This window comes from Lathamus discolor, chromosome Z (genome assembly GCF_037157495.1).
Source record: "Lathamus discolor isolate bLatDis1 chromosome Z, bLatDis1.hap1, whole genome shotgun sequence".
Lineage (NCBI taxonomy): Eukaryota > Metazoa > Chordata > Aves > Psittaciformes > Psittacidae > Lathamus > Lathamus discolor.
The window spans coordinates 60,832,410-60,904,498 of record NC_088909.1 but is presented as its reverse complement, the minus strand read 5'-3'; the positions used below and the strand labels follow the sequence as shown (position 1 = coordinate 60,904,498).

The following is a 72,089-nucleotide window of genomic DNA, read 5'->3' as shown; positions in this document are numbered from 1 at the left end:
ATCAGTCTCTGTGCTAAAAAGGCAAAGGACTTACCCCAAAATGCACAGGAAATCTTTGGTGAAGGTAAGAATTGATATATCCCCAGAACTGAACCAATATCCTACCTCCTAACCTGAACAGCTCCTTGAATGCTGTGTGCTCACTAGCACACTCATACTAACTTCAAATTCAAGTGCTGCTGTACAGGAGTGTTGCTCATTACCTGGTACAGGCTGCAGACAAGTGCTGTGAGTCCTTGAGTCCTGTGCTTAGAGATGTTTCATTTCACATACGGCCACAGGTCTGAGAAGGCAAGGACGGACAGACCTGACTCGCTAAGGAGGTTCATGCAAGGGGTAATCTTAACTCCCAGCTCCAGGGAGCAGGCTTGTGCTCTGCTCCTGCACTCAGCACCCAACTTCAGCAGCTGAAGTATTCTTGAATCCTGCCCTTCTCTGCACACAAGCCACAGGAGAGAACAATGAAGACTATATTCACATGCATGCTTTGTTCCCTTGTGTTCCTTTGTTCCTTTGAGCTTGTGAGCTCACCTAGAGTTGTGACCTTTTTGGATCAAAGCTTTTTTCTGATCTAACTTAATTCCGAAAATGTTATCTATCATTAAGGTCCTGTTCTCCCCTCCCTCTCCTCTACGCCACCACCCACCGAAACCAACAAATGAGAAGCACGAGGAAAGGAAAACACAACAAAAGTTGTTAACATCATTTTGGTCTGAGGTCTGTTTAACAACAATATTGTCTCCATTTGGGGGGGGGGGGCTATTAAAATTATTAATTGGACAGCTAGCAGTCCTTGTGAATGAATGATTCGTGGCTTCCAAGGGTTTCTCTTGGAAAAGCTCAAAATTTCATTTTTCTCTTTCTGTACAGGGCCACATCCGTATCATTTGACAAAAGGTGCCAAACCTTCTGCGGATGGCTTTATTAAGGTTCAGGAAGAATTATTCGTCTATCGTCAACTGGAAGAGGTCTTTTGAGCAGCAGGGTTCCCACCATTTAGACTGTTGGCTCAAAATATTCTTGAGTTTATGGGCCATGAACTTTCCTTAAGCAATGATGGCAGTTTGTTTTGTAAACCTTCAATCTCTGCCCTAACATAGCAGTTTCTGGAGCAAACTTTGGCCATTGTCATATTCCAGAGGTTATTTTAATGACCTTCTTCTACCTGTCAGCCAAGGTTGCAAGGATATACTTCCATGAACCTTTCAAGCCATCATTCAGCAACACTTTCACATGATGGCTATCATTAGCTGACCAGTCATACTAACCTCAGAAAACACCAGTCCTTCTCTCTGTAATGTTAGTGACTCAGTTATGCTGTGAAATGCCCTGAACATGTACCAGTGTAACTGAGAAAAATATCTGGTCAAAGGGACACATTTGCTATTAAAAGAGTGATGTTTACTATGAAGACATGCAGTCAGAGTCTTCAAACTTTTGCTCTGCTTCTTGCATTCTTACCAGTGTGCTTTAGTCTGTCCTTCATGTGGCACTGACACATTCAGGAAGTGATTATGAGTTTATATATAATTATTATTATTATTACTATTATTATTACTCTTAGACTTTAAACATTCAGAGACTTCAAAGATTCCAGGTGAAATGCTAGGTCTTGACATCTTGGGCCAGGCTCTAATGGAGGAACTCCAGTTTTGGAGGTACAACTAATTGCTAGCATAACTAATTGCTATAGCCTGCAAATCTGAACACTTCAGAGCAGTTATAAACCGGGCAAAATATTCTAGGTGAGCTGAGAGCTGCAGGCTTAAGCTGGTTTATGTCAACAGGCAGCAAGACTTGAGAGTGTTCTGCAGATCTCTCATCTCTCACACCCCTGTATCTCCTGTATCATTCCTGTATGAAAGCAGCAAGTCACTGAAAGTCGTGAAAATAAAACTCCCTAATATCAGTGTAGCATTAAGAAGCAGACATTATTTATTTTGGTTCCAGATGCACAGGGGATAGCTTCACCTAACACGCATGTAAATTCTTACAAGTTTCTTGCTTATAAGCATTTATCTCTTATATATACATTATAATTCCCAGAAATCTTGTACATATTATGATTTCTATTAATATAGTTATATTAATATTTAATATAAATAATAATATATTAATTATAATTATTATATTAATATAATCTATAATTAATTGTAATTATAATGCACAGTTTATTTTAGGTGAGGGTCCCAAGGGTCTTTGGGACCTCTGTGGTCATACCTTTGCTGACCTTTGGCTGAACTTTTTTCTTTGTTCTCCTGTTATGGTCTTAGGTTGGCTTCTTGTCTGACTTTGTGAGGAACGGTTCCCAGTTCAATGAACTGGATAGGCAAAGAATGTTCTTTACCCTTGGTCTTGTTTCTTCTTGACATATATATGGTTTTGCTTAGTTAAAGTTCAACTTGGTGGTTTGCTTCAGCTAACAATCAATAAAATGAATTCTCTCCTATCAACTAAGCTGCTCTTTTCCTTTGAAAGCTTACTTTTACTCACTTAATGGTCCTTGTGAGGTTTGAGCCTCACAAATAATAGCCTTATTTAGATTTCTCTTAAATCATACAACCAGATCCTTGAAATGAAAACTGCCAACTAAGAAATAGGAGAGAAGCCTTCTAATGCTTAAACATGGCCACATCCACCATCACATACTGCCCAAGAGTGGCTTTTCCGTACAGGGCTCCTCTCGGGTGTGCTGCTGACATTTTGCCTGTAAAGCTAGTGGCTGGTGAGGCCCAAGGCTGAGATGAACACATTTCAGAAGGGGGAGCATTCAAAAGCAGATATGGAACTGGTGCCTCCTCAGCTCCTCTGCAACAGACCTTCCCCATGACCTTTCTCAAGCTATTTAATGCTGGGTCTTTTCAGGATAGTTACGGGCTTAAAGAAACAAGAACAAAGTGGTGGTTTCTGAAGCTTTTAAATACCACTGAAAAATCACACCAGACTGTCAGTCAGATGTTGAAAATCTGGCCTTTCATCTTTGCCACTTACCTATGGTTAAAGATGGGAAATGTAGATTAATGGAGACACTATTATGCCCCAGACTCATCATGCAACAGAGAACAAGAGTACCAGAACAAGACAGAATAATCTACTGCTGACTGAGGTGCTTAGACATGATGGAGACAAAGGCCAGAACAAGAAGAACAAAAAGGGACCCGGACCAACCAGTTTCTAGGAATGCAAGATGAAAGACTCATTCTGACTACCATTGAAATGAGTGGAAAGAATCCCATCAAATTTAATGGAAGTTACATGAAGGACTTGTTTGTGTTTACCTTTGTGAAGCAAGAGGCATGGATGCAAACCTGCAGATAAGCCCGGGAAGTGTCAGAATCAGACATAAAGAAGGGTTCACTGCAGATGGAGGGGGCAAGAACAGGATTTCTAATCTTGTTAAAAAGCAGAATGCTACACCCCAGCAGAGCATACAAATTTACATACAAAACTTCAGTGAGAAGTAACGTAACTGATAGCAGATTCTGGTGACAGAATCAATATCCATCTCACAACTTTAGTGGAATCTAGTGCATTTGGCATTCAGGACCAATTAGGCTGAATTAGCCAAGGTATAATGCCCCTTGGTTGGGACATACGTACCTACTCTTGGAGACATATCTGTAAGCCAAATCACTTTAGTCTTCTGAATACAGAATGCACCAGTAAATATGCTGCACAAACAACCCAGAGTGTCAAACAGGTTTGGTTAGCTGTTGGCCCATGCGATAATTTTACTGACCTCTCCTCCTTCCATTCCCCAGCCCCAGCCCCATGCAACTGGTCTGGAGTATCACTGTGAGGAAAAACAGCAGGGAGAAGGCAGATCCCTATCAAATTCAGCAGCAGACATGCACTGCCCCTTGCAAACTTGGCTGTGTTTGCCTGGCCTTCTTCAGACACCTGCCCAGGACCAGGAATGTCCCCTGTGCATGCAGAAGCTGGCTATCCCAGAGTGATGAGTAATACATCTGTCATGTCTTTGATGACTGACCAAGCCTCATGTTCTGGTTAGAACGTCACCAGCCAGAAGTTAATTTCAGCCTTTCATTAATACCCAGGAAGCAGTGCACAGAAAACTAATCTACTGGTTGGGGGGTAGTGGAGAGGGGGAGAAAGAAGAGTAAAAAGCAAAATAAAAGAAGGGGAAAGAAAAGAGCTGTTTATAGCAGGTAATGAAATTAGACTAGGAATTTCCAGAGGACCTTAGTCTTGTTTTCAGAATGAAGGACCAGAAGTTACATTAGGAGACACCAACCTAGAAGAAAGAGAATGAAAACAGAAAAGTTCTGCATTTCACTTTGTTCATGTGAGTAAACCCTTTGAAGTCTGAGGACTTACTCATGTGAATACATGCCAAAGTAAGGCACTAATTTGCAGTTTTCTTAACGTTATTTCATTTGTTAAACCAAGTTATTACCAAAAAAAAAAAAAAAAAAAAAAATCCTCGTATTTAACAAAGCCACCTGCCCATATGATCACACTACTTGTATGAACAGCCACAGGAACCCCATTTCCAAATTAACTACAAAGTGTAGGCTTCTTCTCTTTTGCTCTAAAGTAGGCCTTTAATGCCCCACATATCATACAATCACAGAATCTAGAACAGTTTGGGTTGGAAGAGACATTAAAGCTCACCCAGTTCCATCCCCCTGCCACAGACCAGGTTGCTCCAAGCCCCATCCAACCTGGCCTTGAACACTACCAAGGATGGGGCAGCCACAGCTTCTCTGGGCAGCCTGTTTCAGCGCCACACCACTCTCACAGTAAAGAGCTTTTTCTTAATGCCCGATCTACATCCACCCTCTTTAAAGCCATCACCCCTTGTCCCATCACTACTTGCTCCTATAAAAAGTCTCTCCTCAGCTTCTCTGTAGGCCCCCTTTAGGATCTTGAAGGTCTCCACAGAGCCATCTCTTTTTAATGTTGCTTTCTTTTCTCCCTCAGTGTTGATGGTGTAAATCACTAAACCACCTCCCAGTGACACACGCCCCTCTGGGATGAAAGGATATGAATCTGCTGATCAGTAAAACTATGATAATCTACATCAGTGGACGCTCTGGCCCACCCTATTGCAAAAAGAAAATTGATGTCTCTGTCTGTCGGCCCTGCACACTGAACAGTGTCTGATTCCTGTTAATGCCTAGCCTTCCTTACAGTGGTCTTTGGAAAGACAAGTGGAATTTCCTAGAGGGAACCTCACAGTCTTTGCTTCAGTTCCTTCTGTTCTGCAAAAGGTCTGGAAAAAAATCAAGTGTCATCTGAAACTCACACAGCAGCCGGCATGCCATTGTGAAGAGAACTGGAACATTTGTAGCACGCTGCTTTTATGGGGTGCTGACAAAGCCCGCTGAGGGGTTAATGGAAACCTGGAAAAGTTTAAAAAAACAGCTGAAACGCAACACAGATCACTGCACGCTTTAGCTCAAAGGTAACGGCATCTTTATCAGACACTCTAAAAATAATAAAGGCCTCTAAAAAAAGCCCTACTCAGAAGGGCAGTTGGGAAAACTGGAGCGACTGAGATATCCATCAGCAAATAAAAGAATGGCTCAATAGTGGCTATTCATCAAGAAACTCTGGATGGCCTTCAGGCCTTCTGTGTGGAGGAAAGTGTCCAAAACGGCACACAGGGAACTGATGGTGACAAGTTTATATGCCACTGAGGATTTAGGGTTCAGCTCCAGGGTTTGGGGGTTTTGCTAAGTTTCTGAAGAGAACTTTGTTTCCTAAGAAGTTCTATCAGCAAGACTGATGTATCCAGATATGTTGTCATCATTTAGCTGTCTCCAATCCTCCCCCAAACCTAATCCAACAATTTGACTGGGGCAGAGGTTAAGCAGCCAAAGAGAAATGTGTCACGCTGCAGAAAAGCAAAGTGCAATAGGAACCCACCCATATGCAGAAAGAAACCAAATAGTTCAAAAAAGAAAGAAAGGCTTATAAACATCCCAACGTACAGAAAAGTTCTACAAGAGCTCAGTGTATATAAAGAGCCACAAACCCACACGTAACCAGGCTATATTATTTCTGGCACTCAAAGGACTACTTGGAGGGGTTCTTTTGGTTTTTGCTATTTGGACAAGTAAAACCTGCTTCCCCAGTTCAATATTTTATTGCAGTGCGTGCACTCAAATGACCAGGTCACCATAGCCAACTTGACTTTCAAAAGTAAAACATTCATGCTCACACAATAAGTAGATTCTTAAAACAAGCTGCAGCATCTTCTGAGAAGGGCCATTATCAGCCCACATCAGACCTAAAGCAGCTTAATACCTGACTTCAGCACTGCCAAGTGCTTCACATGAAAGCAGGGATGATGCAGGCTAACCTAGATATAGGGGTACACACTGGGCTATATGTCAGTTGACCAGTTCTTTACAAGTGATCTTGCCCTTTGCTTCAGTTACTAAAACTCCCATAAGGCTAATTTCTAATTAAATTTTTCTAAGTTTTTTCTTGTCATGAGTGATGAAAGTACCAGTGCTGAGGTGATGACAAATGACCCAGATGCCAGAAATTCAGTATTAGGGGTCCACTTTAAAAACATTAAAACCTTTTCCAGAGAACTGATGTTTTTCTGAAGAAACCAAGCACTCACCAAAACTCCCACAAAGGCTGAGCTGCCATTTGGGCTCTGAAAGCCTTCCGCTTTGAACCACAAAACTTAAGCTTACATTCAAGTTGAGGTGTAATGCAAGTGTCTTACACAGAGCCCCACCTACCTCGGTATCACACATGTAATCCCCTCTCTGGTTCACAGCTGCCATAAACAAGAACACCTACAGATCATCTTGTTCGTCATGTGAGCGAGATTTCCATGATGATTACAAGAGACTTGCAGGGACAAGAGGAGAGCTAACGTAACAGGGTCATTTACTATACACTGTAGTGCAATATGGCTTGGGGCCAACTGATACAAGTCACACTTCCATTTTTATTCAGGCACCAGCATCTTCTTCACAAGGCAAGACCAAGATGCAACAGAGAGGAGGTCTGGAGGGTGCCAGGGTTGTTTTGGATGGGGAAATTGAGAAAAACTTCCTTTTTCCCTTCTTCCCTGTAACTTTCATCAATTACACCTTAAAGTCACCACAGAGTCTCCATTTATTGCCAGAGTCATTGTTTCAAAGGTGATTACAAGTTAAGTTGTTAATATAATCAAAGAACCATACCGAGAAAAAAAAGGCACCTTTCAAACAAGCCGCTGCTTGTGTATAAAAGTCTAAAAAGCCGACAAAGGTGTTTTCAAGCTTTCAGACTAAGTAACCTAATGCTGTGAAAGACTTGTTCCTAATCTAGTTTAGTATTAGGGGTCCACTTAGTATTAGGGGTCCACTCAGTATTAGGGATCTGGAGCACATCTGGGGTCCTTCACAGCACCAAGTGCATTGTTCTCACACTTACTACTGCAGTATCAGTAATTTGATTTCTTGGTGAGAAACCCCTGTACGATGTGATACTGCCTGGTCAGCAGGTAGCTCTTTTTTTTGCTCTGAATACCCACCCACTGCAGGGCTTGTTTGTTGACATCACCTCTTGGTCTGATGGAGCTCAAATCTGAACAGAGATGGGCAGCGAGGCACTCGAATTCAGACCTTTGTTCAGGAGCACAGCAGAGTTCTGTCTTAGCCTGAATATTTATTTCCACTGGAGGAAGTTCTGTTTATTGGCTTTCAACACACTTTGGCACTCAGGAATGAGGTTAAGAATGTATAGGCTTGAGATAGCTCTGTGTGCATTAGCAAGAGAGACAGGCTAGAGGAGCAAAGGCTCTCCTATCCCTCCATTTTCTCACAGCTAGAAAGGTGCATGTAACTTCAGGACTGATAATGAGGGGTTTCTTTGAAGTGAAAAAGCACAGACAGTTACAGCACCTCATCTGACTCTGCCTCCTGCCCTGTCATTCCAGAACAGGAATTTCTCCTCCCACCCCCAATCTGCTCTTAATTGTTTACGGATTATCAGGTGACAGATCCTCTGAGGAGCTTCCACATTGACATTCCTTTTCAGATTGTTATTTTTCATTGAATAAAGTGCTTTGAGGGCATGGAGACCAAAGCAGTTCACCCTTAAAGGATGAGGAGACATTTTAGCAAGCATCTCCCAAGAAGCAAATGCATTACTTTCATGGATGAAAAGGAGTTTTGACCTTCTGGCTCCCAAAAGTTGTGCTAAACACTATGCTGTTTTACACCTTGTGGACTGGCAGACTTGTTCAGCCTCATTTTAAATTGTAGACAGCTGGAATGTGGAAGTTCCAAAGCACAAAAACCTGAGGTAAAGACGTGACAGGAGTCACTTGCACTTGCAAAAGACTTTAATTTTCACTGCCAGCTGTTACAAGAAGTAGGACAGATATCCACCTCTCCCCAACTTCCACCCAAAGAAATAGCCTGCTGACAAAGAAAATTAATTCTGGTTAGAAATGCCACTGTGCTCCTTCCCCCTTAATCACCAGTGTTACAAGCTGAAATTAAAGATATCCCTGCGAAGTAAATGAACCCACCTTGGCAATCCATCATGGCATTGTCAAGTATCAAAGGAAGCAACATCTAGCTAGAAGCGAACCCTGAGCAGAAAACACTGGCTTGTGCACCTGCATTGCTCTGCAGTCACCAGAAAGGTATGAAAACCCAAACTTTGAAACTAAATTAAAAGTTTCACACTTCCACACTGTGAGATATTACCCTGTTTCTCATGCCAGAACAATGCTGGCATGTAATTTTTAAACAATACAGGGACTCTGCTATGCAATTTCTTCCACCTTCTGAGAACTCACCCAAGGGACTCAAGAGGCTCTCTCCAAGGCAAGCCTTGGAGTCTAGGTCACTGAAATCTGTATGATATTTCTGATTTACTCTATTAATTTCTTCCTAGCACAGAGTGAACAAAGTCATTAAGCTGTGTATTTGCTGATCTGCAAATAGTAAGGGCTTTTTCTAGTATCATTTTCTAAAATTACTTCAGTTTGCACTTTTAGAAAATTAATGCTTTTCAAATAGATGATCTGTTTAAAAAAAAAAAATAAATCTGTGCAATCCAGTTTTTTTGAGAGGGCTTTTGCTTTTCATAAAGAAGATTTTTCACAAACATTAATGGATGCTTTTAACTGGAGGAGGAGAGATGGGAACATAAGCCCATTGCAGAAGCAATGCTTCTGAAAATAAACAAATGGGAAGTTGCTTCCGTACTAGGTAAACAACAACAACATACAATTTTACAGCAATTATAGAGGTACATAGGGTATTTATATGCCATTCAAAAATCCTTTTTTTCAGCGTAGGGTAATATTTCACACCACGAGATGAGAACTGGCAGATAACTCTACCCGATTCTGCAACTTGTTTTCCTCACACATCAAATCCCAATAAATAAACTTAAGGCTAATTTAACTTGTGTTGACATCTCTGATGAATTTTTTAAAAACTGAAAGTGCAGCCAAGCTTTGCTTTCCTCATTGTCTGCCTAAAATACAGAGACACAGGGTGAAGGTGGCAGAACTGAGTATTCAAATGCTCTTTAGTCAGCCTCTACACCTGAAAAAAAAACCAACAAAAAAACCCCAAAAATCTCCCCCCAAAAACTCCAAATCCCACAGAAATCCCCAACCAAAACTCTCTAAACAAAACCCAAGCCAACAACAATAACAAAATTGAGGATAAGCCTCCTTAGAAGTTCTGTTCACACCAGAATGGTAAGGTTACATGATGGAAGTTCTCACACTTAAGACACAGGATGAACCAGGGACCTTGGGAGATCCTCAGCCCACCCTTTTCACTTCGTCTGAAGTAGCAGCTCACAACTGTTATATTATCCTTCAAGCAGAATAGCAACAAGAACAAGATGACATAAACTTTGTTAGCAGCCTCCACAGGTATTTGCTGACAGCAGAGGACAGGGAACAGGCCAGATTCTCAGGCCTCATTTCCAGAGCTGAATGTGCCATAGCTTGATGACTCATCCCCTGCGATCTGCACAGTATCTGCAAGCTGCCCACAGAACTGCTGCCAGATAGAAAAGGAACATCTCAAAATAATACATAAGTAAGGGGGGGGGGGGAAGTGAGGAAAAGAGGAAACTAATAAAAAGGCTATCAATGGAGAGCTCAATTGACCACCAGAAGAACCATGAACATGCATAAGTGTATGGGATGTGACAAGATGGATCCCAGAGTCCTGAGGAAATTGGCTGATGTAGTCGCCAACCCACTCTCCATGATGAGAAGTCATGGAAGTTAGGCAAGGTCCCTGGTGACTGGAAGAAGGGAAATATTTCACCCACCTTTCAAAAGGGTAGAATTGAAGACCCTGGGAGCTACTGACCTGTCAGCCTCTCCCGCGTGCCAGGGAAGATCGTGGAACAGATCCTTCTAAGAGCCACACTATGGCACATGGAGAAGGAGGAAGTGATTTGAGACAGCTAACATGGCTTCACTGTGGTCAAGTCCTGCCTGGCCAACCTGGTGGCCTCATGTGATGCAACAGTTGTGTTGGTGGACAAGGGAAGAGCTACAGTTGTCATCTGTCTGGACTTGTGTAAAGCATCACAGTCCCCCACAGCATCCTTCTCTCTAAACTGGAGAGGTATGGATTTGATGGGTAGACTGTTTCAGTGGATAAGGGATTGGCTGGATGGTCAGATGCATCTTGAGGGTAGTGGTCAGTGGCTCAGTGTCTGGATGGTACACCAGTCACAAGTGGTGTGTTCCCCAGGGGTCCATACTGGGACCAGTACTCTTTAATACCTTTATCAATGACATGGACAGTGGGATTGAGTGCACCACCAGCAAGTTTGCATATGGCATCAAGCCGTGTGGTAGAGCTGACGCACGAGAGGGACAGGATGCCATCTAGAGGCACCTTGACAAGCTTGAGAGTTGGGACCATGACAGCCTCATGTTCACTTCAGGTTCAACGTGGCCAACTGCAGGGTCCTGCACCTGGGTGAGGGAAACCCCCAGTATCAGTACATGCTGGGGATGATGGGATTGACAACACCACAGAGGAGACGGACCCAGGGGTGCTGGTGGGTGAAAAGGTGGACATGAGCCAGCAATGTGCGCTTGCAGCCCAGAAAGCCAACTGTATCCTGGGCTGCATCAAAAGGAGCGTGACCAGCAGGTCAAAGGAGGTGATCCTGCCCCCTCTGCTCTCGTGAGACTCCACCTACAGTACTGTGTCCAGCTCTGGAGTCCTCACCCAGGAAAGATATGGGCCTGTTGGAGTGGGTCCAGACAAGGCTGCAAAAAATGCTCAGGGAGCTGGAGCACCTCTGCTCTGGAGACAGACTGAGAGAGCTGGGGTTGTTCAGCCTGGAGAAGAAGAGGCTCCAGGAGGACATTACTGCGGCCTTTCAGTTCTTAAGAGGCCTGTGAGGAAGATGGGGAGAGACTTTTTAGCAGGACCTGTTGTGACAGGACAAGGGGCAATGTTTTTAAACTGAAAAAGTGGAGGTTCAGGCTGCATGTGAGTAGGAAATTCTTTACAGTAAGGATTGTAAAATACTGGCACAGGTTACCCAGAGAGGTGGTGGATGCGCCATCCCTGGAGACAGTCAGGGCCAGGCTGGATGTGCTTCTGGGCAACCTGGTGTAGTTGATGATGTCCTTGCTCATTGCACGGGGTTGGTTGATGACCTTCGAAGGTCTTACCCAAACTATTCTATTTATACTTATAAAGTTATTGTAACAGCACAGTATAGTCTCGTTTGCTTTTGTTTGGTTTTAGTCCAAGTAGCTCAAAAAATCTGCTTCTTTTAAGCAAATCCTGATTCCCTGTGCTCTTTTTCATTCCACTGGTCCTGGCCAAACTTCAAGCTTACAGATTTCAAGTACTCTGTCTTCTCACAGCAGTCAAGAACAGCCACCTTTTCATGCCTAAAATGATAAGGTTTGTGCAGGAAAGGTAAACAAGCCATTTGTGCATGCATGGTAAAACTCAGCACATTCAGAATAGGTCAGAAACATTAACTTGCTACATACAACCTGGGCATGATGCTCCAGACTTCTTGCAACAAAAAAAGCTCTGCCTGGGCACTTTAAGTCAAAGAATAAAACCTGAACCCTCCTAATTTTCTCTCTTGTTGGCCCCAAGCACATACAAAGAAAAAGAACAGAGACCGCATCAAAGAATATTTGGATATCTTGTAGCTCTGCTCAATCAAATTTTAAATTTGAAAAAATAATGGATTCCTCTTACCCTAATATTGCTTTTTAACTGAAACATACCCCCCCCCCCAAAAAAAAAACACCTCCCGAAAGACCCCCAAACAAATGAAAACAACAAACAGCCCCCCAAACAAAAAACTCCGAATCAACAAAAAGCCCAGTCACAGGCAGACACCAAGCATGGAAAGTTCTGTTCCAGACTGGTTAAAGTTTTAAAGTTTGGACCAAAAAAAAAAAAATAAATAAATAAAATCAGAGTATCAAAAAGTTAGGAAAAAAGTTTACATGCTCTTAGAACATATAAATCAGAGTTTCAGTTAGTGAGGTTAGCTTCCCCCAAAGTCCCATAATGACAGTATTTCCAAAAACCTCATCCCATGTCCTTCATAATCACTACTTTTTCTGAGTACAACTGTTAGCCGTTTACACTGTGTAAGCTGCTCAGATCTGCCAAATAGCCTGTGTTCTAATCAAGCACAGGACCAGGCTCCAGCCTGTTCTCTCAGACAGGCTCAAACGACTGTGTTTGCTACCTCTACACTCAAGCTCTCTGAAGTTTTATGTGCTCTCAGATTTACTTACTCAGATTTGGGAAAGACTTCATTGAGAAGTACCACATTCTGGCATCATGAGATTACACTCAGTTTGCGCAGCAAATGTGAAGCAATTCTGATTAGACTGAAGTCCAATCTTGATCCTGCAAGCTGCATGCACTTTCTATCTATAAAAACCCTCACATAAACAGCAGAGAGGTTTCTTCAGGTATCTACCCTCTCCAGCCACCTCATTTGCATGTTAAAACTCCCTAACCTAGGACTTGAACTCTTCAGTCCCAGCAGAGCTTCACAGACTGCTATAGTAACCTGGCAAGCATTTTTCCTTCTCTTGCCCCAAATGCACAATGAATCACTTTGCCTCTATCTCCCCTTTCCTCACAGTTATCCTGTAAAGCAGACCTGGTCGGCTTTCTGTGACCTCTAGCTACACTCTGTAGCTGCTAATTTGACATCTGAACTGCTCTTTCTTCATTTTCATCTCTCAAGCGCAGTTCAATTCACAATTACAAAATCTGAGTGTTAACATGAAGACAAGCAGCACTGTGGCTCAGGCCAGAAATGAAGGGAGAGGAGAATTAAAATTAAGCAACCTATACTTCCATCTGATAAAGGCTACTGCATAATAATGACCCTGCTACTATTTCCATTAAAGAAAAAAAACTGCATCCCTTCTCAGGGCACAAACACATAAGAGTGGGGATCAGCAGAATCTAGTAAAAGGTAAGTATACAAAACCCTTAATTTAATTTGTCTCAGCTTTCCAAATCGCTCATTTTCTTCTCGCCATACAGCAAAATTCACACGAAGAAGTTCCATAAGAAAAGGGACAAAACCCCCAATCTTCCAACACTTGTAAAATACACTAATGGTTCCATGCTAGCTAATGAAGATGGTGTGACAGCCAGTTCAGGTGGAATTACTAAAATGATAACAAGCTTCTCCAGCTATAAAACAGAATCATGAAAATAGCATCTTACCACTAAGATACCTATTTATGTGTCGTGGTTTAAACAAAGTCACACAGCTAGTTCTCTCACTCCCCCCCCTTCTTTCCCTCCCTCTACTCCCGGAGGGATGGAGAGGAGAATTGAGAAGAATGCAACTCCTATGGGTTGAGATAAGAACAGTTTAGTAACTAAGGTATAACACAAACCACTACTGCTACCACCGATAATAATAATGATAAAGGAAATAACAAGGGAAGAGAATACAACACCTCAGCACCAGCTGACTGGTAACTCGCCTACCCCCCACCCCGACCGAGCACTGACTGATGCCTCGTCCAACCCTGCAGTCCCCAGCCCTTCTGGGTAACTCTCAGGTACATCCTGGCCGTGATGTGCTGTGGTATGGAATACCTCTTTGGCTAGTTTGGGTCAGGCGTCCTGTCTCTGCTTCCTCCTGGCCTCCCCTCCTCCCTGGCAGAGCATGAGGCTCAGAAAGTCCTTGGCCAGACCAAACATTTGAGCAGCAACTGAAAACATCGGCGTTATCAGCTCTCTTCCCAGGCCAAAAAATCAAAAACACAGCATTGCATCAGCCACCAAGGAGAAAAATATGACTGCTGCTGCTGCTGAACCCAGGACATTATGTAAGCACAGACTTAATCACTTAGACATAAGGCATTTAAGGGTATTATTAGGGCACATTAAGGCTTATTAAGGCCTTATTAATACTACATTCTAATGACAGTGCGAACTCCAGCAGTGCACCAAAAAGAAGCTGCAGCATCAGTGTTTTCAATTTCAAAATCTAAGCACACAGAAGATGGCAGAATTCTGCCTATGAGCAAGAAGCCCCATTACTCAAACCTATTTTTCATGCCACACTAACTTCCAACACAGCTCTTCTCATTAAAAACAGCACTTTTTATCTGTGCCACCTGACAGCATGAACACCAGATACAGTGCACCAAATGCATGACTTAAACATACTGGTGCAAAGTGAGGCTGAAGTAATGTGACTTCCCCCAGAAAGGCTACGTACGGTCTTATCACTTCATGGGTGATGATCTTGGTTCTCCCCACTTGAATTCTTAGCTTTCAACTATCCTCCCCTTTAAGCAGTGGCAGGATATACAATTCACAAGTGACAAGGCTGACTCTTTAATAAGTTTGCAAAGCAACAGATCCTTTTTAACAATTCTGAAGCAAAAAAATTCTGAACTGAATTCAGAACACAAGGCTACACATAACACAAAGCCAGCACTAAATGCTGTTTACATGCCTTTCCCACAGATAGCCATGCCAAACATTTGTGTTCAGTAGTAACAGCTCTCCATTCTGCTATCCTGCACATGAGCAAAATCACTATTGTTCATGGCAAACTGAGGTTGTGTTTTAGAAATATCAGTTTACCACCAACTTAAAATTGTGACCTTGGCACCGTGTGAGCGCTTTAACCAGGTGTACAAAATAGTCTTTGGTGTATTTTACCTCAATATTTGTGTTCCAGTGAGCCAGCTACATCAAATTGTGAGAACTGTGAAAAACAATTTAGCTATGTACTCATTTAGCAACTATTTCAAACTGCAGCTGAAAAACCCATGGCTGTGTTGATTTACAGTCATATTTCACATATTCTGATGGCTTCTCATCTTAACCCTGCTGCTCTTCTGAGATTGAGTATTCCCAGTTTTTGTGGCAGCTTTCCATAGGTCAGAGTTTATAATTTAAGACACGTACTAATGGGTCACAAATTACATTCACACTCAAGAGACATAATCCCATCAGAAATAATTGTCTAAATGAACTTCACAGAATTGCTCCATTAATATGCTGCATAATCTTGCCCTTTGTCAAAGTGAAATGCGATGTTTTACATGGAGACACAAGCAGTATTACTATTAAATGCACACTTCAGGTGGATCACTCATTTCTCTCACTTCAAAGAATGCCTGAAGACTCCTGAAGAGACTCAAAGAACAGATCAGGTCTCAACAACATAATGTGTAGCCAGAGATAAAAGTAACTTTTTTTTTCCTCCACCTTTAAGCAGGCACACTTGTAGTTTTGACTACCAGAAACTACATGCTGTTTACGAGATCTCTGCCAAGGTACAAACTGGTTTGTTTCTTTTTATTGTCCTTTTTGTTTTGTAAACTCTTTTATCGCCTCTGTTACACTGGTTTTAGAAGGCAAGTGCAAGTGCTAGACAAAGAGCTACTGTTTGAAAAGGAACCCACCGTTTGTCTTTGAAGTCTCCTTGTGCAAGAAGGCAAGTGCAGGGTCCTGCACCTGAGGAATAATCTCCACCATGACCCAGTACAGGCTAGGGGCTGACCTGCTGGAAGGTAGCTCTGTGGAGGAGGACCCAAAGCAAACCTGGTCAACTGCAACCTATGTCCACGAGCCAGCAGCTATGTGCACTCATGGCCAAGATGGCTAGTGGTATGCTGGGCTGCTTTAGGAAGAGCACTGCCAGCAAGTTGAGGGAGGTGATCCTTCCTCTCTACTCTGTCCCAGTGAGGCCTCACCTGTAGTACTGTGTCCTGTTCTGGGCTCCCAGTATAAGAGAGAGATGGAGCTCCTGGAGCAAGCCCAGTGAAGAGCTACCAGAATCATTAAGGTCTCTCATATGAGGAAAGGTTGAGGGAACTGTGCATGCTCAGCCTAGAAAAGGGTCAGGGGTATCTGATCAATGTGTGGAAGTAACTGAGGGGAAGGTGTCAGACTCTTCCCAGTGGTGCCAGGTGACAGGACAAAAGGCAATGCATGTGAACTAAAACACAAGAAGTTCTGCCTGAACATGAGGAGTAACTTCTCTACTGTGAGGGTGACTGAGCACTGGAATAGGCTGCCCAGAGAGGTTGTGGAATCTCCTTCTCTCAAGACAGTCAAGTTGTCTGGACACAATCCTGAGTAATATGCTCTGGGTGATCCTACTTGATCAGGGAGGTTGGACTAGGTGACCTCCGGTGATCACTTCCGACCTCAAGCACTCTGTGATTCTGTGAATATAAACGTTTATCTGCTCCTAACATCTCTATCAAGCTAACTCATTTGTTCATACACAGAGTCCCACCATTAGCTGACTCTCCATTTCATCCTGCTACACCATTTCATTCCTCTCAACCTGCACCACACTGTATAATCCTTTCAGGCATGCCCTTTCACTACTACTGCCTCTTCTAGGCATAGACTCTCTGCTTCAGCCTCACCTCCCGATAGAGGAGATCTCTGTCCCAAGTACTCAGCACTCACTGCTTTCTTTCATAACCCACCCAGAAGACTAACCATTTCATTATACATAATTAAAAATATGTACCTGAATTTACAAGATTTTGACCAATTCTACAGATACAGCCGCACAGGCAGTTGGGAGACACTGCCCCATTTTCTCATCCTTAGTTGCTGCACATTTAGAGTCAAATACTTCCTATTACAAGGACAGCAATGAATCCTTCCCCTGTGATGGCAAACAGAGCTGCTTGTTGGAATATGTGAGCATCTGGTTACTCCTAGTCTATTACATCTTAAAATCCGTATCTCAGGCAACAAGAATTTCAAGGATGTTGCTCCTTGCCCTCTGCAGTACACAGTACTCACATTAATGTGTCAAGCATTATCGAAATAGAAGGGTACCTATTTTGAAAGCAAAAAACTGCATTCTGGGTCTCTAGGCACAGCTGCATTGGTACATGCAACGCAAATCCTTTACTTTAGTATTATTTTTAGCACTAGTCTCTCAGAAAGCAAAGCATATACCAGATACTGTCTGTGAAAGTTCCCTGGGGAAAATGACAAAGCAAAGAGATGAAGTGGTGATAAGTATCTTCAGAGTCTACTACTATTTTTCCACGCTGCTACTATTATTGATGAATATGCATTTGTCTTTATTAATTTCATTGCAGTCTGGACAGGAAGAGCTACACACACTTTTGTCTTCATAAAACGTGCTTTGATTAAAACTGACGTGAAATTATATAATTAATATTTTTTTTCCTGCCTAGTCAGTAAGTACTTCTCTCTATCAGGATGGAGGAAAGGCTCTGAGTGCTAACAAGAACCAAGAAGGTCAACATCCTTTTTTAACTCACTGGTCATATGTCATAGTATAAATACGGCACTGGCATCTGACAATTAGAAGTCAGCAGTATCAGCTACAGCCTGCTGCAAACTCCAAGGCCGTAAACTCCAACCCATCAGTGATACTGATCAATCATATATTTTGTGGCAATTTACCAATTATATTATTCTTATACATTACTTCATCACAGGTGGAATAAGTCTAGTTTTCTGGATGGTTTAGTGAAGTAAAAAAATGTTGTACTTTGTGGCTTCATACACACACAGCTGTAGTTTCAAAATTACATATTTCAAAAGATAGTATGTTGAATACTTTGTTCACATGCCAAACCAGGCAAAGAAGAACTGAAAATGCTACTGACAAGATTGTTCTCCCTTCAATCCCACCTTATTGTTTCTATAGAATAATATAGTATTTTGAAGTGCAGAAACTCCAGGTTAGTTTTGAGCACAAACAAAGCTGAGTTTGAAAGAAAACAGTAAGAAAATGTAAACATTAACATGCCTGCCTCTAAGTATCTGTAAAACAAACTGAAAGATACAGTGCAAACACAGGTGACAGATCTGCTTGTTTCTGAGGACTTGTCTTTTGTGTCTCCCAGTTTCACTCATTTGCTGTATTCTTGAAGGAAAGCTCAATGAAACATTTAAAAATCAGAGCCATAGTTTGATTTTGTAAGTGATTATCTCTTCTTCCTAAAAAGTTCTCTAACTGTGATAAGAATAAAGCATATCAGCAATCCCATTGCTTGGGTTTTAGCTAGATTCCTAAAATGATTCTGGACAAGGACTAAGGAACCATACCATTAAAACGCAGCTGTGTAGAGGATACAAGAATAGGCAGCTATAGAATTAATATGACTTCAGAGTAGCTTTTTGAAATTAATGAGGCAATTAAAAGTGCATCATGAACAGCTTTTCACTGAAGGAGATATTTAGAAGTTTTCAAGAAAGTAAGGCCTCCATTACCAAAACATATGAAGAAATACTTTATTTTTGTAGCTACTGTTCCCAAAGCCCTGAGGAAACTGCTCCCCAAATCGTTAAGAGATCTGCAGCAAACAAGCTGAAAAACACTCTGTGCTCATGATTCCTAGTAGTACTTGGTAGAAAACAAGGCACAACATATCTAGACAACTTGTTCAGATCGCACCTTCTCAATACCATACAAGTGCCACATATTTTTTCCCTTTTGGCAGCAACTACACAGAGAAAAATCATTCTCCCTGGCAAGTATCCCACTATTGAACAGATTGAACAGTTTTTGCTAGCATGTAAGTTTAAACACCTGTTGTTCATCAGAAGTTGCATAAACATCATCTCACTGCTGAAAAACAGGAACAGAATTACTAGCAAGGCTTCAACCACAGCAGCTATAAACCTTTCAGTCATTCAGCACACAAAGTTACAAATCACCAAAGCTACTAGCATTTTTACAAAGATTAAGCTCAACAGTCTTTAGTTCAGATATATTTCAGAATCAAAATTGGAGGGAGTGCACTGAAACACCCACAGACATTCGTGCTCTACTCTCCACACTTCTAGAGAAGGAATGGTTATTTCCAATAGCAGTTTGATCAGCAGACTCCCACAAACAAAAAAGCTTTTGCTTAGATATTAGCTATGTAGAAAAGTACATTCAAGAAGTCCTTGTATCAATTTGGCATTTTTCAAGTACCTGGCAGTTAGTCCTTTTACTTTATAATACCTTTTTGCCTGCCGAGTATTAAACCGAAAGTCATTTCTTCCAGTCTATAAACATACTAAGAATCCTAATTAGCAGAAATCTACTGGTTGATTCAGGTATTAATGTTAACTTCTCTAAAATTGAAGCATTACGAAAGACTTAATTTTCTATTTAGTGATATCACACCTCCTACTCATAGATTTGGGTTGTACTACTGACTGCTTAGACATTATACACCTATGAAATTTTAAAAGAATAAATCTGAATTATTGAAACTATCTAGAAAAAACATCACAAATGTCTAAGGATAGAAAGAGAAAGTAAAAGGCTTTAATACATTTCACTATTTTGTGCAGATAATTATTTAACAGACTACAGACAACAATGAAGAAACAAATACAAACATTTCAGCATTTCTCATTTTCTTTTCTCAAGACACTTGGACTTGTACTTTGAGCATAAGTAGTAGTTAAGTAGTTAATCCACTGATACATAACCTAAGCAGAAAATAATTATTTAGTTATACCACTAAATGGTTAATATCATTAGTGCTACAACATCTCTGTGCTGTACCACTAATACTTTCGTGGTTACTGTAGAGATAAATTTGTAATCCAGGTAACTGGAGTACAACAGTAAAACCACAAAATATCCCCAAGCTGTGTTTAAGAAATATTGCAGATAATAGCTTTAGATTAAACTAGAATTTGTTTTCGTTGCTAGCATTACAGTGACGGGCAAAATTGTCTCCAAAATTCAATGTATTAGAAGGAAGATTCTTATATTTTATGATGACTAAACAAAATACATGACAAGTAGGTACCAAGAGGTAAGATTCAAAACTCTGTAACTAGAGCTTATTTTCAATGAAAGGTATTAATGAGTGCAGATTTTTTTGGGTTGGAATAGATTGACTGTTTGCTTGATACCTCCAGTAATGAACCTGTCTTCCTCATAGTGACTAAACCCAAGAAAGTCTTTACTGAACAGAAATAGCTTGAGCATTACAACCTACTCAAGAGCAACAGAATGCAAATATCTTCTTATGCTTACAGCTGTATTGTAAAAGCTGGTTGAACAAAAATGAAGCTTGCATTTCGTTTGCTGGCAGAATAAAAGAATATTCAATTCACAAGAGTGCATATAACAAAACCAAACATGCAATTACTTGTTTTGAAAACTTTTACTGCAACATAACATTGAGGTGAATAGTAATTCTGCAAAACAAAAGATGTAAACAGGATAGTAGTTTTACTTGTATGCATATAGCTTCTCAGATCATTTGAGAGGGGCAAAGAAGTGTGTGATGTTTCTCAATGATCAGGACACTTTTAATTGAAATGGGTTTTCATTTGGAAAAAAGCCAACATTACTTTAATCCAGCATTAAGCAAAATACTGTGTTTCTTGCACTGCCTTAACAGACCTTAAAAGCAAAATAACTACCCATTATTTTGGCATTCACGTTTACATTTGCTCAATCTTTCAGATTTCACAAAGCTGCTATCCAGTGTTGCCACAAAATACAGATTGTAGAACCTAGTAGCACAGGCTACTTCCCATACCAATACTAAGTAGAAAGGAACATGAAGCAGGGCATTACACTACATTGCTGGAACTAGTACACGGTAAGAATGAACACCTAAAAAAGTTAGCCTACAGTTTAGAGAAGGAACTAATTGTCTGCAGGAGCTGATTTTTGGTTGTATATTATTTTTCATTTTCTGTATCTGCTGATTTAAAGCAGACACACTTGCTGCTTTCTTTGTTCTGCTGCCTATATTATCTTCTTTGCCCCTCCCCATATACCATACACCAAGCATTATGAATGTAAGCCCAAAATCCCAGACAATCGAGTGAGCAAATTTAGTGTAATGCACTGGTGTGAGATGTGAAACAAGAAAGTGTCTCTCAATCTTCATCAAAGTTCTGTTGTAGGAGAAAGTTGGCAGCCAAGTTTTCATTCTTCTCACAAGCAAAATACGCCTGTATCACAAGTCCTTCAGGAAATCCTAATGCCTTTAACTGAAGAAAAGAAACATTTAGAAAATACGTTTTGTATATTAAGCTTTTTTATATGTCTCGTATCTTGATACGCAACTTCAGCAATTACTGCCTGCTTGAAACAAAAATTGCTGCCTAGCTCAATACATACAGGCTTTTGTGAGTAAAGAATAAGGAAGTGTTACCTCTGTGAACACAATTCTCACTTCAAAAAGTGATTTGAATGAGTCTAGTGAAGCAACATAAAATGTACCACTTACTTCACTGACCCAGTAAGTTACTAGAACAGACTTGGGTCACAGTAATGTTAGGAAGTAACAGCACACTGCATTGCTGCAGAATAAAACTTCAAATACTGCCCATTTAAAACTATTAATTATATAACACTCAAAATTTTTAATACAAATTGCCTGAAACAGAAGTTCCCATCCTGTGGTTACCAGTATGCACCCCAACACATTACATTAAGCCATACTTTCAATTGTTCCAACCGGACTTTCACTTTCTATAAAACTGACTATACAATGAAGCGGTAAGAAGTAAGGTGAGAGCAATCTGTTTCTTTGTAAGTCAAAGAACTACTTGATGTCTGGAACACAATGACAATTTGGAATAGGAATACTAGAGAATAGCTTATTATTGTGCCAAGGGAAATGGGTTTAGCCTGCACTTAAAGGCATTCAGCAAACCAATTGCCAATCTTTAACCTAAAGGCAGATACATGCAACCATTTGGAGATTTTCTTAAAATCATCACAGCACCTGCAAGGCATTTTACATACATGGCAGATCAAATTTCTGTAAGAAACAATGTCCTGTATTGCCCATTATTAACCTTTCTTAGATTTAACTTCATACTTACAAACAGCATGAACATGTCAGCTGTAATACTAAGACACCTAAATTTTGAGGTGTGTCTTTCATGGAAAGTTGAAGTAGCATACAACCTTTGAGGAGGTTGTGGAGGCAATACTCTACTGCATATAATAGTTCTAACGGAAATGCAGCAGACTAGAGAGGATGATCTGTGAAGAAATACATGGCCAGTTTTACTAGACTAATTTTATTATTTGCCAATTTCCTAGAGATCTAGAGAATTGACACCTATACTAAAATAGTTCTTTTCCTCACACAACCTTTCGCTTTGGCACTTGAAAAAAACAGTCTTTAATATACAAAAGCAGTACCAAAGCATGACACTGCAATTTGTCCTAAGAAAAATCTCAGAGGCATTACCATCTATGCAAATATGTATTTAGTCATTGTTACACACACAGTATTTACGCATGTAATATACCACCCCCAAGTGTGTTTTTATAGACACGTTTACCCACATTTTTAGAAAGCTATAATTAACTAATTCTCATGGATAGACAAATAACTGGGTTAAGTAGTGATTTCAACTAATCTACTTAACTATGAGAGCTCTTAGTATCCAAGTACTTTGCAAACAGTGCTTATACAGGCACACCTTTGTACCTCGAAACTTCTCACAGCACATTCTACAATAGCACTATCTGAAGCTTTTCCAAGTGGAATTACTGCCCGAGTTCCCATTCCTGAGGGAAACTGATTCAACCACCACTTATTACAGGCTGTGATCATTTAAAGGTTCTACAGCTTCTCAGTAACAGAGATTCAAGAGATTTCAGACTCAATTGCTATAAAGTAAGAAGAAATGTGATTTGAAACAAGACTACAGCAGCTATGAAATATCAAGTATAAAAAATTATGCAGATCTACTGAGTATAAGCAAAATTTAAGTTAAGGCATGTCTTAAGCACATACCCTACAGCAACAGCCAAGCAACATTTCAAATAAAAAAGGCTCACCCTTTCTATAGCTTCTTTTTCCTGAGGTGTTACTTGAATGTAGTTCATGTGACCATTTCCAGCTTCTGCTAGTCCTCCAGTGCTGGCACCATCATCACTGCCAGATAAACCTTGGCGAGACTCCAAAACTGGTTCATTCAACATATGAATAAAGTGTTCCTGGTGTTGGCTTATTTGCTGCGATGCATGGGAGAATAAAAGAAATAAATATACTGAAATAAAACATGTTTAAGACTGCCAACAGGCAAGTAAGCATATTTATTTTCAGTGAATTAAGTAGTCAAAAGAATATGGAAAAAGTTCATAGAGAAGTGATTAAATATAAGAAATGTAACTTTATGCTTCAGTTCAGTTGCAGTGACCCTTCCTTCTGCCTGATGCCCTCTGCATCTCTTCTAAAGAGACTGAGACCCATTTCTAATGTCATAGAAAACACATCCTATACAGCAATAACTGCTGAAAAGTCAACGGTGGAACACTATAGCTGTTATTAACACATTATTACTAACAAACATAACCTTTTCTTATGAAGCTAAATCAAAATTAGCAGGATTATTTTGTTGTTTCAAGATTCACCTGCAGTAGTTGAGGGTTTTCCCTTCCAATCTGCTGTAGCAATGCTGGTAACAGAGAAGGATTTTGCTGAATAATTTGTCTCATCTGCTGAAACTGAGGCTGATTTCGTAAAAACTCGAGTGGATGTCCTGAAAATTGAATGAAATGGCTTGTGTTTTAAAGTTACAGATTTTTAATAGAATACATACCTAAACCGTAACTGTTGACAGAATCAAGACATGAAAATGGGCAATACACCGCTCACTAAACAATATAAAAGCTTACTTCCTCACACTAACTTACTCTAGCTTTAAGCAAGAATCGTTATACTATAGTTAAACAATGCTTTTTTTTTTTCACCCAGCCTTCTGCCCTTTATCTCCAACACTTTTTATGTCCCATCTCTGAGTAACCTGATTCAGAGGCACCTACCCAGCTTACTGTTTTGTCTCTATGCCTACAAGAGCTCTCTTCCTCCTGCAATAGATCAGTTCTGTCCTTCACAAGTGAGTCTTGCCTTCCCATATATCCTATACTTACGTACTGCCTTGAACACAGCAGTGTCTAAAGTGGTCCAAAATACTTCCTTTCCCCCATTCTCTCCTTATGGATGATACCATGTATGTTTGTCACTTCTACCTGTATGTTTAAAACTGCCTTGTATCTTGAACACCATATCTCTGCAACATCCTAAGGCAGACCTTTCCTAGTCCTTGATTATGCTGCTTTTTCATCTATATTTCCTTAAGACAACTCTCTTCAGGCACCAACCACTCTGCTCATGTGCTGCACTGCTGAGTGAAGAGTCCCAGGTCCTGGATAGGTCTCTTGGGTGCTACACCTCACAGAGTTACTGAAAGTTTATTCCTTTATATTCCAATTTCTAAGCAGTAAATGCATTAGTATAATCAGCTGACAATGCAATCAACCATAGAAGTAGGAAGCCAGAATTTAAAGTGAAAGAAAACACCATCCCCACATTTATGGTCTTACATTTAAATCCAGAATATTGAATCAAAGGAATTGTGCAAGTTCACAGCATTTTTAGAAGCTTCATGCTTTATTCCAGATATATCCACACACAACAAGCCATTAATTCCAAGGAAGTACCAGAATTGGAATTTCCATCTTACAGCTCTTCTTTAATTCACTCTGATCAGTTCACAAGCACAAGGAACTTAAAACTCCCTGAAGAAGAGAATGCTGAAGTGCATGTTTTTCACAACCTATCAAATATAACCTTTCTTACCTCCCAGTGAACCAGTAGTTGTAGGTATAGTTGCTACAGCTGCTGCCACTGCTGAAGACTGAGAGGCACCACTGCTTGCTGCTGGAGGAGGGGGTTCAGCCGCAGCCTGATTATCTCTGGGTATGCCCTAAAGCCACAGTTCACAAAATTAATCTACAAAATGCTGAAAGATACTTGTTTTACTGCATGACTTTTTTTAATCTAAGAACAAAGAAAAACACATTTATGCTTTCACTGCAAAGACAAAACAAGATACTGTGATAGGTATACATTTACAATTGAAAGAATACTGTGAAAAGAGTAACTTATTTTTTTATAAGAAAAATGTAGTTTGTGTAGTGAGGGAGTAATGTATGCACTGCATCAATTAAAAATGCGTTTTACTCTATAAACAAATAAGTGCTTTGCATCCTGTTAAGATATTTGATATGAGTGAAGAAGTTAAACTAAATATACTGTTATTATGTTACAGTGTTACGCAAATAAAGTTACATTACAACAACAGAATTGTTGTACACAATGCTAACAGTGAGGTTACAGATGCCATACAATCTGGCAAGTAATTAAAAAGGGACATAAGAACATTGCTATTTGGACCTCTTTCCTCAACACAACAGTGTGACAAATGTCATTTACTGTATCTTAAGTGTGTAAAGGCCTGTATGTTACCAAATAGTGGCAGTTTAAAAAAGCTGACTTGCATTTTGTTTATTTTCCATTTGCAAACAAACTTTATACAGGAACTAATTGCTCAAGAGAACGAAATCGACTAATCTGAAAAAGAACAATTATAGTAAACTAGAACGTGGGTTATACACAGAGACAGACCTTACCCTATTGCCCTTCTCCTGCATGGGAATCCTTCAAATTTCATACCCTAACCGTGCTTGCCCCTCTGTCAGTGAAGTCCTGCACCAAATTTGTCCTTTCCATCCTCCCTGAAGCCTAGAAATTTGGGCAGACTGGCATGGAACAGACACCGAGAAAGACTGACTACAAATCCTGCTGATACAGGCAAAGGAAGTTGACTGACAGGAACGAAAAAGAGGCAGATTACAGAGCAGTAAACCTCCTGATACACAGAATCACAATGGCAGGAGCTATGTTAAACCCAGATCCAAAAGGGCAAGACAATACAAGATCCTCTACCTCACAATACTCAGTTCCTATGGCATCAAAAAAATCGTTTTTTCTACAGTCTTACAGCATGTTAAATCCAGCTAAGCCTGAGAAGGCAGCAGAATTGGTATAACTATATATTTCACCTACCTTGAAGGCGGCATACTTCAGTTTGGGAATCATAAAACATAAGGAACAGAGTGGGTGGAAATATATCATAGAACTTAAGAGTAACCAGACAATGAAGAGGTTTGGCAAGCCTACCATAGAAATCACTGGTACATAATGTAGATTAAAAACCCTGCTGTAACATATTCTTCACATGCTACATTCATCACCATAGCTGAACAAAAAAGACAAATACACATCTAATATAAAGGCTGCATCTAGAAAGCGAGAAATGGATAGTGCCCCAGGCAAAACTTTTCTTTACCTGTGAGATAAGAAGCACATCAAAGCATAAAATCAACTAATCATCAAGTCTACATTTAAGCCTCTCAGAGGAATAAATGCAAGTGTTCCCTGTCAGACACTTCATTACCATCATATGGCTTGGTCAGCTTGCTACACATCCTTTCCTCTGCAGAGCAGGAAGAAAATTCCATTCATAACACAACTGAGGTAACTCACTCTTATCAGTACCTTACAGAGCACTGCTTAAACACATTTTCTCATTAAATCAGTAATTTCAGGGAATCTAAGTATAATGTAAGAACGTGGATTAATCTTAGGAAATTACTGGTTGATTTCACCTATTTACAGGCATATGTTGAGACTGTGATCTGTGCCCAGATCAAACAACATATGCTTGTTTAAACCTTAAGCTTGCTCTTGAATGAAAGCTCTATGGAAACTAGTCCAACCAAATTTACTCTGAAATTATTTGTCATCTTGAACAGCACTTAACTCTTAAATACAAACTTGTAGTTTCACTCTCCAAATAAGCAACACTATGTGCAACTGTAATCTTAGAAGACTAGTGAAGTGTATGCATCTTGTTCATACAGCTATCCAACAGAATAAAGAATGACAACAATCCACATACAATTAATTTTGAAAGTAAATATTGCTCAGACAGCTAAAGGGCCATTTCTTGCACCTTATGGTGGATTAAAAAATTGTTTACTGTTTAATTGTGCACCAGAGCAGTTTTTAGCTGATAGTGCTCTCCGCAGAGGAATAATCACATCAGGCCCAGCACAAAGAATGTAACATAATTAAAACAGAACAGTCCCAGTTGGAAGGGACCTACAGTGATCATCTAGTCCAACTGCTTGACTACTCCAGGCCTGACCAAAAGTTAAAGCATGTTATTAAGGGCACTGTCCAAATGCCTCAAAGACTGATGGGCATGTGGCATCAACAACCTCTCTAGGAAGCCTGTTCAGCGTTTGAACACCCTCACAGTAAAAGAAGTGTTTCCTAAAAATTTCCAGATTACGAGGCTACAATCAACAGCCTGGTTGTTGGAGGAAAGACAGAATTCCTTCTTAATTAAGGGTTAGGAAATCCTTGGGTCAAAAGGAGATCTGAATGCAAATGACTCCAAAGATCAACCTGGGGCACAGAAAAAGCAATGGTGCCTTTTGGAATTGAGACCTCCTTCCACGACCACAGCTCAAGGACACAGGATTACACCTAGATCATCAGCCATGAAGCCATGAAAACTGAAGAGCTTGTAATGTGAATCATGGACAACTGGAATCTTTCAGGTCTCATTTAAGCAACAGTTACATGTTAAGATAATCTATTGACACTTTCTTTCCAGCATTTTATAGGTACCTCTGGTGTACTGATTCTTTAAACCAGGACAGTGGTATACACTTAGAGCTTTCAAGACCCTAATCCTACTCTGCATATTGTATAAAAGGTAACACTGATGATAGTTTGAAGGTAGGCAGAGGGTCAAAGAACAGTGTCATCAATGGATGAGTATTAACTGAAGAAAAGCTTCTCTGATACAGCAGGATGGTAAGGAACATGTTTAGACCCCAGCAGATCAAGAGAAATTTGAAAGACTTTGCAACAACAGGATTTTTCTAGAAGGACAGTACAAGTCTGCCAGTTTATAGGGTCTGTTAAAAGCAAGACAGTAACTCCCTACTCCCTCTTCCATCAGGAAGAGGAAGAATAACGTAAACATATTTTCACTAAGGATAACATGAAACAGAAAAGGACCAGCTTATGTAGCAGATGGACCCCTCTTAAACTCAAAACCTAGTGAAGGAATAGAAATGAACTGTTCAGATCAGTCAGGCCTAATCCATTTGGCAGACACGCCATGTGTGTAACTCCATCATAGGGATGCTCTGTTTCTATTCTGGACTTCCTGAACAGGAATAAAGTAGAGCAGGGAAACGCCAGACCGAGTGTACAAGGACTGCACACTGTACCTGACTGACAAAGGAAGCCCAACACTTACAGGAGGCACTGGATTTATGGTATATGTACAGAGTAAATTAACAGTAAATTCAATGGTTTTAAGCCATGAAAAACAAACATCTGATATTCTAGAAACTTGATATTCCAGACTAATAGCAGGTAGATGTGAGCCACTGCATTTGTCCTTAGGGCAAGACAATATATATCACCTTTTATTGGCCTTATAGCAGATGAGAACTGAACTTCTTACATTCATGTACTCAAAACACTTGTTGTCTAAAATCTGCAGATTACAAAGTCTTGGGGTCATTAACATAAGTAGCAAGCATGCCAGTGACTTGCAGTTGTTCAATTTTTCTTCAGCAGTTACAAAAGGGAAGTTTTATAACAGGTGCTAAAGATGACAGTTTTCTTATCAATCTATCAGAAATTCAATCCACGTATATTCTGTAAGAGCTGGTTCAAGATATCTGGCTTCAAGAGTTTAATAAAGTTCAGATTTGGAGCAAGTAAAAAGCACATCAGTGAAAAAATGGTATGCTAGAGAAAAAACTAAAGACTTAAAACTAAAGAAATACTGATTAAGCAACAAGTTCCCGAACATATTCTCTGGGATACAGACAGTACACCTCTCAGATTATGGCATACAATGAGAAGTAATCCAAAAAATCCCCTAAACCAACAAGATTTTAATTAAAGTGAAATTTTCTATTTCTTCTCATGTCAATGAAGTTCATTTCACCCTTCAAACTCTATATTCCAAATGAGAAATTATTTCTTCTCCAAAACACTGCTTAAATTAAAACACCAGTTAAATTAAAAATGTTTCAAAAAAACTTTCAAATCTTTGTTTGGAAAGTCTATTATCAAGAACACTGTGCATTACTAGCAAAAACAATGAACTGGAACTTCAAAAAAAAAGGTCTTTGTGACATTATAGATACTAATAGCTGTCACGAAGATGTGATGAAATCATTCCTTGGGCCAGCCACTGGCAGTGAAAACTATCACTGCAAAGGGACACACTTCACATATGTATCCATACAGGTCAACAAAGAATAAAAGCAAAGTAGTGATAGAAGCAATTAGGGTTGACTTCAGTATTTCCTGTAACACATTATGACCCTCAAAATCTGAATCTCAGACTTCCAGATGCTCTGTAGTTATTCCTCTATGAAAATGTATTACTCTCACTGATTGGCTAACACCCAAAACAACCAAGTAAATCATAGTTAAAATTATTCTCTAGTGAGGACAAAATAAAGTGAAAGAACAAGGTGTAGATAAAAAAAGTGCTCACCATTAAAAGATATTCCACTGCTCTGTCAGGATTGTTGAAGCTAGCCCGCAGCGCTGCAATTACTTGCTCTCGTTCATAACCCATTGACATGATCTCAGTCACCATATTCTCATAGGACTGACCTGTCACTAGAAGTAACATGACCACCATATTAAGGGAATAAGGCAAAAAAGGCACAAAAAAGTTTCAATGGATAAATTTCATTTCTACCCAAATCCAAGTCACTCATTTAAGAGTAAAGAACAGCTATATTAAACTTGCCATGGTTCAGTTGCTTTAACTCCAAATATATTCTGGTGTTTTTTTCATTATGCATCTGATTAGAATCGTAGAAAGTAACAAACACAATGCAAACTTCTATTGAGAAAAGCAGCACTTGTGATACTTCTGTACTTACAATTGAAATAATATTCCCTACGATTTTATCTAAGGTCAAGGGCATCCTCAATACTGAATTCTTGATGTAATCAAGAAAAGTCTCCTGCAGTGTAAATTTGAAATTAAACTTTCTAGGCAGAAATCTGCCTTTGAAACTCTTAGCTATTGAGGTTTTTCTAAATGCAGACTTTACACTATGCTATGGTTAGATAGATGACAAATAGTGACAACCAAGTTGTGACAAGATGACAAACAATGAAACTGTGTATTGCTCCCTGCTGCTTGCTGCTGATGACCAAAGTAATTTAATCAATTTAATAAGGACCAACTCGAGTCATGCAGAAGACTTAAAGTTGGGGTTGATAAGAACAAGTTTTCTCGTTTAATTCATGTATATTTGACTACGCATCCATCACATCAAATCCCCCACCTCTTACAGCATAAATGGACTATAATTGGCCCATATCTGCCACCAGCAAGAGAAAAGCGTACACACATTAAGTATGATACAACTGAAGCACAACTGATCCCTACACTAATGGTATTGTAGCGAAAACTACTATCTCTTTTCACAGCCCATTTTTTCCCCTTTTTTTAAAGCAAGTACATCAAATTCAACAAAATTGAAAAAAATAACAACTTTATTATAAATTTTAATTAAGTAATATCTTAAAGGTTATCTTCCCATGCAAAAACAGAAGTATGTGTGTACAGAAGCAATAAACCAAGCCAAAAAACCCAGGTGATAAAATACCATGTCCTCCCTTGGATAAAGGTATTCCTCATTTCAGTGGAACCCTAATACTGACTTTAATACTAGCAAGTTAGTGGCAGGGGAGTTAAACAATTATCAGTCACCATAAGCCCAACAAATTAAAAAAAGTAGAGAAAATTAATGCTGTTAGAGCTACTCCATTAAGATGTTCACAATCAAGTGAACATCAAGTCACAATTAGCAGAACCAAGTAAAACTTCAAGTTTTATTCCCTTTGGGAGAAGGTGTTGAACTCAAGCCAACATTAACATAACCACATTGCTTGATTTTTAAAGGATGCTTTTAAGTAGTCAGTGGATGTATGACTTGAGGGCAAAACACTCAATAAAAAATAATAAAACAGCCCTAGCCCAAGGATACCTGTGCATTATCAATAAAGACAAACAATGGGTCTATAACCCTTGACTAATTTGAGTATTACTGTTCAGTTCTCAAAATGATAGTGCTGACCTGAGTTTAAGGCACAGTAAGTTCACTGTCTGCATATAAAACTATCATTTTACGCCTACCTTCATTTTTTCAAAGACATAAAAAAAAAAAAAAATCCCCTAAACTTCACTCTAAAAATATGCATTTCTTTATTTATGTTCGGAGAAGCAAAAAAGCCAAGTCAATAACTGTCCCAACACACCAGTTTTGCTAAACTTACTACTCATGTCCTTTCTTAGACAGCTCTAGTTTAGCTTGTTTAGTTTGTTTTAGCTAACAAACTTATCAAGGCAAACAGCAGACAGAACACCTTTTGATATAATTACTTAGCACTTAAACTTTTCTGTAGCACTTTTTCAGTATAAGCTAGGTGGAGACTAGAACAGTATGAAGTATTTGGTAAAAAAAAAAAACAAACAAAAAAAACACCTGTCAACTTCCTGTGGACAGACTGCTACATAAGTCGTAATTAAAAGCCAAAGAAGAAAAAGGAATTACTGTGAATTTAGGCACAGGTGCTTCATATACAGTCTACTTACACAAGTCATGCAAAATAAGACAAAGAATAACAATTCAGGAATTGAACACCATCAGTGTCATGATATAGTCATGCCATCTCTATAGTGCTACTGGGAAAGTGAGGACAACGCTGAACTGATTCTGCTTTTTGCTTTTGTCTTTTGAACGAACATTTTAAAGACGGATTAACTTTCAAATTCCAGTTCATCACACTCCCCACAGTAATTCTTGTCCCATGCCCTAAATAAAGCTTAGGCTGCTCCACTGAAAGATACAGTTGCACAGGAACTGCAAGATGTGCAGATCCTCATGCAGCACACAAAGCCACGTGAGTTTGCAGTCAGCATATCTAACTGAAAACAAAAGCAAATTTGTAGAAATCAATCCCTGCTTTTAAAGTGAAGTCAATTATCTTCAGACAATGTAATTGAGAAGCCATAGTAAGAGCATGCCTACGATCCTACTTAGGACAATGCTAAATAAATTTGAAGCAAATTCCTTTTAAGACAGAGTCTAAAGAAAAAGAACCACAGAGTTCATGCCTATTGTCTTTGAAATTTTTTTGGCATCTAACCCTTGCAGTATGCTTACCCAGGAAATTACACTTGATGCCTGGGTACTTTCAAACTGTGAGGGACATGTAGGTTTACTGTATCAGACACCACTCAGAGAACTTTCATATAAAATGAATAGTGAGGTGATGCTCACACTGAAAGATTTTTTTTCTTTTTTTCTGTTTTTATTCCAAAGGTAGCTGAAGGGGGACCATCACCTGAAACAAACTTGTTAGCCATTATTGTTAACATGTGTATTTGTGATGAACAGATCTTGGCCACTAAGGTACACTGAATGCCTAATGAAGCCTGCAGCTCTCTGACAGTAGCACTTTAAAAATGTAATGGAACTTGACTGGGTGTCTCCTACAGTATCTATAAGCAATTTCAGCTCATCTATTTCTTCAGCCTAAAACAGTATGTTGTAACATAAGACCTAAGCTGCAAATAGACAGACTAAACCTTGCGGCTACCACCAATGTGCATAAAACATTACTGCTGCTCCTAAATCACTCTGGGCTGCTTAATCACAACACCTACCTCCAATATATCAACACACCCCTACACAAAAATGTAAGTGAAACTCTTTAATCACTGTGTAACTCTTTGTACCAAGTGGCAGCTTAATGTTTACAGAAGACAAAGTAAAAAAAACACCTCCCCCTTATTTCTGTCTTAAAATGCTACACAAAAAAAAAGTCCCCTCTGAAAAATTTAAGTAGGAGTTGTGGGTTTGACTAGTGATTTCCTACCTACCAGAATCAGCATAAATGTGGGGCAGAACTTCCTACCTATTGTTTTTACCCTGTTTATTCCAGTGATAAACAAAGACATTTAAACTGTCAAAAGAAAAGTGAACTGACTGTAAGTACACAAAAGCATTCATTCCTCAACCCAGACAGCACTTAATTTATTTAATCTAAATGTGTCAAAAGACAGTATTGTCAAAGGTGGAATGTGAATAATAAAGGCAGCCATTTTATCAAACCTGCACACTGAGAAGCAAAGGTGAAAAATATATACATATTTACATCCAGTCTTCTATTGAAGCCACTTCAAATTGAAGAGAAATTAAGGCAAATTGGGGAAAAAATGAAAACAGGAATTATAAGGATCTCCCTCTTTTACACAATAAAACTATATGAAGCACAACATTCTTCAGTAAATAAGTTCTTGCTGTTGATTTTAAGGTATCAACTTCAGGTCTTAAAGAAGAGTACTTTGATTATAAGTTAACAATGACAGATACAGAGGAGAATGTCAGTATCTGCTAATCCGTCATTTTTTCTGCTGCACCAAAATAATGTCTACATTAAAAAAACACTCCACTTACCAAGTGCACTTATAGCATCCTCAAAAAGATTTGATCGAGATGTATCACCTGTTGTACTGTAAGATGAAGACAAGTGCAATGGTAATTACAAAACTTTGGAAAACTTCCTGTTTTTCAAAAAAGCAGCAGCAGCTGTAACTCTAATAGCCCCTTTTGTTTCTAAAAAAACAACAAAGCTTTCCAAAAAGCCCTCTCTTAGACTTATAGTGAGATCAGACTTTACAGACTTACAAACCTTCCCACGACCCCCCAGTAGTTTGGCTCTTGCCCATCTGCCCAAGGATTGGCCATTTCTTTGAATGATTTAAAGGGTGGGAGAACAAGGTAGATTTTCAAAGCACACAGCAGTCTCACTAACTGTTTCCCCACAGTCGCTGGTTTGACCTCAATGAGAAACATAAACAGCTAACATTTGCAATTACTCCATCTCAAGTTATCAAAGCTGTTAAAGGATTAAAGGCTCATCTCCACAAACACCAAGGAACACAAAGGCACAACCCCAGGCAGAGGAACCTCAGTTAACACAGAGCCAAGGGTGTCCCCTTCCTGGCTCCTCCCAGGGCTGCCACTGAAAGCACCAGCCCCTTGGTCTCCGGGTGACACCCTGATGAGTCAACAGGAGAGGCTCTCCATGTCTCCACGCAGACCAAAGAACATTACTGCCTACTGGGTAAGTGCAATGCACCATGGGGTGCCATAGAAAAGCATCTGGCAATTGTGCAAGACTTATTATGGGATATCATGGGGAAGAACCAAAGGCAGGTAGATGGAAGCATCAAGGCACCCTACAGATGAAAGCATGGCTTAAAGAGGAAAAAAAGAACCCCAAAACAAACAAACAAACAACAACAAAAAAAAAAAAAAAGGGGGGGGTGGGGGTGGTGAGAAAATGGGCCACAGTCACACGTAAACAGCACCTCCTGGCCATGCCCTGCACCTGACTACCAATCCATCCTGCCTTCTAATTAAATTCCATTTCCAACTACCATAACTATTTTTTCATGCTGGGGGTGTCTGTATTCTACATGCATGTGTGTGTATAGAAGTCTTAACTGCTGGACACTGAACAAAGAGCCACAGGGATCCACATGTCTGTGAAGCCAGCAACTGCAGAGACCAGACACTGTGGAAGTCTCAGTGCCAGCAACTGGGAAAGTGACCAAGGGCTCCATATGTGCCTGAGGTGTTGGCAACTTAAGGGACGAGACATGCGTATTCTGTGTGGAGGCATACACTGGCATGCATGTAATCACCCGCAAGCATCAAGCTTGACTACAGTAAGTAGGATGGATGCTTGAGAGCTGGTTATTGACTGGCTGTAAATTAAGAGCCAGCTGCCACAGAGACTGGAGTGTCTAAGAGAGGCGCTGTTGGAAAGACTGTAACATCAGAGGGTCAGCTACTGGTACGGTTATAGGCATCAACCAGCTAGTGAAGAGATCTGTTCATATGGCAATGAATGAGGCAACTGGGAGACCAGAGGTGACTGTTACCAGGTTCAGTGAATATCTACAGTCAGTTCCTAGATTAATGCTCTGTTTGTGTGTTCATGCATGCATATGATGCAAAGAGAATATGAGTATCAGCAACTGGAGTGGGGTTGCAGGGCTCAGGCTGTCACATGCCCAGGTATCAAAAACCTAAAGAGACTGGGAGATCCAAGGGTCAGGTATTGAAACAGACTAAGGCCAGCTGCTGGACAAATTTGTATGGTTCATTTGTACGCCTGTACATATGTATTCTGCACTAGTAGGCTTTGCCTTGAGTAGCCTGAGGGGAACAAAATGCAACTGCTGTGCTGTGTGGTTGTTTAAGTGCCCTTTGTTTCGTGCCTGTGTTGACCTATACAGTCAGCCATATATACAAGTATATACATACTGTGTGTATGTACTGGGAATAAGCATTCAGTCTTGATACCTGTTAGGCCTGGGGTCATGGAGCTGCATCAGCCCCGCATATATCAGCTACCAGAGCTGACAACTCCTATCAGCAAATGAAAGATAATCAGATTAATCTGAATGAGTTTTCTGAAGATGACACTAAAAAAATCTGACAAGATATTTACAGAGATCCATTTTATTAAGAAAAAAATATTAATTCCAACAAGAATGCTTCACTAGTATGAATTATAACTAAAAAGATCAAAGTGAAACAAGACACCAGCTTGCCTGGTCATGGTTCAATATGCCTTCACCAGCCTCAGTAATTTAATTGCTAAAGCAAATCAAAAACAAGCAGTACTCACTGAAATTAAGGCAGGTGGTAACTACAATGTATTTGTTAAATTACCTCTTGCCTCCTGTTAGGTATGCAAGGCTTCCTTACCACAGTTTTACATAATGTAATCTGTACATGGAAAACCTGGAAAGCACTTGTTTTAGTATTAAATATTAGATTGATCTTCGAACCTACTGGACAAGCTGAGCATCAAAAAAACCAAACTACAGCCATTAACATTAAAAAAAAAAAATCTAAATTTATTCAACTGATAAATAAAGCTTTGTATTGTATTTGTATTCCATTTTAAAAATACGTCCATTTCTCAGAATTCCAAAATTAAATCATCGATTAGGCTACCAACTGCAAGAAATTTGTAATATTTTCAAGATATTAGGCAATTGCAAGCTTTGCTTCCTTATCATCAGTATTTGATAGTGTTTAAATACAGCTACTTCAAAGATTAATGTCTTGTGTACCACATAAATAACACACAGATAGAAAACCAGCATATGAAAATGTATAATGCTATGCAGCACTGCAAGTCAATACAGTCAATAGCATTTTTATCCCGTGCAAACTTAAGCAACTTAAAGTGAGCAAAATAAACCACAGTATACAACAGGGATGAAATTTCTAATTTCCATGTGATTTTCTTAAATGTAAAGAATTTAGGTTAAAAACTACCCCAGCTCCCAAAGCTATCTGCAGATGGGTCAAAGAGCATTCAGAACAAATAAGCTTGTAGTTTTAAGACATTACATTATTAAGAGCAATACTGCATTTTGGGAAAACACACCCCCACCCAAAAAAAAAAATAAAATAACCACAACTAACCAAAACAAACCAAAACAAAAACCCCAAGAAAAAAAAACGCACCAAACAAAAAAAAAAACCTAAAAACACTCTTTCCAGAAATTAAGAGATTCTTACAAGAATAAAGAACTTATTGTTTAACCAGCAAGACTTAAAACACAGAGGTCTATGAACAGGACAGGACATGCCCCTCTAAGCCCTCTAAGAGCTTTACGAGTAGGTCTCCATGCAGGTGAATATCCTCAGTCTGAAAAGAAACTTATGCCACAGTAACTTTGAAATGCCTAACAGGAGTGCAATCCCGTGTCATGCAAGTCTCCACTCCATAGGCTTAGTCCCAAGATCACACTTCCCACCAGAGAAGGTGTAAGCAGTGAGGGGCACTTCTTACCAGCATATTATAATGTTATACTTGAGCCAAAGTCTGAAGTTACAGCTAAGAAAAAGGAAAAATTATGTAGAACTGAGAAAATGACTGAACTAATACTGTAATGGAAAAGCCAACAAAATCAAAACTAGAAGCAATAGAAATGGACAGGGAAAGCATTTTTGGAGTCTCATTTGTACCTGTCAGTTGACGATGGACTGACAGCAGCTGGTGCCTCAGATAGCTCTTCTGCTAGCTTCTCTTCCTTAGGATCACTCACAGGTTCTGATTCACAGGCAACTACATCTGGTGCTGGTGGTAGAGGAACAGGAGCTGGTACAGGGGCAGCATCAGGGAGTGGTGCAGTGACTGGTGTGGGAGCTGCAGTCATTGAGCTAGTACCAGTAGTAGCATTTGACTGCTGAGTTGCTCCGGTTGCTGCTTTGGCCTACAGGAGGACAACAGAATTCAGAGCACAAAGCTCCTAAATTCATGCTTTCTATAGTCAATGTACCAATTAAGTTCTATTAAGGCCATTTGTATTTGACACTGCTGCCTCAACATCCAGCATAACATTAAAACATTGAAAACATTAGGTCTATAATGTATCACTGTGTTTATAAACAGGTGACTGACAGGGGTCACCAAAGTACTTAATTATACACCTAAGCAGCCACAGTATTTGAGCATGAAGTAAAATGCAAAGTTAAGACTAAATATTTACAGATCGCAGTATTTAAAATGTGAAAACAATCTTGTGCTTTACAAAAGCACATTTTTCAGAAGAAACTAAAATGGCTGTCTAAAAGACATCTGACAAGTGCAACAAGCATAAGGCTTTCTCGCCACTCAAATTTGGAAAAAAGTGCTAAAGTCAGAAATCACATTTCGTCATGAACACTATCTGCATCAGTGTTGGGACCAGTCTTGTTCATATTTGTCAGTGACATGGACAGTGGGATTGAGTGCGCCCTCAGCAAGTTTGCTGTGTTGTTTGGTTAATACACTGGAGGGAAGGGATGCCATCCAGAGGGACCTTGACACGCTTGTGAGGTGGGCTGATGACAACCTCATGAAGTTTAACCATGACAAGTGCAAGGTCCTACACATGGGTCAGAACAATCCCAGGCACAGCTACAGGTTGGGCAGAGAAGAGATTCAGAGCGGCCCTGAAGAAGAGGACTTGGGGGTGCTGCTCAATGAGAAAATGAACATGAGCTGGCTTCAGTGTGCACTCGCAGCCCAGAAAGCCAACCGTATCCTGAGCTGCATCAAAAGGAGCATGACCAGCAGGTCGAAGGAGGTGATCCTGCCTCTCTACTCTGCTCTCATAAGACCTCACCTGGAGTATTGTGTACAGTTCTGGTGTCCTCAACATAAGAAGGACATGGAACTGTTGGAACAAGTCCAGAGAAGGGCCACAAGGATGATCAGGGGGCTGGAGCACCTCCCATATGAAGACAGGCTGAGAAAGTTGGGGCTGCTCAGCTGGAGAAGGCTGTGTGGAGACCTCACAGCCAGCCTTCCAGTATCTGAAGGGGGCCTGTAAGGATGCTGGGGAGGGACACTTCATCAGGGACTGTAGTGATAGGACAGGTAACGGGATACAGATTCGGGCTTGGCTCCCGACCTGGGCTGGAGGGCTTGCATAGAGGATACTCATGTCAGAGAGCCAACAGCTTCCTCGTCTGAACCTCATGGACAGCAAGTGCTTGGGCCTGCCAGCCACCCTCCGCAAGCGCTGCCTGCCTCCAGGAAACGCCAGCTCTGCAGGCAGAGCACCCAGGTGGGAAAGAAGCCCAGGCTGGAGCTGGGGGGTGGTGGTGGCCTCTCTCTGTGTGAGCAGATGAACCCCGTGGATGTGGGGACGGGTGGACAAGGGGCAATGGGTGTAAACTGGAACATAGGAAGTTCCACGTTAACATCAGGAAGAACTTCTTTACTGTAAGAGTGACAGAGCACTGGAACAGGTTGCCCAGGGGGGTTGTGGAGTCTCCTACACTGGAGATATTCAAGGCCCGCCTGGACAAGTTCCTGTGTGATGTACTGTAGGTTACCCTGCTCTTGCAGGGGGGTTGGACTAGATGATCTTTTTAGGTCCCTTCCAACCCTTGGGATTCTGTGATTCTGTGATTCTGTGAAGTTTAGATTGAATATAGGGAAGAAGTTCTTTACTGTGAGGGTGGTGAGGCACTAGAATGGGCTGCCCAGGGAAGTTGTAAATGCTCCATCCCTGGCAGTGTTCAAGGCCAGGCTGGATTGAGCCTTAGGTGACACGGTTTAGCGTAAGGTTTCCCTGCCCATGGCAGGGGGGTTGGAACTAGATGACCCTTTCCAACCCTAACTATTCTATGATCCTATTTGCTAGAAAATAAGATGCTAAACAATTTAAACTTAACCTGCAACAAGTTTTACTTATGTACTCCTTATATTCAAAGCACTACACAAATGGGTCCCCAGCGATCAATGTTGGGCCCAATGCTGTTTAGTATCTCACAGATTATCTGGAAGATAGGATCAGGTGTACCCTGACCATGTTTACTAACAATATCAAACTGAGTGAGGAAGTGAACACTTAGGGAGGGAAAGCCACCCTGCAGAATGACCTGGACAGGCTGGAAGAGTGGAGCAGAAAGAACCCTATGAAGTCCATCAAGGACAAGTGTAAAGTCTTGCATCTAGGACAATAAAATCCATGAGTGCTGTACAGGCTCAGATCTACCTGGCTGGGGAACAGGCCTCTGGAAAGGGATTTGAGGGTTAGCCCTGATGGATAAATTCAATGTGAGTTAACAGTGTGCAGCTGTGGCAAAGAAAGCCAACAGGGATTAAAGACATCATTACCCCACTCCACTCAGTGCTTGTCAGACCACAACTGCAATACTGTTTTGCTCTGGTCCCTGCTATACAGAAAGATGCGGATGGGCTGGACAGGGTCCAGAGAAATGCCCCAAGCATGATCGAAGGACTGGGCAGACTCCTGTGTGAGGAAAGGCTGAGAAAAATGTGTTTGTTCAGCACAGAGTAAACAAGCCTCAGGGGACACCTCATCATCATGTTTCAGTATTTAAAGGGTGGCTACAAAGATGGAGATTCCCTTTTTACAAGGAGTCACATGGAAAAAGAGAGAGGTAATGGGCACAAGTTACTCCCAAGAGATTCTGACAGGACATGTTCATAATGAGAACAATCAACCATTGGAATCACCTCCCCAGTGAAGTGGTGGATTCCCCAGTATTGGACACTTTCAGATTTGGCTGGACAGGGCGCAGGGACACCTAGTCTAGATCATGCTTTTCCAAGAAAGGTTGCACCAGATAATCCTTGAGGTCCCTTCCAAGCTGGTGTTATATGAGCTGTAGATGGTGGGCTGGGGAAGAGAGTCCCAACATTACTGTAAGGGTGGTGAGGCACTGGAATGGGTTGCCCAGGGAGGTTGTGAGTGCTCCATCCCTGACGGTGTTCAAGGCTAGGTTGGACAGAGCCTTGGGTGACATGGTTTAGTGTGAGGTGTCCCTGCCCATGGCAGGGGGGTTGGAACTAGATGATCTTAAGGTCCTTTCCAACCCTAACTGTTCTATGAATCTATGATAAATAACATTACACATACTTGAGTTCTGTAGTGAGCACCAAAAATCCAGCAGAATCAAGGACTATCAAATCTATAGCAATAAATTTAGAGTGGTTAATACTAGCATATAACTGTGACTTAATCTTCACATCTCTATTGGAAACATGAATTTTGCTTGGGTGCAGTATTAATCCTATTATATAGAAATTACACTTTTCAGAATGCATGTAACTTTCAGCTAAAGTAAAGGATTATGTTCTTGAAAGCTGTGTCCTATGACTGTCCTTGAGTGACAAGCCTGACCCCATCTCTGCCTTACTGAAACAGCTAAACTTTAACAAAACACAACTACTTATTCAAGGTGAATCACTTTCGGACAATGTTTGCTTAAACTAAGAAAGATATATTTCCTCATTTTGGCTAAAGAAAAGGAGAGGCTGAGAGCAAATGGCTTCCAACATAACTCACAAAATAAAGAGCATTTTAAGAAACATTCAAAGAAAAACACTGAAACATGTCTGAGCATCAGACAAAGTTAGTGGTTGTGCTTATGTGACAGGGCATGTCTTATCTAGAAAAGAATCAAACAAAGCAAAACTGAGGGCAAAAGACTCAGCAAAAAGACTTTAACACTAAAAACATGCCCAACTCCAAAACACAGGTCCTTTTTAATATAAGGTACTGCATTTAACAGGTCTTCATGGAGATCCGTGTTTCTTCTGCTATAACCAAAATGCAAGCTATACTCTGAAATCCCACCTGCACCTGTTTTCTTATACTGATAAATGCCTCTTCTCCACACAGCCCACAGACTAGAACATTTTTTCTTCAGGAAGACAGCAATAACAGTTAAATTCAAACAGAGAATCTAATGAGCCAAACCAAACAGAAATGAAGGGCAAATGAGTATGTTTTCTTTAACAGGAGGACTTCTCACTCCAAAATTAACTTATCTCATGACAGAGATTAAGTCAGTTTTATTCAGATCCCAAAAGTCTGAAATGCCTAGAAAATCAGTGGCTTGATTCCAGAAGCAATCTCTCAAGTAGTTAACAGGAGATACTTCAAATACACGCCACATAACTCTGTTTGCCATTGCAGTCATTCAAAACTCACAGGTTTGTTGATTGACATAGGTATCCTTTCTTTAGTGGTTTAAGCTGTTGAGTCTGACAAAAGAAACAGCTATGAGTTTTGAAGAGCAACATGGCAAGACTGGAAGAGTTCTATACAGAGAATTGAATAACAAATGTTCCCTTTTTCCTTTTAATAATATCACAGGAAAAATAATAGAAAGACAATAAAGAAAAAACAAAATCAGCCACTGACAAATTTTGTCTTCAAAGTAAACATTCAGCACAGAACAAAAATAACTATCAGCATAGGCCAGCAAGAACTTTGAAGTAATATTTCAAATCTATTCACACAACCATTTATTTTTACTGTTGGCAAAAACTTTATAAAATCAAACTCGTTTTAAGGATAGGCACATACAATCAGTCATCACAATTAAAACAAAAATAATGCAACTACTTTTTCAAAGATAATTACTCACTTTTGTCACCATAACAACCACAAAGTTCTTCTCATCTATTTTGTATTCCTTAAGAGCAGTATCATCATTAAGGATTTTACCTGGCAAATTAAACAAATATAAATTAAGAAGTTATTAAACAGATCATTAGATGATCTCAAGATTCCTTCACAAAATTCAAATAAAAGCCTGTAAAAAACACATTTTATGCAGATTAATAACCTTACAAAAAGTGGTTTAAGTATTAAGCTTTGGCAGTAGAGCTGCCATAATTTTCCTCCTATGCTGTTGACAGGGCTAGTTAGCTTGAAGGCTGTTGCTCCAAGTGTTGAAGATGCTTCAAATAATTCAAGATAGAAGCATTAAATATCTAGCAAAAGATTTATTGGACCTTTAACAAAGATACAAGTAATGTAGACAAAAAGCTTCAGCATAAAATAATCTTAACTAACTTATGGCTGCTTACACACTCTAGACACAGGAAGAAAACTCCTTTCTCCTTTTGTTTGCTGTTCAGATGCAGTAAACTATTTACAGTTCCCAGAGTCTGCCACAGACTAAGCTTATCTGCATACATTTGTGACTTTGCAGCTTTAACAATTTAAAAGAAGGCTAAAGCTTTAGAAAAAGTGAGAAACGCTCCACATCCTGCCACCTTGGCAGATGAAAATAAAAAAATAAATCAATCAGGGGGGAAAAAAAAAAAAAACAAAAAAAACCAAACTTTTGAAGCTTCATACTCAGAGATAGTCCTGTGGTGAAGTAGATTTGTCTCACACTTAGAAGAACTGAGAAACACACTAAACCACAGACTTTTTTTTTTTTTTAAACATAAGCTGATCTAGAGGCAGTACCGCAAATCAGAACATTACATGTATTTCGCACCACTTCCCTATTTCAAAAGGAGAATTTTCATAACCACTCTCAGTGCTAGTGGAATACACCACTTAACTGTGTATAGCAGGATATGATCTTATCCTGATGATTGCAAAGAAATCAAGTAACATAAGCACATTATGACACTTTGAAAACAGATCAGGTGCCACTGTCTTACTCTACTGGTTCTACCAGTCTTGCAGGTCAAATACTGAATATATTATACATACTGTAGCAGTAGTAATACGTGCAGCAGATGGTGCAGCATCTGACTCAGAACCTACACAGGTTACCTTACAATTTTCAGGTTTATAGGCACTTTGTGGAAGGAGCCTGCCCAATGTATATATGCAGACATCCTACACTTTCAGGACACACCACTCACAGGGTTCCTAAACTTTACCCTAGTAAAGACAACACAACAGATCTATTCCACCTCTCATTAACGTAACTTTATAAAAAAATGCAAGCTTTTTTAAATAATAAATTGTATACTTTTATACTTTTATGTTCAGCTGGGATATTACTCTCCTTTACCAAAATATAAAAATTTTAAAGCTCATTTTAATCAAAGTGAAAATGTCATCAATGCACCTTTGTCATATCTCTTGTCCAAGAAAAAAAAAACACAACAGAATCATTTTTTGCATAGTCTTCGATTTTGAATCTTATCTCCTAATGTTTGTGAGGGTTATGCAATGCTGAAGATAAATTCAGGCTTCTAAAAATACTTACCACATCGTATGATCATACACAACCCTTGTTTTGATTAATCACAGAAATGTAGTATTAAGAACATCATGCAATTATACATATTGCATAAGGCCTTCTGCCTTGTTCATATTTTATATATTACTTTTACCTTCCTGTTCTTGATGTACATTCCCTTCACTGAAGCACATGGGACATAAAACTTGCTAAGAAACATAGTCCTAAAGAGTCCATACAAACAGAGAGACTCCAGCTTCTCTTCCATTAGCATCTTTCTATTGTGATTAGTGGCTTTAGCTTCATAGATGTTGAAAAGTAATGCTGTTTACAAAGCAGCACACTGAAGTAAAAAAACCACCAAAACTTCTTTCAAGCACAATTTGTGAGGAAAAAGCACTAGAGCAGGTACTGAAATAGAACTTTAAGTTCTGACATGAAGTAAGAACAAAAAACCCTGGGACTATGTATGAGTGCCAGAATGGACCAGCCAGTTAGAAAACAGTAAAAAAAAAAAAACAAAACAAAACTGCCTAAAAATATTAGGACTATGTTTGCGCAAATAAAGTAACTTTGTGTCTTCAACATTAGCCTGCTTTTTAGTGACACAGCTTAAAAGTATTGAAAGTACCTTAGTATACCAAACGTTTGGTGGTGGGTTTCTTAATACAAAAGAAGTAAGATTATTAATTCTGAAGTATAGCACAAATGCTTCCGCTATACACAGCATAAACTGTATAAAAACAGTTAACCCAGAACACCAGATGTGATCTGCTTAAATACCAATTTCTTGTAACAAAAGCTATTTCCACTTCACCAAGCACACCTCATCCAGCACTAAAGCTGCTAGCATATCATGCTGCAAGAGCAAAGATAAAAGCAGACAACATGCATTGAAACCTGAACAATTCTGATTCAAAATTAAGAGTTCCCTTTGACAACAGATTTGTTGTTGGTTTGGTTTTGTGGAGCTTTTTTGTATGTTTTTTAGCCTGCTTGCATTTCAGCACTTATAATCTTTAAAAGACTTAACATTCACATCAAAATCAAACAAGACGATTAAAACAACACAGATTCATATACAGTATCTTCAGAATATTCATTACCTGCATAAATCAGTTTTTGGCCAGCTACTGGAAAAGCATCTTTCCCCCTTTCTGACTCAATCTTCTCTTTCAGTTCCTTCACCTAAATAACAGAAACATTCTAAATTAGGGGAATTAAAAAAAAAAACAAGTTTCATAATACAAACCTGTTTATGTACATGTTGTTCCAAGATTTAAATCCTGAAAGGTTGTTTTCAGTCATATCTCATGTCAAGTACATCAGTCTTCAAATATACCACTTTAATCTCTTGAACAGGAATGCGTTCCCTTCCCAAATAGTGCCTAGTGCTTAATCAAATTGTAAGTAATTTCTCCATGAGAGGTCTATATACTAGTTTAAAATAGAGTGAAAAAATGAGAAATTGGGCAAAAATGCTTTCGACCCATTTCCCCTGTTACTTCTCTGAACGCAGGGTGGTACAGATGCTATATACAGCTCACTGCCTTCTTCATCAAATGACTCTTCAGAGAATGTGTTTCTACGGTAAGGTCACCATGACATTCAATTTCACTCACTGCAATGACTTGAAGCCTTGATATGCAGAGACTTGTGCAAACTGTCAAGTTGTTAATATTCTATAAGCTGTTTTCAACTCTTCCCCTCTGGAGCTCTGCACAGCAATTTTAAGCTTTCACATGAAAGTGTTTTGTCTTATTTACTTGCTTATACAGATCTCTGCCATAGTCAACACTTTAGAATACCACATACACAGTGTCATTTGAGCTACTGTATCAGAATGAACATATTCTATCGAAAGGCTGCATAATGCTATCCTGAGAAGATAAAGGATGTTCCTTTAAAAGCATTTCTCTATTGATACATTCGAAATCATAGTTTAAGACAAGCTGCCTGTATACAAACATTAAATACTCCTGACACACGCTCCAAATATACGTAGAACAGACAAAAGCAATCTGTTATAAACCTGTTACTTCAAAATTAAGTTTCTGAAGTTTTTTCTCCTGAATATTCATAAGCTTTTTTCTTGAAATACCACAATTGAGATGTGTATACCTAGCTATAATCGGACTGACTACTTGTGCCACAGGCAACCTTAGTATCACCATTTTTGTTAATTTTTAAAGCTCTAGCTCACTATTAGGGTTGCTCAAGTAGTAAATACACTGGAACAGTATCTTCAGGTGCAAAGTGGTAAATATTTACTGAGAAGTGGAGCTTTGTGATTCTCAGCATAATTAAAATCTGTTATCCACATTTACGTCATGCTTCCTGTCTTCACTTTATTCTTCTGTTCATGGTATCTTAAACCTTTGCGTTACTTTTTCATCCACTGGTCCCGTCACTTCTCCCTCTCAGGTATTCTCCTATGTTTCTTTATCAGTCTCTTCATCAGGCTAATGCTTTCAGTTTGGATGTTTGGTCCAAAAGCATTAAACCAAACTTTTTACACTCACAATGGAGCTTCATCTTTTCAGCAGTACCCAAAAAAGTTTGTTTTACCAGGCTTCAGGACCCAGCAAAGAAGGCTGGCAGAATCAACCTCTTCTGTAAACTTACACCTGATGTAGCTGATTAAATCACAAGCCACACAAGGATACAGAACACAACACAATCTCCCTCTATGGAACTACACCAATAGGAAGCCAATTCTTTTCCCCCAGCAGATGAGGAAAGCTGCTCTTACACATACCATCCCAGCACCTGCTAAAAGCTTTAGAAATGGTCTCCACCCAGTCAGTTGCTTTTCCAAAGCAAAACTAACAGCAGCTTACTGCCGTCCCTAAGTCATCAGGCAGCCAAACCACTGTTCATTTTAATAATAATTTGCTGATCACCACTCTCATGTGCTTACTTTATGCAAGTCTGTTCTACCCCTGGATTTACATTTATTTTTAAAGAGTATTTCCCTGCAAGCTAGAAATCTAATTGGTGAATTCCTCCTCAATTATCATTCAAGGTCAGAAGTCACTCAAAACTGAACAGTCTCTCCTCAGAGAACAGAGAAGCCAACAAGCAGTGTTTCATCCCTCTGATAATTTTTGTGGCCCTCATCTGGACCATCTCCAACACGTCCATGTCCCTTCTGCAGTACCATTGCATCACACAAGGCCACTAGGTTGGCCAGGCAGGACTTGACCACAGTGAAGCCATGTTAGCTGTCTCAAATCACTTCCCCCTTCACCATGTGCCATAGTGTGGCTCTTAGAATGATTTGTTCCACGATCTTCCCAGGCACACGGGAGAGACTGACAGGTCAGTAGCTCCCAGGGTCTTCAATTCTACCCTTTTGAAAAGTGGGTGAAATATTTCCCTTCTTCCAGTCACCAAGGACCTTGCCTAACTTCCATGACTTCTCATCATGGAGAGTGGGTTGGCGACATCAGCCAATTTTCTCAGGACTCTGGGATTCATCTTGTCACATCCCATAGACGTTCCTCTATGTTCACGTTCCTCTGTTCACGTAAGCCTGATCTTACAGTGTGATCAGCTTTGTTCCCCCATTCCCTGTCTTGCTGTTTATCCACTTGAGAGGTGTGGTAAGAGAAGTTGCCAGTGAAAACAGGCAAAGTTGTGAAGTATCTCAACCTTCTCATCTGTTGTTACTGGTTTGCCAGTTGTGTTTATCCAGGGGGGTACACTTTCTTTACCCCTTGTTTTCTGACTGGTATAAAAGCCCTTATTATTGTGTCCCATGCACAGTTCAGTTCCGGTCAGGCCTTGGCCTTCCTGGCCCCCTTCCTGCACAACCAGGCAGCATCCTCACACTCTACATGCCCTTGCTTTCACTACCTGTGCGTTTCCTTCTTGCCCTTTTAGTTTGACCAGCCGGTATCCACTCATCCATGCCAGTCTCTTGCCTTCCCCTTCCTTTCCTGATTTCTTATAACTGGAGATTGGGAGCTCTGGTGCTCTATAGAAAGTGTCCTTTAAGAACTGCCAGCTCTGTTCTGATCTCTGTTCCTGTGGGCAGTATCCCAGGGGTTCTACTGACTAACTCCATGAACAGCTTAATATCTCCTCCCACAGCCCTCGAAAGCATATTTACCACACATTATACTGCCATATAGACATTGTTCAGTCAGGTGAGGATGATGCAGCTGTAGCAGACAATAAACCAGCTAATGAAGCAACAAACTGACCAGTGCAACACATTTTACTTCCCTTATTCAAACACCATGATCAGCAACAGATTAATGGCATATATTGTGCCTACTATTGAAATGTCCAGAGGATGAGAAACTACTTACCTTGTAACTAAATGCTTTGTAGTAGCTTTAATTACAAGAATACGTTTGATTCTAGCTACTTCTACAAATAATAAAAAGCAGATTTCACTGGCACAAACTTATACTTACAGTAATCTCTTACACTGTCTTCCTAAACAGGACACTCATATTCAGCCAGGAGACCACCTAGACAGTTGCATGAACAGACTGCTGCCCTACTTCAGTCTCCAAAGGCATAAGAGATACAGTAAGAGAGCAGGACCATAGGAAAGGAAGCTATTTTTGAATCGAGTCAGGTTTACAAGGTTAGTGAATGACTGGGGAAAAAGAAAATTACTCAACTAAACAATGCATTTAAGATCACTCCAGTATTTTAAAACAACCTCACAGATAATATAAAGAATTCATAGATTTCTGTATTTGCTACTTGCATTTACTGTGCTGAAGTTTGTATACAAAGAAAGCAGCTGCATTGTCTGGAAGATAAATAGTCTGGAATTGGCAAGGTACAAATCCAAATTTAGCCCTGACATTTACTTCCTGAGCAATTACCTCTGCCTTTCTAATTTACTCTCCAAAATTGAGCTCATCTACACCTAGCTGAAGCTCATCAGTCTAGTATTTGCTGTTATTCACTGCCTGGAGATCAACAAAATTAATTTCTCATCTCAAAGTTAGCCTCCGCACAATTCTACCCTGCATTTCAAAATTCATCTAAGTTCTGTTTAAAAGAGGAGACATTAGGGTCAGTTCTCTGATGCTAAATAGTGACTGAAAGATAGTCTATAAGCTCCATCATTTAGATAGACTCTAGTCATCTTTAGTTTAGTTACATTTAGCTGCATACATGCAGCTCTGTACTAACACATGAACACATAAATTAAAGCAAACCTTTTAGCAACAAGGTAAATAAAGCTCAGCTATCTGTACCTTCCAAAAACACAGGAAGACATAGAATCATAGAAAGAACTAGGTTGGAAAAGACCTTTAAGATCATCAAGTCCAACCTTTACACCAGCACTGCCAAGGCCACTACTAAACCATGTTTTTTGAACACTTAAGAGGGATGGGGTTCCACCAGTTCCCTGGGCAGCCTGTTCCAACGCCTGAGCACCCTCTCAGGGAAGAAATTGTTGCCTCATATCCAACCTAAACCTTCCCGAGTGCAGCTTGAGGCCGCTGCCTCTTGTCCTATCTCTTGTTATGTGGGAGAAGAGGCTGACCCTCACCTCACTACAACCTCCTTTCAGGTAGCTGTACATGGCTACTGACAGCTCTTGAGTGCTCCCTCTGAACCCACTAGTGCTTAAGGAGAAAGCTTACTTTCTCTGCTAGGTATGGTCATGCTAATTAGCAATCACAACCATCCAGTACCTTTAAGCAGACAATCTCTAGAACAAGGATCATTCTCTGCAAACTGATTTATAAGTGTAAAAGCAATACAGTGGTTTGAGTACAAACAAAGCTGATAAGACATTTTAAATAATTATAAAAAGACACTTAAAAAAACCCCTTGCCAATGCTGCATTCTGACAAACCAGTTGGAGGGGTAAAACAAGTTTTATTTAGGTATGTATTAACGGCCTTCACTTAGAAATAGAAGGTGCAAAGCTCAGACACTGAGGTATGGGGGAGGGTGTGGCGATAAGGACTTCAGCCCCAGTTCTGATCCTTTCCTTGAGCTTAAAATGCCTCTGATGCAAACCCACAAGGCATGAGAGAGACAGAGGGAACTAGGGCCAGACAGCCTTGCAACCACGCTCTGACTCAGGATGCTTACAGCAGCCACAAGCCCTCTCCTTTTCATGTTCATTTGGTGCTCCCTGTAGGGCAGCATGCAGAGGAAAGCAGCTGAGGCTTCCTGTCTGTCCCTTATAGGGCCTAGGTAAGACATGCTGCACTTCATCATATCCTGTAAAATTAAAAAGTGGTTTGTTTTCAGTCTTTCAGTCCATCCAAGCATCCTGTCTGGAACAGTGACCAAAGATACAAACTTTGGCAGAAGAAGATATTGGAGCCGTATCTTTCAGTCCTGTAACTTTATCTAGCCCTATAAATTTCCTTGCAGGAAAGTACTTTCCTGTATTTCTGAAAGACAATGAAAACCTTCAAAAGGGACAGAGCCTTGTGTGGGATGGTTTAGTGTGAGGTGTCCCTGCCCACAGCAAGGGGGCTGGAACTAGATGATCTTAAGGTCATTCCAACCCTAACTGTTCTATGATTCTATGCCCCTGTATGGGCAAGGGCAGCAATGGTACTGTTGAAATAGGAAGGTTATCTGCTCATGTTAATCAAAGAATAACATGTACTCTCCGCTCCCCGTAAGTTCCAACCTGCTGTTATCCACACGAAGGATGCGCATGTTTGCTCACTTATCGTTCCTGCAAAATAGATTAAATGTAAGGCACAATTAAGTACAGAGCTATCAGTAAGTGTGTCCATTTTAAATTCTCAGTTTACTGGCCACCTTGGTAATGGTGGTCTACAAAAGACTGGATTGTTCAGAAATACAACACATAAAATTGACGAATTATTAAAAGTACAAAGGTTACTTTTTCTTGCTGGCAGCTAAATTGGATGAGAACATTCCAGAGAAAATAGTTGTAAAATTATGGTCACAGCCAGTGCATTTGAAAAATGGACAACATGTAAAAACCTATTCCAATATGAATAAAATCAGTTCTATCCCTAATTTACGCTACTTTAACCTTTCCATTATTAAATTTTTAATAATATGTGTCAGTCTCCCCAAAGTTCTTTGGAAATTACATTAGAGCAGTCACTAAAATTTCAGGGAAATATTCCTAAGTATGTGAAAACCTACCCTTCTTCAGCCAAGAATGAGAACAACTGAACAATTTCCCTTGCTTGAAAATTCTAACTCTAGCCAGGAAGCAGGAAAAAAGACTAGCTACTGAAGAAAAGCGCTAGGGGAAAAAAAAAAAAAAACACCACAAAAAACCCACAAAACAACCAAGAACCCAACAGTTAATAAAATAAACATGGATTATAGAGAACATAACTTTAAAATGCTATGGCCTGCAAAGAATGCATAAAAATAATGGGGGCAAAAAAAGAAAGTGCCTCAAAACTCATTCTGTTAATCTCCAAAGCTGCAATTTTTGCAAAGTCATCTACGAAACCTCAAGCAGCAACTACATGCCCTTTAAATTCACACCTCCTCCGACTGTGCAAGTACATACACTCGACAACAAAATCCTAAAACATGCAAGAGCATTGCCTCTAGAAGATGAGAAAGATACCTGCTGTAAAATCAAAGGAGATTTGAAGAAAAATATCAGGACTTGAGAAGAACATATTTAACCTAGAAGAGTACCTCTGGATTCTTGAACGGGATCACAGGAGCACTATGCCTCTAACCATTAAGATTATAAACTCTCGAAATTACAAAAACAATCCTCTAATTAGCAACTGCTGCAAGATTAACCTACACTGAAATACATGCAGAAAGGAGATCATAAGCATAAGTTCATACTTTCTCAGAGGTTACAAGCCTCCAAGTCAGATTTTACCATATCACCCAACAATATTCTCTGGCTCTTGCAGAATTGTTTCTGAAGTTAATTCTTCTGAAAAATACAATATACTATATGTATACCATATACTCTATACTATATATACTACATACACTATACTATATATACTATATACTGAATATATTCAGCAGAACTAAAATGACCAAAACTAAATCTACTGCTTTTATATCTTCTTATATCACAAGGAAAAAACAGAAATCAATTTCTTATGAGATAAACGTACTATTACTTATTTAATTTTTTTCAATTTTATATAGAATTGTTAACTTATTCTTTACTAATGCTACTATACCAGGAGATGGTTTTTCAACAGAAGCCCACAGTTTACCAAGAGAGCTCTAAGAAGTATGATAAATATCTTTTACAACACCCCATTATTTGTTTCCATGCATCCTTCCTAGTCCCAGACAGAACAAGCATTGGTGCAAAGTATGCTTTAAGATTACATAGGCTTTCAATATGCATTTTTTTTTTAATTAGATGCTTTAGTATAGCACTCAATACACTGAGGACACAGATGTAACTACCACGATTTTGTGGGTTGACATATAGCATTAGCTTTCATATGGACTCACAAATCACAGTCTGTGCATTCAGACAATAGTCTGAAGTAATTCAGAAATTTAGAACTGCATTCACTGAAAAGAACTGACGTAGCTTGTAATTTTATCAGACACCCCCCATGGACATATCAAAATGTACTTCCACTGTACGCACCACCTCATTCTTGTTAAAAAGCCAAAATGATTTTATACCCCCTACAAATCAGAAAATACAAATTCTTTGCTATGACACTGTCTTCTAAAAATTAATACCTCTTTTTCCCCTGAAGTATACTTCTTTTGCCTTGAAAAATTAAATATATGCCAAACCTCACTTTTCTCCTTATTACACACCCTTTGGATCCTGCTTCATTTTTGCTGGATCACACTTCTCACACATTTAATACAGATTTGGTTAGTATTTAGCCTAAATTTCTAAACCTAAGATCCAACAAAGGGCCATAACATTAGCATCCAAAAATCCCCAGACACATGTAGCAATAAAGCATAAAGTTGTTAAAGAGGCACCAGAACATACAGAAGCTCTGTGGAAGAACAAACTTCCACAACCAATTGTCCTGTTGACTTAGTGTTAAACAAGCCAGAACTTCCCGGGTGTTGAAACATTTTGTCAGACCAGTGAAACATGAAAGCCCATATTATTCACCATAGAGACTGTGGCCAAAAGGCATCCTGAATATTCCTTGCAATGCTGTGCATTTTCACATCAGGGTTTTAGGTTAACAGCACAGGGAAGCTGAAAATGAAATAGAATAGACTTTCAATTGGCATTTCATTTTAAAAGAAAGTTAAGAATGTTCATTAAGATTTTTTAAAAGCCTATTTCACGTCTACACAGTGATAACTACAACGGCAGCACTAGATTTTGAAGCCTACAGTGTCATGACTGTCATCTCAGACAACAGATGTGCCTACACAGGTCTGAATCAGTTTCAGATAGAGCTTATTTCTTGCTCCTAACACAACACTTGATGTATTTATTCTCTCAAAGTCAAAACCACATAAAAAGTAGCTTGTGTAGATAAACACATGCCCTAATTTACCCTGGTAAAATCTGAATTTTCAAGTACTGAACTGCCCTGTTCAGAACATGAGAATGATTACAATGAGTAAATCCACCTCTCTGAGGAGCACAATCAGTACATTAATTCCCATGCACTCCACAAATTTCCCCCAGAAGTTAAAAAAACGCAAAAAAAACCCATAAAACAACCACACACAAAAGAAAAAAAGAAAAAAAAAAAACCCACACACCACAGCCATGCCTGTAAAAACTCCTGCATTTAATAAGCCTTCTCAAATAATAGGGTCTGAGGCTAAATCTTTTCAACATTTTTAGGCAGTCAAAATATTTGACAGTCTTCACCTAGCACTTTCATGAACAAGAATACTCCATGCTTCAAGTCTTATTTTTATTCAGTTAAAATACTCAGTTGGCCAATACTTTAAAACACAACTAAACTAAAACTAAAGACACATTACAAAAAGCTATTTGGAACTTAAAAATTCAACTGTCCAATTAAGAAGGGGAAAAAAAAAATAAAATCAGCTAACTGCTGATATACTAGTTACTATGAAGTGTGTTGCTTCAAATGCTCACTGGAAGGTTTGCTTAAATACCCCTTACTATTAATGACAGCCTTCCAGCCTTCAGTTACAAGCATGAACACTTGTCAGAATACTACCTTGCACTGTAATATCAAGTCTCTTTGGATTTTTTTTTTTTTTTTATTTTTTATTGAGACTACGAGGAGAAATCGCTAGAACCAGAAACCAATTTTAGAGAACGAGAATCCACTTTCTGAGCAACAAGCTTCCTGGGCCTATCACAACTAGATGATTTTTGGCCTTGTCACAGTACAGGGCACAACTCCAAGTAAACAAGCCTACCTCTAACAGAGAAACACACAAACTTCAAAGACTAGAAGCAGTTCTCCTTATCTCCGCAGCACTCACACATTCGTTTCAAGGTGTTGGAAAATTAATCTAAGAAACCAGTGCACTTAGTACAACTAGTATTTTCCAAAATCAGACTGAGAACTTTCAAACACACTCTTGCAAAACACTTGATTAACCAAATACATTTTGAAGTGTTTTCCCATTTTAATGGATTTAGTTTCTAACTGAAGGCTCAAAACTGTTTATGTTCCATAATTTTCAACACTTTCAATAAGAACTCCTTTGTGATTCTCTAAAAAGTAGGTAATGTTGAATACATTTCTCACCTCCACACCTTTACAGCTAACAAGATGAAGGATTCACCCTTCTCACTTTAAAACAAAGATCTCCTCAAATCCTACCCCTTCTATTTCCTGTTTCACCACTCATCCCTAGCCAAAACATGAAGTCTTATGCTCATCAAAATAATTCAGCTACACTTATAAACAGACAGTGAAGTCTAATTTCCCACAATCCAACTCCTAGCTAGTGAATTTTGCTGTCTCATAAGCTGGTGAGGGTTTTGACTGGCAACATGCCTTAAGTCCTCTCCTTGACTTTATTTCTCAGGACCTTACTGAATACAGAGAACAGGAAAAAAAAGACAGAGAACTAACCCTCATGAACAAGTAGGCTAATACCTTAAATCCTTGAGGGTTTCCAACATCTGCTTAAAGTACACATTTGCCATCTCTCTCTTTCATACCAGTCAACCAAACCAACTCTTAGTCTAAGTTTAACTGCCACCCTTTATTTTTCTTAAAATGAAAGAGAGTAAACCAACAGACTTCATAAAAGCAGATGCAGTGTTCCATGGTTTCCAGAGCTTCACTCCCCAGATGTCATGTGAAGGGCTGCTGCAGACACACCTTCAGACGCCAAAGTCCCCAAATCTTCCAGAAGGCAGCCACAAGGATGCCTGGGCTTTGCTATCAGAGGCAACCATCTGTGTTCAGGCAAGTGACAAGCCACCTTCCAGCCCTGCAAACTCACTTAAAGCCCTTCTTGTCTCAGAACCCTGTACTTCCCCCTTAGGATTTTTCAGCAGACTCCTATGGGCCGACAGAAAACATTCACCTGCAATCAAAACTTGCCCTTTCCCTGCTCCCAGTCTTGTAAGAACAGAGATACACAGTTACTCCAACCTGTCAGTAAGGGAGAGTAAGACTATTACAAACCTCACCACTCACCCAAATACCTGCTCTGCAGGACACCTGCGTTCATGCTAAGCGGTTCGTGGAATTTCACATGCACTCCCTCACCTCGGAGGTGCAGATTAATCACCGTGGCTCACATTGTAGGCAAAGCAAGAAAGCCTCCCTGCAATCAATCACCTTCATCAAACACAGTGTACCCTTATCTAAGCATACAGGGATGCATTCTGGACGCTCACAATCTCCTCTCCGGTACACACTCCCGTGGGAAAGCACCCTACAACTCTCCCCATGTTTCCTGCCCAGGCGTGAATCAGTGGAGAGCTGCCACCAAGTTTCCCTTCCCTTCACCCAAGATGTCATGACCCACTCCCAATACGAACTAGCAGACATTATTGCTTTCCCCCATTGCCCACTAACCCATGGGTGCCGAAATGTATATTCCCCAAAGGAAAAACTTTAGCTTCCTATAGCCCTCTCACTCCTCTCCTCCGCAGCACAGCGTCAGCTGCTCTCATTTCCACCTTCTAGGCGTTCTTTTAGAAACCAGCGAGAACAGTCAGTCCATCCGCGGGGGGTACGGCCACAACAGCCCCTTTCCTCCAGCTAAGAGGAGCCGCCCTACCCAGCAGGAAACCCCTCTGCACCTCAAGGAAAACAGGAACCCCACGACAGGCTGCGACCCGCGGAAACGGGACCGCTCCACATCCCTCCGGTGAGGCGCCCCGCTCCCCGTCCCCACGGAGCAGCTCACAACCCGCACCCCCAAACTCCTCCCGGGCATCCACCACAACCCCAAAGTCGCAACGCAAGCCCCAGGCCCTCACAGAGGCTCCGGCCACCCTTCCCCCCGCACTCGCCTCCCGCCCCTCCCCCAGAGGAGGGCCTGTCCTCCAGGGCCAGAGCCCCCTCAGCCGCCGCGCTCTCCCGTAGGAGCAGACAGCGAGACCGGAGGCCGGGAAGGGACGGAGCACGGAACGCACACACCCCACTCCCGCTTCCCGCTCCTGCGCGGGCCCGCACCGTCTGCTCGGGGTCGATGTCGATGCGGAAGGTCTGCTGCTGCAGCGTTTTCAGTGTGATCTGCATGGCGGCGGCAGACCACGCTCCTGCCCCCGCGTCCCCCACAGCGCAGCGGGGCCAAGCACGCAAGACTAAGCGGGAGGAGAGAAGCGGAGAGGAGATGAGAAGCTAATATAGGAAGCGAAGAGAAAGAGGGAGGAAGGCAAGGAGGAGGAGGAAGAGGAGGAGAAAGGGGAGGAGGAGGCGGGGCAACGGCTCGCCCTGCGCCGCGCGGCCGCGAGTGTCAGTCACGCTCCGGCGCAGTGGCGGGTGGGATTGAGGGGACGCTCAGCCCCGCTACGCTGGCTCGGAGTGGCGGGTCCCGCTCTCACTCGACGAGGCAACAGCGTACGCATGCGCAGAGCCACGGTTCCCCCGCCGGCAGCCGGCGGGAGGCTGGGCTGACCGCGACCTCCCCGCCTGCGCGACGCCCACTTCGCTGCCCGACACCCGGCGCACTCCTCATGCGCAGGCGCGGGGAGCCGCGCTGCCGGAGCCGGACTATTGCGCAGGCGCAGGCGGTGCTCGCTGAGGGGTGTGAGGGAGGGGTGTTGGGGGGTGTAGTTTGAGTGTGTGCAGCTTGTGTGGGTTATCGTCGGGAGCGTGTTGGTATATACTCACGCGTAGGAGTTCGTATGAGCTCAGTCAGCCCGTGGATGTGTGGTGGGCAGGACATTTCCTTCTCAGTCACTCCCCACGGTGATGCCGCTTGAGGGTGTGCCAGTGCAGCATGGGTGCCCTTTGTGGGAAGCATTGACTGATGAGCAGAGACCTCAACTGCCTCAACAGAAGGAAGACTACCTGTCACCAAAGCAACCCTCCAGGTTAGCATTCCTCCAAGGTGGTGATAACAGCATGCTGTTACACCTAAAACATGTTGAAGGCAAAATGTGTTTTCAAAGTCATGACAAGCATTATCATGCACATACTGCAACAGTTGAGACTAGTTCTCTGCCATAGTAATCCCAAGCTTTCTAACTAGCGTTTATAAGCTGGTTGTCTGCTTTTCCTAAAGGCTGTGTCATCTTTTCTGCATTATCATTTCTACCTTGGTCCCATGGGTACAAACAGCCCAGGATGTCATTTGCTTACCACAGAAACTGAATCAGGGTATGGGGCAACTTAGCACTTCAGTTCTGCCAGTGCTGGTTTCAACAGTTAGTCCTTACCTTTAATGAGTTACTAACCTCTGCTTCCCTAAGTACTCCTTAGGCAATGAAAAGAAAGCCCTACTACAAATAACCCTTAAAGCTGAGCTAGCTATAATGATCCCTGCTCAGCTCTTTACAACCTCTTATATCAGTAGGTGTGGAATCTCCCAATGCATTTTCTTTGTAACCAAGGCTGGCTTTTTGCAAAAGAGGACACTTAAGCTTAGCTTAACTCAATACTGTAATAGACTTAAACCCCAGGTTTCTTCGTATTTTGCAATGGCTTGACAAGTTCTACTTTGCCACTTTGTCAATGTAATAAAACCTATCTTTTAACTCATTGTTAGCGTAAGATTGCCTTCATAACAGTTCTTGCCACCAGCATAGTGGGGAAGGGGCCAGAAGGCTGCATTGCAATACAAAAGGAAAGTGGGATACACCTCTCCCTGTGGGAGCGTATGAACCTATGTGTATATTGCACACACAGCTGGTGTTTGAACCTGTGCATATATTCCACACACAGCTGGTGTTGCTGCTGTCATCATCCACCTCAAGGTCTGATACACAGCTGCTGAACAGCCACAGCCTCTTAGGGCTTTTGCAACCCAAAACAAACTGCTGACTGTTGCTAGTAGGAAGCCAGATTCTTGGGAGCACAGAATAACTTGCTTGCATTGCATGAAGAGATATTTTAAAAATAATGAAAGAAATAAAATACTGCTTGCTATTTTTTTAGCAGGGGTGGCAGCAACTTACAGTATGCTGCTTGTTCACTTTCACTATTGCCTGATGTTGGGTCTAATTCTGTACTTTGCATATAAAAGTATTTTTTAAAAACTTTTCAGCAGTCGAGCATGTGTAAATGCTGAGCTTCACATGCAAATGGAAGTACCTTGTGCTGAGGGGTTGTGTGAGTTTCACTACTCATTTCTGCTCTGATGTTGTTAAATGTAAACTACTCATTCTGAATTTTGTGGTTGCTCTGAATTAGTTCTGCCCAGTTTGTGGTGGGGCGGGGGTTCATTTACATGGTCGCTCTTCAGCTCTGGTATGAGGATGTGTGGAAGCCTCTGCATAACTGAGAATCGACCCCAAAGGCTGTGAACTGAGAAGGTTGAAGTTTTTCCTGACCATTTATTTGAACATTGAGCAAATAGAATGAGGATAAAAAAAAAAGGTAGGATTTTTTTTTATTTTTTTTTTCCTGCTGAGTGGTGTGGGGAACCTTAGGGCAACCCACTGTATAGGGCCTTGTCCTACTAAATTAAATAAACAAGTTCTTGGTGTTTCCTCTAGCTCAGCCCTTTCAGCTTCATAAAATAGGTTACAGCAGAGCTTGACTCTCCAGGTTTTCTTCAGGCTGCTTCCCATCTGTTGCAGAACTGGGGATTGTTTTTCTTTCTTTTTCACAGAGTACTCTTGTCTTGTAGTTTCATAGTGGTTCTCCTTGACAGCCAGTGCTTGGGATCTTTTACATTTTGTATCTGAAGTATTTTGGATAGTTGCCCTATGTTCAGACTGGAGTATCACACTTGCTGGCTTCATTTACAACAGTTCGTATGCTGACTCAGTGAGTGCCCAAACCCACAGCCTCTCTGGCTCTTGCTACAGAGCTGAATTTTTCTCATTTTTTTTCCTCTACTAACCTGATGCTGAACCTCTCTAGTTTCAGCTGATGTCACTGTCACTTACCCCCTTGCCAGGCACCACTAGGAAAAGCCTGTCTTGATCCTCTTAATTGAGTCCCCATGGGCACCAGGGTGTACTGTGAGGTGCCCAAAGCCCTTCTCTGCTGCATGCTGAACCAGTTCCAGCCCCCAGACCATCCTCTCAGGTCACGTACTTCAGCCTCAAGGTCCCAGCAACCTGCCCTGAGGCCCTCTGGTTTGTCAGTGTACTTCCTGTGTGTGAACCCAAAGACCACACAGTACCTGGATGAAGGCTGATGGGCGCTAACAGAGAGGATCACACTTGCCTGCTTCTGCCCTCCCTGGATAGGGATGATAGTCCCTCAGAGTGAGCCAAGTGTTGTCTATGATGCAGCACTTGGGAGGAACTCCTATGGGAGGAAGCAGGGGAGCCCAGAGAGATGGGGAGCAGTGCTGGGGTGTCGGAAAAGCCTGGGGGGGTTTGTCCTGCAGCCACCCAGGGAAGCAGGAGGTGCTATTGAATGAACCCTCTTGCCAAATGTGCCTGGGAATGTCTGCCATGGCCAGAGTAACCTGACTGGGCCCTGGGAAGATGCAGCTGAGGCCTCAGTGGCTGGCACAAAACAATGACACAGTGCACAAGAGAAGAGATGGAAGGATGGAGTGGGCAGGGGCACTACTTCAAAAGAGCTTATTGGAGTTGTAAAAATCGTTTTAGGTGTGAAAAGTTTCATTATTTAATAGCTGATTTCTTTGGAGCACTAGACAATACAGTGGCGCTGTGGTAAACCCAGACGCATGTGCTTGAGTATGGCCCATGGTGATGTCCCTAAGCCATGGTCTGGGACCATGCATCCCTTGCTGCTTATACGCACGTACTGTGTCTCACCCAGGCAGTGCTTGGGCCAACAGCTGGGTATCCTTCAGCCCTCAGGAGCACCGGAATGCTGTCATTATTACTCTAGCCCTAAGGATCAAATGATATGATAAATGTATGAAAACTACAGAAACCATCTCGGTATTTCTGACAATGTAGTTCCTGTAGTGACATGTAGTGACAATGTTACTCTCCTCCCATCCCTCTTCAGGATCTTGAACTCCTCTGTGTCAGGATCATTACAGTCATGGCTCCTATTCACTGTCACAGCCTTGGCCAGTTCTTCCTTCTTGTTAAGTAGCACATCCAGGACAACATCATGCCATGTTGGTTCATCCAGCATCTGTGTTATTCCTGACAGCCTTCAGAAATCTCATGATGGCCTTTTACTTGCAGCAAGTGCCAGGGAGTTTGAAAGTCCCAGGGATAACCATGGCTAGTGACCAGAAACTCAGCCGTACCAGGAACGCTTTAGTTCTGTGTACACACAGGGTGCTCTGGCTCAAACATAGAAAATAGGAATATGAGACAGGGCCAGAAGATCAAATAGGGTTCCTTATTTCCTAGAAACATCTCAAAACAAATTTACATTGTGTGTTTTTTCTTTGTTGTTGTTTGTGTTTGCTTCAGAGCTTTTTGGCCCTTCTGACTCGAGCAATAAGGTATGATGAGTCAGACACCCTGTCTTCTGAAACTGAAGGTCTTTCTCTCTCATGCATAAATGTATTTGTGGTAAGTTTAAACCTAATTGGTCTTGGGCCAGCATGGCCATTCAGGATACCTACAGAATTTGTGTACGGTAATTGTACTCTCCTTGGCTTTCATTTTGTGAGGCTAAACATGCCAGGCTTCTGTAGTTTTGCCTTATTTCCTGTGGGTGTTTTAGTTGTCCTTCTCTGCTCCTCTTTCAGACTTACTTAATCTTTCTTGGACTTGTCCCTACACAACATCTCTCTAGTACAATTTGTGTTTCTGGATGTTGCTTTATACCTGCCCTATGAAAGCACTTGCCCTTCTCACAGCAGTCTTCTTAGGGTCTTGTATCTATGTTAGGACCAGTTACACCCAGTTACGTACGCTTGCCTGGCTGTCTCAGCAGTTTTCCACCACTGATCACCAACTGAGAGCAGAAATTCCTGCTATTGTCCAAAGAGATGACTTTGCAGTCTGTACTGCTTAATTTATATACCTTCTTCCAGTTCTCAGTCACATCTTTTCCCATGTGGACTGAGCCTGTAACCTTTGAACTAATCATGATGTTTCTTCATGTTTTGCAACACAGTCATTAAGGAAAATTTCCAGTAAGATGGGTCCAAACAGCAATCCCTGAATAATTTCTCAAATAATTTACGGCTAATGATCCCTGCTGTCATTACAGATTCCTCAGCACTTCTTCCTATATCAGCTTTTTACCTAAAATGGTACTAATCTCCATAAACTCATGAGCATAAACTCCTTCAAGTTGAGCTTAAAGACTGAACATCAAATCAAGTAAAGCAAGCAGACTTTAACCAAACTTCAGTGAGATGCAATGGAGATGTCATGCTGTCCAGATTAATCTGCACTGAGGGGAGAAAATAAAGGAATTATCAGGAGTTACAGATTATTCTTTCTTTGCTTGCTGATGTTTAATGGCTTCTGTAAGAGGAGGAACTGAGAGGATTCTTTTTCCATAGTTGTGCACACTTATGATAAGAAGTAGTGGAGATGTGATTGGATAAAGAGAGTAAAACTGATAGTGGAGCAATACTAGTTAGTACATGATCAATAGCACTTCACGTTGAGAGGCAGAAGAGTAAACCTTAGCAGTGTGCTGCTTATTAGATGAGACAGGACCTTAATGTTTCCAGCTGAGGCACCAGAGACAAACATGTAAATTACATACTTTTATGTGTATAGATGCCTTCCAGTGCACTCAATATGCAGCAAATCACTTACACCTGCTGAGAAGACAGGACACAGTACGTACCACCTGCACGGAAGCCCAGCAGTTTTTAGCCACAGATACTCAGCCCGGCAGCCACACACACAGTACTTGCAGCTGGTTGCCATGGCTCAAGCAATGCTGTGGTCTGATCAGAGATTTCTAGCAGTGCAGAAAACACTCCTGATTTCCAGCTGGTGAAAAACAAGAAAGTAAAAGACTGTTCAAAAGAGCCAGAAAGTTCCACAACCAAGGCTGCAATGGAGATGGGTTGGCTTAGCTAGAAGATTCATGTCTACATTCCCAGCAGAAAACAATTATTAAAATCAGTTTACTACAGTAAAAGTGTAATTTTAATATGATAAGTGATGATTTTGTCAATCTTAATATGCAAATAATGACTGTATTGGGTTTGGAAAAATAGGTTATGCCTCAACATACATTCCTCAAGTATCCAATTGCTGCTTCGGGGAGAAGATTCCCAGTCTTGGAGCTCACTAATTACACTGTCTCATTATTCTCTTCCAAGTGACATTGCCATTTGCCCTCTGAAGTGGGAGTTTTGTAGACTTACTGGTTTGCATATATTACAGTATTTAAAGCTTATCAGCATGAAAGTCCAAACTTGCAGAACAGAAATCTGGAGTGCAGCTAAATAGACTAAAAATATCACCCTTGTGGGCCTTCAAAGGACATAAAATCCTTCAGAAAACTTTTATCCCTGGAGTTTGATTTGTCATTCTTCTTTAGTTTACAACTAAGATGTAAATCTTAAACAATCTGTCCTTGTAGTTTTGTTGGAGTTTCTTTTTATGTTTTTCATCTTTGAAGAATAAGTCTTCTTGACTAGAAGAAGCTAGAATTAAGCGCTAAGTTTAGGGCCCAAACTGAGAGATTACTGTCTGGAAAGGAGTCTTGCTGGAGGAACTTTTTCAAAATATGTAAAGTTGGTGTCTCTTTTCCTGTTTCCTGAAATGGTTTTTCTCCCTTTGCGTGGAACCAAGATGTCAGTTCACCATTTTGCGTCTTTTATTCACCTTTTTTCCATTCCTTGGAGAGCTGCACAGTCCCATGAAGGAATTGTTTCCTAATTCTGAAGTTATCTTTCTCTGTACCAGCATTCCGGGGACAGCCGATCCCCGGATTTCCATGTGGCCGAACCACATTCAGGCTTATTGCATTCTTTTTACCCGTCCAGCAGATGGCATCGGAGCTCTAGAAAAGCTACATGCTGCTTTGTACTATCGGGTCCTGCAGAGATCCTTATTTCTTTGTCGTTTTCGATTTGAAAGATAATTATGCCAACAGGATTATTTTAGAAGACTTAAATTTAGGTTTTTGTTGACTTAGAAAACTTGTATATGTATGTATTTTTAAAAGTTGGTGATCTTTTCCTGAAGCCTAACAATCTGGCAATTTTATTTTTCTTCTTCAGTGTGCCTACAGTAAATTCAAAAATTTTTCTTTTACTGCTTTCAGGTGAGGTTGTATTTTATTTCTCAGTTTGAGGCTGATTTCTCAAGTTCATTATTAAACTGATGTCTGTACTCCAAATATATGCAGTATTCTGGCTATGGTGAACACATAGGCAACATAGCAAATGTTAATCAAATTGTTGAAATAATATTACTTTTAAATCATATTTCTTCCTGATAGACTTTACAGTGGTGGCCCAGTTTATGTCTAGCATCTAATAACTTATGAATATTCCGTTCAAAACTACTGCTTATATGCATTAATAAAAAAAGCTAACGCAAAAGCCTATTATGACTGTGGAAGGTCTAATAAATTCATTTGAAGTGTCATACTTTGTTAAGTTGACTCTAATTTCTATACTTTATTAAGAGAAAGAAATTTGTAATTATCACTTCAGTTCTTACAAGCGGTATGATATAATCCATTTGCTCTTCCATTTCCAGGATGGCAAAAGACAGCTGCTTATCTGTGTCTAATCCCCCCTACACTACTCTTCATAAAAAGTCATCTCTTCTGCCAGTTTCTTTCCAAGCACATACTTCTAAAGGCTGCCAAGGCAAGAAAAAGCAGTAAAGTAATGGCTTTTTCCTGTTGTTCTTTTTAAGAAAATAATTTTAACACTACCAACCACAGGAATATTATATTATGTGTGAAGGATGTCAAAACAATTCTTTCAGTTCAATGGGAGTAGTGTTTGGTAGAAGGTTTTGGAAGGCAGACACAGGGACTGTGAGAATGAAGACCCTAGGCCCACTGTAGGAGAGGATCTGTTTCAAGACCATCTTAAGAACCTGAACGTACACAAGTCCATAGGACGTGATGAAATCCATCCACGGGTCCTGAAGGAGCTGGCAAATGGAGTTGTTAAGCCACTTGTCCATCATATTTGAAAATCGTGGCAGTCAGGCGAAGTTCCTGACGACTGGAAAAAGGGAAATATAACCCCCATTTTCAAGAAGGGGAAAATGGATGACCCAGGGAATTACAGACCAGTCAGTCTCACCTCTGTGCCTGGCAAAATCTTGGAGCACATTCTCCTGGAAGGCATGCTAAGGCACATGAAAAACGACAAAGTGCTTGGTGACAGCCAGCATCGCTTCCCTAAGGGGAAATCCTGCCTGACCAATTTGGTGGCCTTCTGTGATGGGGCTACAGAACTGATGGACAGGGGCAGAGCAGTTGATGTCATCTACCTGGACTTGTGCAAAGCTTTCGACACTGCCCCACACGACATCCTTGTCTCTGAATTAGAGAGACATCAACTTGATGGATGGACCACTCGGTGGATAAAGAACTGGCTGGATGGCCACACACAAAGAGTTGTGGTCAATGGCTCAATGTCCAGCTGGAGACCAGTAGCAAGTGGTGTCCCTTAGGGATCGGTGTTGGGACCAGTCTTGTTCAACATTTTTGTCGCTGACATGGACAGTGGGATTGAGTGCGCCCTCAGCAAGTTTGTCGATGACACCAAGCTGTGTGGTCCAGTTGATACGCTGGAGGGAAGGAATGCCATCCAGAGGGAACTTGACACACTTGTTAGGTGGGCTGATGACAACCCCATGAAGTTTAACCGTGACAAGTGCAAGGTCAGAGCAATCCCAGGCACAGCTACAGGTTGGGCAGAGAAGAGATTCAGAGCAGCCCCAGGAGAAGGACTTGGGGGTGTTGGTCAATGAGAAACTGAACAAGAGCTGGATTCAGTGTGCGCTTAGAGCCCAGAAAGCCAACCGTATCCTGGGCTGCATCAAAAGGAGTGTGACCAGCAGGTCGAAGGAGGTGATCCTGCCCCTCTACTCTGCTGTCATGAGACCTCACCTGGAGTATTGTGTGCAGTTCTGGTGTCCTCAGCATAAAAAGGACATGGAGCTGTTGGAACAAGTCCAGAGGAGGGCCATGAGGATGATCAGGGGACTGAAGCACCTCCTGTATGAAGAAAGGCTGAGAAAGTTGGGGCTGTTCAACCTGGAGAAGAGAAGGCTGCGTGGAGACCTCATAGCAGCCTTCCAGTATCTGAAGGGGGCCTATAGGGATGCTGGGGAGGGACTCTTCACTAGGGACTGTAATGATAGGACAAGGGGTAACGGGTTAAAATTTAAACAGGGGAAGTTTAGGTTGGATACAAGGAAGAAGTTCTTTACTGTGGGGGTGGTGAGGCACTGGAATCTGTTGCCTAGGGAAGTTGTGAATGCTCCATCCCTGGCAGTGTTCAAGGCCAGGTTGGACAGAGCTTTGAGTGGCGTGTTTTAGTGTGAGGTGTCCCTGCCCATGGCAGGGGGGTTGGAACTAGATGATCTTAAGGTCATTTCCAACCCTAACTATTCTATGATGCTAAGATTTTTTTCTGAACCCTGGAATATGCAAATAGTTCTTTAGCAAAAAAATAAATAGCTAAAATAAAAAAAAAGTAGGTATTTATCCCCATGCACTGATGAAATAATTAATAGGCAATTATAGTTCATCCCTCAATTTCAAATCTGAAGACTCCAAGGTAAAATATCTTCATCTGTGATTGGAGTCAACCTTAACATTGACTCATCCATGCTATTTAAGCAAGTCTGTATGTAGTGCTGAAGTATCTTTTTGTGTCTTCCTGGTAGAAAGAATGAATAATTAAGTAGAAAACAGAAGTTTAATAAGTGGTGTCCCTTTCCCCGTAAATAAGATAGCAAGCTATCTTTCTGGCAATAGGATTTACCTGACTTTCTCAATTATAGATTGCTCAAGTTGTACCTAGTTTTTTTGATAAGAAGTTTTTGTCTGTTTTCTGTTTATTCATTATAAATTTGTTTACTGATGTTGATAAAACATTAACGTCTGGATCACCAACATTTTATGTTCCTCAGCGCATGCATTCTGATCAACATATCTCATTAAGCATGTCTTGAAGGATTGCTTAGGTTTTGGGGAACATTATATAACACATCCGTTAATTCAGCTTTTCCTCTGTGATTGTTTTCCACATTGTTAAGAATTACATCTAATATTAATTCTAATTTTATTTACTCTTAACTCTCTTCTTTATACTTATTCTAATTTTCTGTGCTTAATTTTGTTTCACTGAGGTTATCCATGCTTGTTAACAACAGGGTTTTTCCAGGTTTGTCGTATGACAGAATTTATCATGTTCTTAGTAAATAATATGTCAGGCATTATTAATATTCCTTTTATGTACAACTGCATGGTTGCATACTTGCATAACTCCATTAAGACAATTAATACTCAAGAGATGCTTCTAGAATACTTCAAATTTTGTAATTACTCATTTAACAGATGTAGTAATTTCATTTATACTCTACCATTGACGTAAATAAAACTAACTGTAGAAAACATAATGCAGAATGCTGCTTGTGAAACATTTAATGAGTACTGAAAATTACCAGTTTATGTGATCATGTGACTGCATCAGTAGTTTGCTACTGGAAGTCAGCATTTATTCTCAGAACAAATTGGAATTCTGAAAAAGAAGGAATGACAGGTCCTTGTCTCCTTCGACAGGGGAGATATTCATCAGAATCAGGTTTTTGTTCAGGCTGCTGGACAAGATCTCACTGCTTACATTCACTGTGAGTGGCCACTGCTCTGTTCAAAACCTTCTTACAGCTCCAAGTGTTTGAGTGCCTGCAGCAGGGCAGCTCCTCCCCAGCACCGCTCCCACAGTCTGCTTGCTCGCTCTGGCGGGCTGGCATTCTCGGACATGGATTTTGCCATATAAGAATGGGCAGAGAGCTCCATTTGAGCACTTAGTTGCTACTGCAATACAAGTAACAATGGGCTTTCTATTGTTCCATCAGAATTCCGGTTCATATAAATCTCCTAAAGTTCTCATTTTTATGAAATGGAGGGTGGTAATATCCAGATTGCCAATTCTGCTGCAGGAGAACAAGTTGAGTTTGTGAGCACATTTTAACTATGGGCTCTTTTTTCGCCATCATCAAAGTCAGTGAAATGGTAGGGAGGATCAAACAGAGATAGGGCTTGCTTTCAGACAAATTGTACTGATGTTCCCAGCTTCTCTCTTTGTCATGGAGGCAGTGCAGTTTATGACTAAGCATAGGAGGCAAGAATCAGTCAGCTTTCATTGTCTCTTTCAATGTCAGCTATACAAAGTAAATGACAATTAAAAGGTTTTGTCTGTTCCTTCAGCTGGTAGCTTTAGTTCAGAGTCCTCCTGTTCCTACTCATAACTGTCAGTGGAAAAGATCTTTTTTTCCTGTGCATTTTGAAGTCTCAGGTGTTCACCTGTAGCCATAAATCTGGATTAGGTCTATCTTATGTACGAATGATCAGCTCTCAAAGCCACCTGCCTAATTCTTTGTCTCTCTATCTCAGCTTGTTAGAGAAATAGCATACAGACTCACAGCAAATTCTGCACAGACATCCAGGTCAGGCTCTGTTCCCATGCCTTTTGCAAGAAAACCATCCTTTTGTTGGAAGAGGCTTCATCTGATTATCAACAGTTCACTCAAGTGGCACATGCCAGCAGCTATCCATCCTTCAGCTACCCTGATATTTCCTGGGAAAGCAACACAGTGATGCATAAGCAATCTACATTTCTGTGCTGAAGACATGTCCCAAGTGTCCTGAGGCAGTTGCTGCATACACTGACTAGGAGTGGTGCTCTTCAGGACCTACTGTTTACCAATAATGAAGACTTTTTGGCAGCTTTGCCTACAGTGGCTACAAGATTGTGATGTGTAAGGTCTTAAGGGTCTTAAGGAAGACAAGTTGCAGAATGAAGACCCTGAATCCAAGAAAGGCAGATGTTAGCTTCTCCTGGACATGTTAGGAGAAATCCATAGGAGACTTCCTTGGAGGGCACAGGAGTTCAGGAATACCGGAGATTTTCAGAGATAGCCTTCTCAAAGTGTAAGAGCAGCCTGCACCCTTCATCAGAAAAAGTAAGTCATAACAAGAAAGCAGCCTGGTTAAAAAGTGAGTCACTAAGTGAGCTCAAATGCAGAAGAGCAGTATGAGATGGAAAAGGTGGGAATTCCATGAAGAAATATAGAAATACTGCTCCTGCATACAGTAATGTAGTTAGGAAAGCAAAAACACAGCCAGAGCTCAAACTAGCAGAAGATGTAGCAGAAAAGCAAACAAGGCTATTACTGGTGTGTTACCATGTGGAAGTACAAGGAAGCTGTATTTATGCTGCTGAGTGGGGCTGAAAGGTTAATAAAAAATGCCTACAGAAAAGACAAAAATACTCAGTATCATCTTTGCCTCAGTCATCATGGGTGAGATCCGCCTCCAAATCTCTACACTGAGAAATAATGACAAACAAATGTGCAACTGCCAGTAACTGAATTATGCACCATCTCTACAAGTTGGACACATACAGATACCTTTCCTAATTTCAGAGGAAATTCTGTCTGGATATAGGGGAGAAAAAAAAAAAAATCATGAGAACAATTAGACAGGGGAACCAGGAAAGTGGTGGGCCTCCCCTTGAGGAAAGTATTCAAGACTCAGTCGACAGAGCATGGATGAGGCACTGCTTTCCACAGAAAGCTGGAGTCCCCTTCTGTGGAAAGGTCCCTTTGAACCTGGAACATTCTGTCATTTTCATGATCCTCCCAGGTTTCTGCAGCAGGATTACCATGAATGAGAAACAAGTGATCTGATTACAAAACTCCCCCATCTCTAGCGGCCGCTTTAATAAAACATGTACATAACTTATCCCTTAGGCTTACACTCTACTTAATTTTTTCTTGCATCTCTTCCAGTCCCGTGACCCTCCACTAAACCTCACAGTAGATGCTTTAAAAAGAGAAGTTTGTTCCCCCAAAACCTGAAATTTTTATTCTGATTTTTTTGCTCATAATGTTCAACTTCTGGCTTCTGTCAATGACTGTTGCCCTCTGAAAAACACCTTTTTTTAATAATAAAATTTTATTGTAGTTTCTGATATTTGCAACTACTCACCAGGTTATACCTTACAAAACAAGGTGTACTAACTTCTTCATAGCTCCCACTTGAGTTGTTTATACTTTATCTCTCTGTTGTTTCGGTACCTCCAAGTCTGCATTTTGGAAAGCTTTTGTGCTACCATATGGAAAGAGCAATGCAAGCATTTGTACCTGCATTCCAGGAAATTCTGTCCTCAAAACTCTCCTCAAACATTTTGGCATGTCTCCTGACTTTTGAGGTCTTAGTGAGGAACATCTGAATTTCCAGCCTGAAAAAGCACAATATCCATCTAACCTTGATGCTTTTCCAGCAATGAATAGCATTTGCTTCTCTAAGGCATGCTAGAGCTGATTAGGGTCTCACCTGATGGCACTGGTGTGTGTGCTTACCTTCCGTGTAGGGAAAGGCTGTGCTGTCATGAACCTGCAGATCCTCACCTAGCTGCTGTGGTTTGAGTCCCAGTGAACTGAGTGTGGTTCCAGCCTCTGCCTCTGTCTCTCGAACATGCCACAACCTTTGTGGCAGGAGTTTCACAGGCCAGGCTCCAGCACTGGTGCTGATACCCAGAGTGCTCCAGCTAATTCCTTCCTGCACTTGCAAGACCATGAGTTCTCAGAGCTTACCATACAGTTCTCCCAGGGCATACATAAGTTCCAGCTAGCCTAATTTATTTTTGGCTGATGCAAGAAATACAGAAAGGAAAAAAAAAAAAAAAAAAAAAAAAAAGGGCAAACTCTACACACACATTGGCCTGTCTCTGTGCCCTTGTTGAAAAGCAATCTCAAAGTTTAGATTAGATGCTTCTGAAGAGTCCACCCTTCTTCCTCTTGCCTTTCCTTTTGAAATTGTTCTTTTCTTCTCCTTCCAGCAGCTGTTTTTCTGCCCTCAATCTTTCCTCATATTTTGACATGACTGAAGGGAGAACCCTTCCCGAATTGCCAGTAGTCTACTTGTCAGGAGCCTCCCAGATCAGAACTGTCAGATGTTCAGAATCCATCACCACCTCATCTGCAGCTCACTTGTCACCCTGCCGAGTTTCAGGTTGGAACAATTAGTTTGCCTTGAGCTGTTGCCAATTATTTTGCTGCTGTATGATTAAATGGACTGTAATTGAATAGCTGATCACCAGGGTTTAATGACCCTCCACTGTTATATTTAGCCAAGTTAAAGGTTTTTTTTCTTTCTGTCGCCTCCCAGAGGACTTCAGCTGAATCTGGAGGCAAAAGGTCACAGAGGACACAAGGATGCACAACAGTGAGAGCAGAATTTTCAATGTGATACAGAATAGCAGAGAGTCCCTAGTACCAGCGTTCATAAGCAGAGTGGTTAACATGTTGTTTTGTACACACATGCAAAGACACAAATCAAAACACAAAATGGATTTGCTTATAAGAACTGTGTTTTCTTTCCAAATTTTAAACCCACTCTTAATCATATAAATATATAAGGTATTTATGCTTTATATTTTATATATGCTCAGGAAAATGGATTCTTCATGTATGACTAAGAAATAGGTGTTTGTTTCCCCAAATCCTTCTACCAGAACTTAGACATTTGTTACCTATTTTTAAGTTATGCCCCCCAAAAGCCTCACTGAAAAAGGCATAGTCTGTTTTTAATGTGTCTATACCAGTTTTGTTTAATATGTATTTAATTCAGCTGTTGAAACTGTTATAAAACTAAATATTTTTTAAAAGTCTCAGACTGAAACACTGTGAGTGATTAATCTACAGTCTGAACCAGCATATTTGAGCACATCAGGAAAGGATGTCGATGGTTCAGTGTCTTGTTTAGAAAAGAAATCAGAATGTCCTTATATACAATCTGTTGAGCAATGCTTTCAGCAAATATTTGTTTGAAGACAATCAGCCACAGCACTGATGTGACTTCTAAAGTTGGAGTGTAGATCTGATCTATTAAATCAGTCATGTGCATGCAAAGCAGTCCCTCTTACGTTCCTTGATATTACAAACAGCCAAGCAATAATTCATCAAACCAAAGTCCTCTTTATGAGAAAACTGAATCATTTAAGACCTTCTATGTTCAGATTAATGAAGAAAATAGTGCTATCATTCACTCACATTCTTCTGGCATCTGCAATATGTAGGTAGTGCCCATGCATGTCGTGGTGTGTTCCTTGCTCTGAAATGTTCCTAGTTCAAAGGTCTGATTTTTCAGAGTCTACTCATGGTGATTACACTGTGAAGGTCCTGGACCTAAGCCCAAGCCATTACATTTTCATATCATTACTGGTTGTTGTTTCATAGTGACTTTACCAGGATTGACAGGACTGCTTCTGGACCTCAGGTTTTTCTCAAGGCTTCAGGGTAAGATGCTGAGAAGAAAAATAATATCTATAAAATCCTGTCAGAGTGAAAACATTTGTATTAAAACCCAAATTTGATTTAGCCAGGGTTCAATTCTGTTGACATGAGGTACAATGGGTTCGTTTAAAGACAAGCCATACCATGAACAAATGTAACACCAATTCCTATTTTGTTTGCCTGCATGGAAGCCCAAATATACAATGGAATAAGGGCACGCAGCTGGAGAGATACTGACACTATTACTGTCTTTCCT

At 40.7% G+C, this 72,089-nt stretch overlaps 1 protein-coding gene across 1 annotated transcript; it reads right to left on the bottom strand.

The window, feature by feature from the left end:
• Positions 1 to 19,745: 19,745 nt before the first annotated feature.
• Positions 19,746 to 56,904, bottom strand: RAD23B (RAD23 homolog B, nucleotide excision repair protein). Its single transcript, XM_065661698.1, has 10 exons — positions 56,484 to 56,904; positions 45,060 to 45,141; positions 42,391 to 42,470; positions 37,465 to 37,712; positions 33,865 to 33,920; positions 29,877 to 30,004; positions 25,076 to 25,202; positions 23,848 to 23,975; positions 23,272 to 23,448; positions 19,746 to 21,461 (listed from the first exon to the last, which is right to left on the bottom strand). Exons 1-10 carry the CDS (start codon positions 56,547 to 56,549, stop codon positions 21,348 to 21,350), a joined length of 1,206 nt encoding a protein of 401 aa, XP_065517770.1. The 5' UTR covers positions 56,550 to 56,904; the 3' UTR covers positions 19,746 to 21,347.
• Positions 56,905 to 72,089: the final 15,185 nt, after the last annotated feature.

Excerpts from the sequence above, each read along its gene's own strand:
- RAD23B (XM_065661698.1), bottom strand. The coding sequence starts at position 56,549 with ATGCAGATCACACTGAAAACGCTGCAGCAGCAGACCTTCCGCATCGAC. Across the intron at positions 37,713-42,390 it reads TGGTTGTTATGGTGACAAAA|GCCAAAGCAGCAACCGGAGC; the intron begins GTGAGTAATTAT and ends GTCCTCCTGTAG. Across the intron at positions 25,203-29,876 it reads CAGTGGAATATCTTTTAATG|GGCATACCCAGAGATAATCA; the intron begins GTGAGCACTTTT and ends CTGTGGCTTTAG.